We start from the raw sequence: 72,089 nt of genomic DNA, 5'->3' as shown, positions 1-72,089 counted from the left end.
TTCATTTGGCTGATTCGCACACGTTGAAACCGAGTGGCAGCTCAGGAGGGTGAACAAAAACTTTCTTACGGCAAGATACCACTCAGGAGGTGCAATATTTATGGATAGATTTAATTCGCAGGAACACACACAAGTTATTTACTTTTGAAATCTTGAATAAAAAGAACCAGGCGTCTGTCACCTTTTGCCGCAGTCGCTGTTACCTAATCCTCAACGACCAATATAGGAATAGAAATATAAATGATAGGGCAGCCGAATTACTACGAGCAGTATCAAGACTGATCCACGCTAGTAGTACGTCACTCGCCTTTGGCACGATAGATGTCCGTGAAGGTGTACTACAGCTGCCCAGTAGTCACCATTAGCTTCCATTGTATGTCGATAACGACTACAACGACGGTCTGCAGCAGGCATATCTCGGTAAAGCACCTTCGTGGCAGAATTAAACTCTGTATTCGCCGCATGGATATGCTGCATGCTACAAAGGAACAGACGACTTTATATGTGGCTCCCCATCACATAGCAGCCTCCAAAGAGGGAAACCTGCAGCTTTTCCAAGTCGAAACTCGTCACTGGCGTGAACGAACTTGACATGCTCGCTGCTCATTGCGCTCCTCACGTTTTGTCTCAATACCAGCGCATGCGGAACTCGCGTCCTGTCGCGGATTGCCAAAGAGACTCCAGACACCCAAAGCCAAGGTACCGCCGCTAGCGTACCAAATTATGCAAACGAAAGTATCAAATTTTAATTTCCTCCTGAAATTTTACAACAGCGAAAATCATTACAAACAAAAGTGAAAGCTTGCTCGTGGCACTTTTCCAGCTTGTAATCTAACCGATGACTTTATTTTTTTTATTTTTTATTTTTTTAAAATAACATTTCGGTGACGCCTATTAACGTTTTCTGACTTGGAGACCGTGGTCTATACATAAAACTGTCCACTAAAGTTTAGTTTACGTTTTATGGAAGAATAATCCGAGATAACAGATTCATATCTGTTCATATCTGAAGTCATATCCTGAAGACGGCTACTGAACATTAGTTCACAGTTATGCACCGACGCGACCTCTCAGACCGGAAGTTTTAATAGAAGTAAACGCCGGTCCTGAGAGACTTCATTGTGTTATAGCGAAGACCAACCTCGTCTTTTATTCCAGGTATTGTTATCCCTTCTTTGAAGTATGCTCTCTTCCGCGGCACCAACTGGACCGCGCTGTTTTGTTGCTGTGATGCCGCTGTTTCCATTCTCTGCATCCGCTACGCACTTTGATGCGCCATTATCGCCAAATCCGGCTGTGACGGATGTTAAAGGCGGCGCACTCCCAAGCCGTGCTACGTATTCAAAACTCCGTCTTTGCTCATACGCTTTTCAGATTCAATAATTACGTTGTCCAAGCTGACTGAAACTTGCATCAAGGTGCTAGGTGCAAAGGGACGTCGACCATTTATCTTCGTTTTGAGGCAGATAAATAGCTACGTGTATCATGGAAATAACTCCGTATAACACTCGAACTTCGAGTGTTACGCGCTGCAAGTACCTCTTTCGTCATATTGAGACAGAAGCTATTCTGCTGGAAGGGTAGTTAGAGTTTCTGGAGGCCGTGGCACGTGTTAGCAGCTACTGCGACTGGCAGAGGGGACACTGAATACCTGCCTTTTCCTCGGGAGGTGCTCCTCAACATCTCTGAGGCGTTCCATTTACTGTAAAAGTGTCTTATCTGTTCAAATTTCTAATGCAGGGATTTCACTGCCTCATGTACGCCACTTCCAGCCGTACCTTGACATAGTTGCGTGCACTCCAGTATACCATAGGGATAGGTCCTTAAAATCAAGTTCTACACATGGAATGAATCATGTTGCCTAAGGTAGTCCAACTACGGGGAGGATCTATTTTTGTTCTTTTAAGATGCCTGTGTTTCGACTAACTTACTTTTTCCCATCTTGTAAACTTTTAGTCCATATGTTAACTATTTACACTCAAAATATATGTTAACTGTTTACACTCAAACCTATACAGGTTAGTCAGAAACCTTGCGAGGGTGTTGCATGGGAAGCGGTACTGAGAAACAATTTTTAAAACTAAAAAAAAAAAAAAAAATTCTATACGTTGCGCCGTGTCCAAGTTACTTGGTGTTAAAGTTAACCAGGTAGTTACGCCCACAAATTCAATCACTTGCACGCTCTGAACTGCGGTAATGCACAGACTTTGGTGGCTCAGTGACTTACCACTTGCCCAAATGCTCCTTACCAAGTAAAATGTGCCTTTTACGGAAGGGATAAATTTATGGTAGGTGAGCAAAAGCTATGTTTGTCTAGTTCGAGAAAACCAAGCGAAGAATACGTCTGACATCACCACCTCTTGCAGGCTGCTTAAATTTGATGGAGCGACGGACTGACTCCCCAACTTCAATGCTAAATTATTCCGAAACGGCGCAAGAATCATTTCTCATCACAACATCCACTGCAACACCCTTACAAGCTTTTTAGGCTATTTCTGACTAATCTGTACATTAAATACAGATGACAATCGAATTTTTTAACGTTCTTCAATTTCATTTCAAATTGTTCAAGTTTGTTTTTCTGCGGATTTCCGATGGTCTGCCGCAGATGTACACTTTCAACAACTTTTTCTCACTTTCACATTAATATCTCATTTCAACGGAGCTCTTTTATTGAAGAAATAATTCTTCATCTATGACTTCTGATAACTTCTCCGCTTTAGTCACCATGGCTTACTAAATAGTAGAATTCTTTCATTTGTTATCAGGCGTTTCCAGTGTTGATGTTAAGCAAGTAATTGTGGTCTTTTTCACTGCTGTCCTTGCTTTTTGCTTTGTTTATCCTTAACTCGTGTTCTGTATTAGCTATGTTGCCTATTCTTCTCGAGAAGGAGAAAATTTCGAGTTGACTGCTATTATGTGGCTATGACTTAGTCAACAGCTTATGGTCTACTGTTTACCGTCACAGCCTCTAGATCGTGGAAGCCCAGGATCCGTTCATGGATGGAGCAGAGATTTTTTTTCACTCAGGTTCTGGGTATTTCCGTTGTCCTGTTCACTGAATCTCATATTCGTCACAAAGAAGCGCAAATCGCCGAAGTGTCGTCTAAGAGAAAGACTCTCACCATGTGGCTGAACAACCCACGACGGATTCTGCTGGCCAATGATGCCAAGCGATCATTTAATTTTTTATTGAAACTTACCCTTGCAAAGACTCAACTTTGATCATGAATTTAATGCAGTGCATTTAAGTTAGGCCCTACTCTGATTCTAACTGTCCAAAACAGTGACCTTATTCCTTGAATATGACTATTTATCATGAACTGTAAATTATGCCCTGAAACTGAGACACCTTCCGCGTTAGAGCTGTGACATTACGCGCAACATATCTCTGTGCACGTGTCCCGCACCTGGTGGCTTCGAACGGTGACAGTATTATATTACCTGACACACTGAAGCAGAAAACATTCGTGTATCCGCATTTAGAATGTCATCAGCTAAGTGTGTTGCAGAGGGACGAGACTGTGCCCAAAAAACATACCGACAACATTAAATTACCATCCTGTCAGGTGCAAAAGAACAGCAAAGATAATGGTTTTTCAACTGTAAGCATTAATGTAACTGTACTTGGCCGGTTGCTGAAGGAACGCTATGCGTAACCCAATGTATCATCCTTGCTGACGGTTGCATCCTTCGCAGTGCCCACCAATAGTGGTGCTGGTACCGGAAAGCTTACCTGCAAAACGGTCACTGGATGCTCACTTCCCAACTCAAAGGCTAAGTAAAGCAGGTGAGCTCCCCAAGAGGGCTCATCTCTACCATTCTGGGAGATGGAAAAATACGTTTCATCTCTATTCATTGACATTTTTTAGACAGTGAGGGCGGTTATAAATACATTGTCCCACCTTACTACATACCAGAAGGCTTATACGGTTTACGTACGTCAACAACATTGTTATCTGTTACCCTTGAGTTCATTATGTCTTGCAATTGTTGATACTAGGCTCACACGCCTGTTGAGGTGCCTGCCTTACTATTTTTATAAAATGCAAGTTGGAAATTAATTCGTGTGATGTAAATTTTGGGTAGGGGTTGATTTAATTCAGCGATGAGGCTCCACTCTCGTTAGTACATGCCAATTAAAGCGCCTTATTGTACACATAAAATCCATAAAGATATGTTAACAAAATGATATAGAGACATCGGGTACCAGGCAATGAAACATTGATGATAGCAAATATTTGGTTTGAACACTTGTGCATTATTATAAACACAAGAGAATCTTTACAATGACTGACTGAAAGGAAACAATTATTGACCAGCTGTTCAGGGAGAAAAATCCTCCCACGCCACGGTGTCTGGGTAGTACATACACGTGTTATGTAGGATTACACATTCTCGTCTACAACGGGACAAGGCTTATGAAAGAGAGGAAGATTACTGCCTGCGGTACAAGAGGGCAGCGCGCTGTGCAGAGGCAGGCATCTGCGGGTTCAGGGCGGCTGGCGCAGCTCACCAGCGGAGGCAGGACTACCTCTGTGCCTCAGAACCACAGATACATTCGGAGAATCTCTGATCATTTGAATGCAGGAACCGCGGCGCTGTCGGCAGCGGAGTCCGGTAGAGGCAGCAGTAGCACTCTTTGACAATGATGGTACCGCAATAAATCAGCAGCAGCTGACGCTGTTTGAATGCTAAGGTCCACCAACAAAACAGCAGAACTGTGTGCAAAGTGGTCACCTGCTCCTGTTCTACTTTTCCATCTGACTTACTATCTTTTGGTTCGCCTATTGGACGTTCTACCGCCAGTGAGGTTCGACGATACAAACCGGTGATTTTCACTACGTCTTCTTGATGTACACTTCGTTCGTCCGCCAAACCAATGCCCCGAGAAATATGATGTCATAGCGGGTTTTCAAACTTAACCGCCACATGCTTCTGCGCTCGGGAAACTTCTCTTAAGAACAGATAGGTTCCTTTGATTCCCTATTCTCTAGCAGCACTTTGTTCCATTTGTCCATCCAATAACACTTCTTCTCCTGAGATTGACATTCCGAGTGTCAGTCGGTTATGCCAAGGTATAAAAACAGATAATGGTTTTTTTTCGTGAAGACTGTCACACAACGACGTTATTCCCTTTGATGCAGACTGTCTTTGCGTACATATTGTATACAGCGCTAACGTGAATGTGTGGAATCACACAACAAGCAAATAGAATCGCCTGCACCTCACGGCAACATTTACCGACACATACATTTCCACTGTAAGAGCACCGAATTGATACAAATTTCCTCCGCCTTCTTAATTTTCTTGGGCTTCCTCCATTGGTCCTTCGACGTCCAATTTCAGTAACTGTGATTCTAAGGTAGAACCCCAAACACGCTTCGCAACACGATCCTGCCTTTCCTGGCGTTGCACTCAATTATTTGGACTTTAAATTTGTGAACGTTATCCATCATTCGATTGTCGCTGTAGCTCAACCCCATTCTTCGAAGAATGTGATTATGTAACGTTGTTGAAAATACAGTGATTTTTCATTAATTCAGTAGTAAGCACAAAGTCAGAATTGCTTCTCTGGCTTATCTTCTCGCGTCTTGAAACCAAACTTATCTTTGTTTTATTATATTTTTATTTACACGTCAAGTTCCGTAGGACCAAATTGAGGAGCAAATCTCCAAGGTCATGGAACGTGTCAGTACATGAAACTTACAACATAAAAGTAATAACAGATAAAAATAAATGTTCATGAACCTGAAAAAAAGTCAGTCCATAAGTTTAAGTAAACGCCATCAGCAATACACTAAGAATCAGCTTAATTTTTCAAGGAACTCCTCAACAGAATAGAAGGAGTGACCCATGAGGAAACTCTTCTGTTTCGATTTGAAAGCGTGTGGATTACCGCAAAGATTTTTGAATTCGAGTGGCAGCTTATTGAAAAAGGATGCAGCAATATACTGCACACCTTTTTGCACAAGAGTTAAGGAAGTCCGATCCAAATGGAGGTTTGATTTCTGCCGAGTATTAACAGAGTGATAGCTGCTTATTCTTGGGAATAAACTAATATTGGTAACAAGAAACGACAATAAGGAATATACATATTGAGAGGCCAATGTCAAAACAGCCAGACTCGTGAACAGAGGTCGACAAAAGGTTCGTGAACTCACACCACTTATTGCCCTAACCGCCCGTTTCTGAGCCAAAAATATCCTTCTAGAATTGGAAGAGTTACCCCAAAACATAATACCATACGACATAAGTGAATGAAAATAAGCAAAGTAGACTAATTTACGTGTCGAAGTATCACTCACTTTTGACACCGTTCGAATAGTAAAAATGGCATTATTGAGTCTTTGAACAATATCCTGAACGTGGGCTTTCCACGACAGCTTACTATCTATCTGAACACCTAGAAATTTGAACTGTTCAGTTTCACTAATCATATGCCCGTTCTGTGAGATTAAAACGTCAGGTTTTGTTGAATTGTGTGTTAGAAACTGTAAAACTGAGTCTTACTGTGATTTAACGTTAGTTTTTTTTTCTACAAGCCATGAACTGAGGTCATGTACTGCACTATTTGAAACCGAGTCTATGTTGCACACAACATCCTTTACTACCAAGCTAGTGTCATCAGCAAACAGAAATATTTTAGAGTTACCCATAATACTGGAGGGCATATCATTTATATAAATAAGGAACAGGAGTGGCCCCAACACTGATCACTGGGGCACCCCCCACTTGACAGTACCCCACTCAGAACTCACATCACTGCCGTTATCAACATTGAGAATAATGACTTTTGCTGCCTGTTGCTAAAGTAAGAGGTGAACCAATTGTGAGCTACTCCCCTTATTCCGTTATGGTCCAACTTCTGGAGCAATATAGTGAGATCAACACAGTCAAATGCCTTAGTTAAATCAAAAATTACGCCAAGCGTTCGAAACTTTTTGTTTAGCCCAACCAGTACCTCACAGAGAAAAGAGACTATAGCATTTTCAGTTGTCAAACGACTTCTAAAGCTGAACTGTACATTTGATGGCAAATCGTGTGATATAAAATGATCAATTAACCTTACATACACAGCCTTTTCGATAACTTTTGCAAACACTGATGGCATAGAAATAGGTCTAACATTACCTACATTATCCCTTTCTCCCTTTTTATAAAGCGGCTTTACTACTGAGTACTTAATCGCTCAGGAAACTAACCATTCCTAAAGGAAAAATTACAAATATGGCTAAATACAGGGCTAACATGTGCAGCACAGTACTTTAATATTCTGTTAGACACTCCATCATAACCATGGGAGTCCTTAGTCTTCAGTGATTTAATTATTGACTCAATCTCCCTCTTGGCTGTATCACAGAGGAGTATTTCAAACGTCAATGTCGGAAAGGCATTTGCTAAGAAATTTATATGATTTCCTGTAGAAACTAAATTTTTATTTAATTCACAAGCAATGCTCAGAAAATGATTGTTAAATACTGTACATATATCTGATTTATCAGTAACAGAAACATTATTACTACGAACTGACTTTATATCATCGACCTTGTGCTGCTGACCAGACACTTCCTTCACAACTGACCATATGGCTTTAATTTTATCCTGTGAATTAGCTATTCTATTTGCATACCACATACTCTCTGCCTTGCTAATAACATTTTTAAGCACCTTACAATACTGTTTGTAATGGGCTACTGTAGCTTGATTGTGACTACTTCTAACATTTTGATATAATTCTCGCTTTGTTCTACATGATATCCTTATCCCACTAATCAGCCAACCGGGCTGTCCATTACCGCCAGTACCCCGTTTAGAATGTTCTAATAAAAAGCAACTCTCAAATAGCATGAGAAATGTGTTATGAAAAGCATTGTATTTATCATCTATATTATCGGCACTATAAACATCTTGCCACTCTTGTCCCTTGACAAGTTTTAAAAAACTTTCTATTGCTGTTGGATTAACTTTGCTACATAGTTTTTAATTAAATATGACGTTGGTTTGAGTACAAAAACCTTTTAGTATTAAAATTTGTGCATCATGGTCTGAAAGGCCGTTCACCCTTTTACTAACAGAATGCCCATCTAGTAATGAAGAATGAATAAAAATATTGTCTATGACTGTGCTACTGTTCCCCTGCGCCCTAGTTGGAAAAAACATAGTTTGCATCAGATCATATGAATTTAGGAGATCCACCAACATACTCTTTCTCGAACAATCATATAAAAATTAATATTGAAGTCACCACATATAACTACTTTCTGGTACTTCCTACAAAGTGAATCTAGAACCCTCTCTAGCTTAAGCAAAAATGCTCTGAAGTCGGAGTTAGGGGACCTATAAACAACAGCAATTAGAAGTTTAGCTTCGCTAAATTCAACTAATGCTGCACAACTTTCAAATATCTGTTCAGTGCAGTGTCATGATACGTCTATGGACTCAAATGAAATACTGATTTTTACGTACAGAGCCACTCCCCCACCCCGCAAGGAACTCCTTGAGAAACAGACAGCAAATCTGTAGCCTGGTAAAGGAAGCCTCTGAATTATCAAATTATTTTAGTGGTGCTCTGATATACCAATAATTTGCAGTTCACTAACTTTATATCTAATACCTCTATTATTTTGATGAAATATGCTAATTCCTTCTCTACTTTGAAACATTACATCCTCTGAATGTGAGCCCTTAGTTAGAGGGACTTCCTTTAAGCAGGTATACCTATCAGCTGACTCCAATCTAAAAAAGGTGCAGCTCTAACACCAACTACTACGGGAATTTTTCCATGAGTGACACCACTACCACCACCACCACCCACTACACTGTCACCTATAAGCTTAGCCAGCCTCCCCTCCCCATACCTATTGAGGTGCAGGCCATGCCTCGTGAAACCCCATCTACTGATAGACCCAACTGGCACCACTGAAATGTGATCCATGCCCTCCGCCATCAGTGCCCTCCCCAGCCCAACATTAACGCGCCTATCGGCCGCATTAAGGTGAGGCCGATCATGACGCTGAAACAGTTGCACGAAATGCACATTAGTGCCACCAGTTTGAGTAGCTATCTTAACCAAGTCACCACTGACATCATATTCCCCGTCCCTATCGAGACTGTTCCCTGCTCCAACCACTATCACTACCTGATCTCCTTCGTAAAATTCTTACATAACTCCCCTATGCTTTCAGTCACCTGAGTCAACCCTGCACTAGGCTTCACAATGCTGGTGACCTGGTACTCACTCCCCAACACTTCCTGCAACTGTTGGTCCACACCTCTACCGTGGGAACTGCCTAGCAGCAGAACCTTCTTTCTGCTAGACTTTGCAACTAACGTAGCCCTCCTAATTGCTGAGGACAGCTGCAAGTTCCCTACATCTACAGCTACACGAGACTCCTCTCCTCTCAACTCTGACAGATGGTCGTATCTATTGCATGTATGCAAAGTAAAACTGTCTGAATACCTCCTCTTCCTAGCTACCTTCTTGCCAACTGCCAGTTCCCATTCCCCACCACCCTTCACCCTCCTCAACCTATCTAGTTCATCCTTTGCGCATTGTAACTGCACCTGAAGGGCACAGATCTTACGCTCCTGCTCCTCTATTAACTTGTTTCTACTACAGATTCTACATTCCCAGGAGAGGATCTCCCTAAAATGACCACTGGCTTCCCCACTGCATTCCCCCCAATGAAAATACTTTGAACAAATCCCACACCGTAATCCACTACTCACATTCCTACGACAGAGCCCACACTTTTCACTAATGGTAAAATTTTACAGTCACTGAAAAACTAACTATACGTGTACGTTACCAAAGTTCAGTTAAACCAGTAGAACTAACAATAATGGTCTCGAAATTCTCTGCCTACTAAGAAAGCAGCTACTTGTATTAATACTACTACAACACATCCGATACCAATACCAGCAAAACTTCACAAAATTATTAGCTAAAACCAAAAAATTAAAACGACCACTGTAAAACTAAGCGAAGTTAAAACACTGGATGAAAATTTTACTGAAATGGAAATACGGAAGCGTCCGATCCCGCCCGTCTGCTTTGACCCATGACGTCACAAATATGGCGGAAACAAAAACAAACACACACACTTTCCACAAGAAGCCTAATGACACTAACGGGACAAGCGCGGGAAATGGGGTGTTTTGGGTGGGGGGCAAACTAAATATAAACAAATTTAGACGCCTTGCGTAGCTACAACGTGTAAGTGAAGACAGCCATGCATGAATACCCACCCACCTCCCCAGGGGTCGTAACCCCTGCAGCCCATAGAAGATAAAGATGCTTCAGGAGCTGATTAGTGTTTTTTGTCTTTTAAAAAAAAATCTCACGGGATGGAACGAACAGATCAGAAAAGTAAATAAAATAAGATAAAACAGAACTGGAGACAGCCACACTCAAACCAAAGTCCGCGCCGTCATGACGTCACACACGACAACACCCTTACGTCACGGGTCAAAGCCGACGCGTGGGATCGGACGCTTCTGTCGACCCACTGAAATATTTCACTAGAAAGAATAATAAACGTCAGTTGAAAACTAAAGCACGAAATTTACTAAACGACTTCAACACGCTGAAAACTCTAAAAAACAGAGAAGTTTATTTAGTCGTTATTTCGCCACAAACTGCACCCAACACCTCTGAAATCTACTAAATTTAAGAACTGTATTACAGAGAACAAAAAAAACTTTGTTTGTACTTAGATTATAACCGATCCAGCTGCAGTGCACGCCGCAAAATGTAAACACACTACTGCGGCGCGAGGCTTAGACGAACGACGAAAGCACACTCACAAATAATATGGCTCTGAGCACTATGGGACTCAACTGCTGTGGTCATAAGTCCCCTAGAACTTAGAACTACTTAAACCTAACTAACCTAAGGACAGCACACAACACCCAGCCATCACGAGGCAGAGAAAATCCCTGACCCCGCCGGGAATCGAACCCGGGAACCCGGGCGTGGGAAGCGAGAACGCTACCGCACGACCACGAGATGCGGGCACACAAATAATAGACCACTCGAGTCAATAACACAGGAAGAAAGACTGAGATTAATGAAAATCCACTAATAAGTTACTTTTACAGCAAATATTAACACAAATAAACTTTAAAAAAGTAAATGAAGTCTAAAATTTATAAAATATTAACGAGCTATTTCAACAGCAGTGCAGCACACGTGACGTCACACCAAAGACTTCAGTCTTCGGACTTGTCTTGTACACTTTCTATTCTTTTTATTTTCTGTGCACTGATCTCGCCAATGATTTACAATCTTGACTTTTGACACTAGTTGGAATAATTTTTTTTTTGCAATTTTCGCCATGTACCTTCTTGGTTCTTGTAGAAAACTGATGGTAAGACACTCGTTTCCTATACTTTTGACATCAACTCTACTTCTAGTTCCTACACCTCCCACAGATTTCATTAATCCGAAAGCATAACAGAGACCCGGCCGATTTGTTCGGACTCATCTCATTCAGTACTGTGACAAAAGGGATATCTATTTCTTTCACATCAACTGCGTCCTTTTTTATATTTTAGGTGTTTTTCTACACATCAGACTGGTCACTGATGCACTTGCAATCGTCCTTTTTTATGCGTTTAACACATATATTCCATCTGCACCTATAAGATTAACACCTTTAAATGTTAATTATGCGGAGAACATTTCATATAATTTCCAATTCGTCACATTATGTCGTAATTTTTCAGTATTTCGTTGCATCTGAAACTTCTTGCTTCCTGTCGTCTGGAAATTCAACTTCTGGTTCTTCCCTGCTAGGGGAGTATCAGAAGGTCTGTACCTGGGTACGCTTTGTAGTCCAGAATCCCATTTCTAAATTTGTGTCTAGCCTCTATGTGTTTCTTGATATCTGCTCACCAAGATATCGGAGCGGCGGAACAATTTTAACTACGAATGTTTTGCGGAAGACGTAGTCATCACGAACTTATTTTAGAATACTGAACGTGCTGTTGCTACACTCTACTTATCTTAAATGGGGTGCTTTCCACCACCGTCTACATGAAAGTGCCGTTGATCGTCGATAATTCTCCCACCATTAGGTACAGTCCTCCACCTGAGACAAAATTGGGTACCCTGAATCTCTGTCCCTCTGCTCCTTTTTGACAAGTCCGTTGGCAGGGCGGGAGTGACTCCTTGCAACGTATATCTTCGACCCCCGTAGCTGATGACTTACAGTTTCTAAGCTCGGACTAGAGATCGCAGCATCTTTGGATTAGTAGTAAAGACACTAACGCTTAGGAGATGAACATTGAAGTAAGAGCGCAGATCATGATCGAAGCAGCTCCAGCCTCGCTTCCAAAATCAGAGGCGCTCATGTGAGAGGCCGATAGATTCTTGTGCACTGCTGACAGTGTGGGTAGGTTCATTGCTTGAGTAATAAGGTGCAGTGTCTTGGGATGACGTCTATCAGCTGACGGGGTGGGAGCATATGTGAGAGGCGAGAAGTGAGAGGTGTGACGGAAGGTGGCTGGACTTCCCAGTCTCATCTCCAAGCCGCGGGTCACCCAGTGCTAGAGTGCGCCACCGTTGTGCTACACAACACATCACCAGTCTCCTTATCGTGCAGAGCTGTACGCTTGACCTGGTGGCTTGCATACCACCAAGTTTTCTGTAATTAAGTCTCGAGCAGCTGACAGGTGGAATATGGTTCTCAGACTTCTTGACGTGTCACATTTGCGTATCAGCTCAATGTTTCAGCGACTTGCTGTGTCGTCATCGTCAGAATTTATCAGGCCTATTAATAGGTCGTGTGGTACTTTTCTATTTAGCTGACCGAATTGTCATGAAGAAATCATGAAGTTATGGAACTACCATTGCATGGGGGCATAATTAAAATGGATGAAATGAAAATAATTTTAATTTTTGATTTAGCAGCTGTCTGTTCGATTACGAAGTCTCGTAAACGGTTGGCCCTGACTAGTATTATTACGCTATCTGACTGCATAGAACAACAACAAAGAATTAAATGGAAATTTTCGTTAATACAATTAATTAATTAAGTCCCCAGCAACTATAAAACCTACGAAACCAAAGCACAAGTATAACTGTTCTGTGTGTGGAAGTATGACTCAACGTACGCATCTGGCACGGTTCTTCTTCAACAACACAAGAAATTTTAAATATCATTTATACTGAATTAATTAAAGGAAATAGAAATACCATAATTACTCAAGAAAACCAGAATTACACTCTAATCCCAGAACACAAGCCAGTTGCTTTGTTGACTGAACCTGTAATGAAGCATTATTTACGACATTAAATAATGAAACATAAATCAAGTTTCGTTACCTTCATATATTGACCAAAATCACTCTAATCATTACAATATATCTCCACACCGACTCGCTATTACCACATCTCAACAAGAACTTTTTAGTATCACATCTCAGCAAGCACTCCCTACTAGCACATCTCAAAAAACACTCTCTGCTACGAGTTCTTAACAAGCACTGACTACTACGACATCTCAATAATCACTGCCAGTAGAGGCGGCGGAACAATGCTTTCTAGCGATCTCTGGCGCTGTGGCTCAGTGTAGCCACCTTTCACCATATGCTACCAAAGATTATGTCGATGCCTATTATTGAGGAAAGTTTGTACCGATGCTGATTGCGTTGGTTGGTAGGTAACAGTTTTCTAACGTAGTCTTCCAGCATGCACGTGGAAGGGTACACTCGCTGCCTATGTTACAGTAATTATTGCATATTGTGGTCTCAGCCGCTTCTTTGATAACAGTAACCAAGTAGATACCTGCATTGTATAAAATTGTCGTTTCATCAAAGACAATCGCATGCATGTTTATGAGACAATTTGTCGAAATCGAGATATTTAATGTGTTGTCTGTGTTCTGTAGAGCGTCCTGAAACCGCTTAGGCTCACTGATATAACTGCTACCGCACTCAGAAGAATGGACGAACACTCTCTTACCCAAGATTCTGCCTGGAGGGTCCACATGCACTCTGGTCTGATTTGCTGTGTACGAAATAACTCCAAGAAGCAAGAACGAAAACCAACTGAAAGAGGGAAATATAAAAGGGCTGATCGATTTCGAGGAATAAGACAAGAAAATGTAAGGGAATTAAAAAATAAAACAGAGAAATTTGACAAACTCTACCCAAGGTCATGGAGAAAATAGAGTAATCTTGTTTCAATGTTTGAACTCCTCCCAATACTTTTGATTTTTGTTGAAATCCAGTCAGAGACCATGCGCAAATGCCATGTTTTGGATCTTCCTTCTGAATATTAGGCGACAAATCGTCAACTCGGCTTAAAAAAACAAAAACAAACCATTAATCTGTCATGCACGGGAAATCTGAGAAGGCGTCGTTTAACCTAACGAAAATGTCAGTATTTTCCTGAATAATTTAACCAGGTAATCTTCCAACTGTGTTTAACACAGTAGGAGCGCCGCCTTGGTCAGGCAAGAGCAACGGTCGCGGGTGGGAACGGCAGCTGCGGGCGCCGACAGCTAGCGGCCGCCTAAGCGCCCTGCGGTAACGGGAGCCCGGCTTAGCGTCACCCTCGCCGGCGACACGTGTACGTGACACGTGGACCGGTGGTCGCTGCGCTCGCCCTACCACCGTATGGTCTGGCGCTATGCCTAGTTTTTCTGTCCGCTCTTTTCACGAACTGCCAGCCACAAACGGAATGGAGCATTTAATTTACTTACAATGATCTATCATTCAGAAAGATGTCATTCTTAGCGTGCAGACGAAAAACAAAGACACTCAAGGTCTTATCCACATGAAACTCTTGCTCACAGTTTGTAATATTACTAATTTTCGCCTCACAAACATTAATATAAACTCAAAAAAGTACACGCCTCATGGCCTAAAGTTATCGAACAATTGTAAAGTAAAAGAAATGAACCATCGCATAGCAGCGACAGAATCTATTATTCTTTATCTTTGCCGATCTTGCGCGGTGCCTGTAAATCTCTACGTACATGAATCGATTAATGATATAAAAAAGAATTCTGTTGTTTCAAGACAAATGAAGCATTGGGCGCCTCACCTTTTACTGTTTGTATTCCATGAAAGGCGGACGCGGGGTTGCTGCGTCCCGCAACGGTATTTTATATTTTATGTGAAAATATTGAGTGAATATGCTAATTGTTATTTTTCCAATCAGAAAACATGTAGTTTCCTGTAATTGATTACGAACAGACAGCATCAAGAGGACAAAATGGCTCAAATGGCTCTGAGCACTATGGGACTCAACTGCTGCGGTCATAAGTCCCCTAGAACTTAGAACTACTTAAACCTAACTAACCTAAGGACAGCACACAACACCCAGCCATCACGAGGCAGAGAAAATCCCTGACCCCGCCGGGAATCGAACCCGGGAACCCGGGCGTGGGAAGCGAGAACGCTACCGCACGACCACGAGATGCGGGCTCAAGAGGACATTTTGACTGTTATGTATAAAGTATTTAACCACAATGGTCATCTGCTGTAATTTAATATGAAAAGGTAAGTAGCATTAAAAAAAGTGTGTTAAAGATAAGTGTGCTTATTTTAGTAAATTAACCTTGATGATTTCCATCTCCTTATTTACTTGAATGATAATTATTTTCTGTTAGTTCATCACCAGAAATAGCGATCACGCTGACGGGCCGAACGCAGCATGAGGCAGAAGAAACATTATCGTTTCCCAATTACTTCTGAATTAATTGTGTAGTGTTGCATTTCTTTTAAAGTCTGTAAATCTTCTGGTCCCTTAGTGTTGTTCCGGCTATGACTACATCGCGACTATAAAAATGTATAGAAATGATAATGTTTCTTCCGAAGGATCTCAAATATATTAATATGCTGCTCTTATTCAGGTATTTAATGCTCAACGTATGTTATTATAATAGTGTAATCAATCCCTGATTCTGTTGCCAAGTGACCCACCAAAATATTCAATTTTTCGACATTTTTCAAAATATACATATATATATATATATAACAATTATTTTGCTTTTCGCCCCACAAGAGCAAAGCTACAAGTTCTGTAATAAATAATATTTATATGAATTAACAAAAGTCAAATGTAACCTTGGTATTGTCTGCAATTACTAGCTTAATACAGACAATGACTATGTGAGAAGAACGAGATCTTCGCGGCTTTGGAGAAACCTATGATTAAAATAATAATAAAACTTCTTAATGTTATTTTATTGTACTGGACGACATTAGGTTAATATTATCGTATCTATTGTAAGGAGTCTCCTAAAACAGAGGCATATGCATGTTTAACGTCAAGCGTATAAATGCCAACATACAGTCGTACGAAAGCCCAACAGAAGTGGCCCGGTCTGATATATGAGCAGCCTGATGTATGAGCACCGTTTATGAATTTTATTAAATGGAAAGGAAGAAAGATTGGGTTTTAAGGTCCATGGACAACACGTGAAACGTCCCCTTAGAAAAATTATACATGACTGTCCTTAAACTGACACACAATATTTTTAGCGAAACGCAATCTGACTTTCAATAATCCCTACAAAAGAATGGCCCTGACTAACATTAACCTATACCTTTCACAAATCACTTACCCCACAAAAATCTTCGTTACTCGAACTACTGCAATACAGCGAGCGCCACTACTGCCAGCTAAATAAAAGATTCAAACTACAGAAGGCACTAACTACTGATAGGCATAGATAGCAAATGAAAGATTTTAATAGAGAACAAACAATGTATTTACCTTAATAGTGTTGAAAAATCATAATATTCATAGCAGTTCATGACATCCAGTCTTACAAATTTCAAAAGTCCGCCATTTCTCTCCCCACATCCACCACTGCTGGCGGCTCACCTCCAACTGCGCAACGCTACGCGCTGTTCGCATCCAGCTGCCCAACACTTCAATGGCCAACAACAATGCAAACTAGCCACAGACTGCACACAGCACAGTCAGTGATTTTCATACAGAGCGCTACGTAACGTTACCAATAAAAAAACCTAAACAGCCTACTTACACACGGTCATTAGAGACGGAAGTGAGGCTTAGAGTGATTAAGCGTGGGGAAGGAAATCGGCCATACCCTGTCAGTGGAACATCCCGACGTTTGCCTTAAGCCAGTCGTTCGCAACCTGGTAGGTAATGGGTGATTCCATGAAAAGTAGTAACCAATTGTGTATATATGCCAATGAAATATATCAACAGCAGAACCCCACATGATACCTGGGAAATTTGCATTTTATCAGTTGATAGCATTAGATTAAAAATGGCTACCCATCAGCTGATTTGTGTATGGTGAAGTGGTATATCTCAAGTGGTACAGCTGCATACCTGGGCCGTGATACACTGAAAGTAGTTTTGGTTTCTGAGAATAGTAAGTATTAGTACACTTAGTATGCATATTTTATTAATATATCAGTAGCTTATGACCATATGAATTAAATTGTGCAACATCAGTTTTTCTGCGAGTGACAGAAATAAGGTTATCATTGAAATGAAAGCCAGAGAAAGAAACTTTTTTCCAAAGATAGGAGGGGAAGTACTGACACATAACAGTAATAGTTCAACTACATGTTCACTACAGTCATACAAATTTTAATTTTACTTTTTTTCCCCACACGTGACACCATATGCACATGGAATACATAAAGGTTGCTAATTTTACTTAAGTAATGCTGTGAGACTATGAATTTACTCCTCTCTATCCATATTTAGCTTCAGGCAGAGACAAATGATTTAATTTTAAGACGTTCGTAGGTCTAATCTGGATTATGTTTTGGCAAAAATGGCTAATCAACCAAAACAGAGGTCCACAAGTGAAGATAGGCTGAGGAAACGGAGAAATAGCCACAAACAATAAAATCCACGCTTTCAGAAAGAGGAAAATAAAAGAATAAACGGTATTAAAATCATAAAAAAGAACGTATGACAGAACTGCAACTCTAGGAGCTTCGAAAAAAGGAGCGTAATCGAAAGCGCTTTCAAACGGCAAAAAAGAAGGTCGCTATTCTTCTGACCGTCCCAACGTCAACTATATCACTTTACCGAAGTCCTCAGACATTCAGCAAAGCTTTATCAAAATCTGTTCGGGCACTTCCCGCATCCCCTCAGAAAAAGGTAGCTGTAGTTGAACCACTGGCCAAGAAAGTTGGCCTCGCCCTTGCAAATGAAATGTTAAATAAAATGCCTTCTAATCGAGATAAAGATTATTCCCAAGTTGCCGAGTTCATCTTCCGCCCTGATATTGTTTACACATGTCCAGGGATCAGAGATGTATATGTGTTTGGCTGAATGGAAGGAAAGAAATTTTGCAGAAGTATTGTCTGAAAATATTTTTACGAGAGGCATTCCAGATCTTTAAGGAATAATGTAGTAGAGATTTACATATATTGTTTTCAAAGTTTTGCTCCTTGAGACCACAGAATGTTCTACTTTTGAAGTTACTCATCCTGACCAAAGCAAGTGTAAAATTCATGATAATTTCTTTCTGAAGTTGAAGAGTCTGCATTACCACTACAGTGATGACGTTTGGAAATCCGCTTTGTGTGCTTCTTTAAATTCAAACTTTTCGCAAAATAAATGTTCCATATATAGTTCCTGAATAAATTTGTGGCACTAAGTGTGCCTAAAAAAGAAATAGCCTGCAAAGAATAGAGAACAGATGACACTGGAAAATTTCAGTTCCTCTATGAGGAAGGAAGTTTGGGAGAATTGTTTGAATTGCTCATAGAAAAATTTCCTAAAACGCTGTGTCACTCGTACATCATGCATGAAAGGGATTAAAGAATACAAAGTGGAAAGATAGTCCTTTGCTATATCGTACTCCTGTGAGTATGTAAATGAGATTCACAGTGCATTGTGGTCTAGAAGAGGTGTTCTTTCTCATTGCAGCTACATTCTACAAGGGAAAACGTGAAACTTATTTGAAATGTTCAAATAATGCACAGCAGGACAAAGACAATATTTATCTCTTCATGAATACACTGTATGATACAATTTGCCGAAATCAATCTGAATGTGATTTTGAAGAGGTGGTAATTTGGAGTGATGACCCATCTTTTGAATTTAAAAATCAATTCATGGCTGCACGTCTTTTGTTCACAAACCATTCCAAGAAGTTTACCTGGAAGTGTTTTGCAAATTCACATGGAAAAGGTGTTGTGGATGGTTTTGGTGGAAATGCAGAGCATGGTGTACGTCAGAAGAGCATGTCCCAAAGAGGGGAAGCAACAATTGCTTCTGCCAAGGACGTCTACAAAGTGGCATCTGAAGTTTACAAAAATAATATCGTACTCTATGTGGATCAGGAGACAATTAAGTAAAACACTGAACAAGAGAAACCTAAAAAAATGTTCCTGAAATTCTCGGAATATAACAGTGCCATGTGATTGAAATAAATGTAGAAGGAATAATCTGTAAAAGAGTGCCTTACATTGCGAAGTAATTTACTCCTGCAAGCACAATCAACATGACAGTGGGTCCGTTGGAGATGGGTAACTGTATCGTACAATGGACAAAAATATTGTGGAAAGATTTTTAAAATTTATTCTGAAGGGATAAAGACATGAGTTGGGCATGGAGCTGGTCCAGGTACCTTCAAATGGCCAGAAACCTCTGATTGCATTTATTACAACGATAATGAAATTGTGACGAAGATTCCAATGCAAGGATTTCTAAACAACCATAGACACCTCCGTTTCATGAACTATATTTAATTGACGCAGTTTATATTATCTACTTTCACTTCACATTAAACTGAACCTAACAACTTCAAAAACTGTTTATTTTAAATATTGCATTTTGTTTATGTTGTAATTTTTATGAAATAAATCTGTCAAACAGATGACATTGTTTTCGAAACTGTATTCTGCAACTTCGCCACTAAATCACATGTTGCATAAGTTATACCTGTGTAGTCTTGTGATATAGGTACCTGATCCCTTCACATACTTGTGTCTTACCTGATAAGTGTAGTGTCCTGCATGTGACATCTGTCCCATACGTGACAGAAATAAATTATTTTTTTGTAATTTCCTGGACTCACAAATTTTACCGGTATTTTGCTTATATGGTGTGACACACTCTACGTTCTCAAGAAGGAGGTTGATATCCTGTGATATTTTGTCGGAATATTCTGTAAAAATTCAGTGTGTTTTTTTCTGGCGAAGTCCTGCTCTATCTCCTTCAGCCTGCTGTTTTCGTAATCTCTTTTTTCTCTGCGGATTATTTTTCAAGTGTTTTTCTGTATCATGTTGCATTCTTCCCATTTTTCTTGTTTTCTATGGTTAAATTTTTTCCAGGTTTGTATTCTTTCTTCTATGGCTCTGTCGCATCTCATGTTCCACCATCGATGTTTTCTTTTTCTCGGTGGTTGCCCCAATTTAATCAGTTCTCTCATTTTTTCTGGCAGTTTTGTCCAGTTGTTGCTGTTGATTTTCGTAATTTCTTCTATTATTTCTTTCTTGCTTAGTTGCAAGTACTCTGGATCTGTTCTGAAAGGTCTGTTGGTTCTCTTGATTTACCAGTTAGGTATAAATTTTGCTTTGATTTGGAGAAGGTGATGATCAGACTCAAAAACTCCTTTCCTAGTTCGTACGTTCATTATTTCTCTAGCATTTTTCATGGGTATTGCTACGTGGTCTACCAGAAATTCTCCTAGAGCACTGTTGGGGGATTTCCAAGTTACTAGTTTTCTGTGTGGTTTCTGGAATTGCGTTGACATGATTTTCAGCTCAAAATTCCTGCCGAAATTTATCATGTTCTCTCCATTTTTGTTTGTTCTCTTGTGGGGCGTGTGTTTCCCTGTCGTGTCTCGGAATTTTCTTTCCTTGCCTAACTGGGCACTGAAATCCCCTAGTAACTATTTTATGTTATTCTTGGGGATTTTGCTCGTAGTTTCCTCCAGATCTTCCCAGAACTCCTCTATCATGGCTGAGGTCTTCTTGTTATATTTATCTGTGGGGGCATGTACAGGATTTGTTTCCAGATCTATCGTGAGTGTTGAAATTTATTTTGATTGTGAGGTGAAATCCATTACGGAGTCCAGTATCGATTTATGTACTACAAATCCTGTTCCGAAGAGTTTTAGATTACTTCCTTGAATGGTTATGGCTGGTTTCCCCTTACATATTCTGTAATTTTCCGAATCGAAGTGATTCTCATCTGTGAATCGTGTTTCCTGTATTGACATAATTTTGATGTTGAATTTATCCATGGTGTTTGTTAATTTTACAATTTACCTGTGTATTGCGTTTGTGTTGAGTGTTCCCAGGTAAAATGTTCTCTTTGTCTTGAGGGCTTTTGAGAAGCTCCAATTCTTCTCTTCATGACATGCCTGACCCCTGGAATCCGATGATCAGGTCTATTACCCAGTCTTACTGACTGGGGCCCAGGGTAGTGGATTCTTTCCTATTGTTATGTCATGATTATATGTGTTGAGGTTTTGGTGGTGAAATCACGAAGGATCCAACATAATTTCTACTGGAGTTTTGAGTTGCAGAAGTTTCAATCACAGCCGAGCTCACAGAGAAAACAGACGTTGACCAGAGTACCGGTGGCTACCACGCAGACGTGTCTGGATTTTGTGGCTTCACCTGTAATCCTAGGCAGGGGCCCTCACATAGTGCTACCATCCGGAGCCAGATGGACCCAGGTTTTTTTTTTACGAGGTGTTGCTTCTCCCCCTCCTCCTTCCTCATCACTTACGAGATGAGGCCCCGTGCTTGTGACCGGCAGTGGCAGAGTTGTAAGAACTAAATATTATTTATCTACCAAATTTAAAAAAAATAAAAGGATTGAAATACAGTTCTTTAACATTCTAAAGTTTTGTATGACTCTAATGTCGAAGAAGATAGGGGGAGAGGCTACTAGCTAATATCTGACTGCACGGAGCTAATGAAAACAAAGTTTGGGAACCACTGCCTTAAGCGATTTAGGGAAATCCCCTGGATCTAGAGGATCATTGAATATAAGTCATTCATTTCTTTATGTATGTCTTTTAAGGTGAAGGGGAGAGAAAGGAAGGGAAAGGCAAGGTATTATTGATATCAGCTGCATCAGGACTTCGTACGGCATCAGCGGCGACGAATGAAAGTGTGTGCTAGAGGGGATCCAAACCCTGGATCTCACGCTTACTGGTCAACGCAACTGCCTTATAGTTTCGTCAGGGCTACATTCTGCAGCTGTAGTTTGAAATTCAAATACTCTGTCTCCGATGCTCAGTTTTGTTTTCCGTATTTCCCCATCTTCCTGTCATCTCCACCTTCACCCTCTGTCTTCGCAGTTTCCATGAAACAAATCATGTACTTATTAAATTCCCAAACCCAACTTATATGCTCATATCTTTCACAAAACCTTTGACCACATACATCACCACCACCACACAGCACGTCGGTCGACCTCCTAAGGTTCAAAGAAGTTGACTCTAAGGTCACAGCAGAGAGAGTGAAATTAAAATTAAATTCTCACCCCAGCATATAAGTCAATACAAAAGCTCGAATCAGTAATGACACGGCCTATCATTCTTTATCCAAACAATCACGGAATCTACCTCCAGCGTAGACCACCTAACACAGAATGAGCGCTGACCTACCACTTCCTCAGTTGGTAGAACAATTGCCCGTGAACGGCAAAGGTTCCGACTTCGAGTCTCGGTCCGGCACACAGTTTTGATCTGCAAGAAAGTTCCATCCCAGCGCCCACTCCGCTGCAGAGTGAAAATCTCATTCTGGAAACATCCCCCAGGCTGTGGCTAAGCCATGTCTCCGCAACATCCTTTCTTTCAGGAGTGTCAGTTCTGCTATGTTCGCAGGAGAGCTTCTGTGAAGTTTGGAAGGTAGGATACGAGGTACTGGCATAAGTAAAGCTTTGAGGACGGGGCTTGAGTCGTGCTTGGGTAGCTCAGGTGATAGAGTACTTGTCAGCGAAAGACAAAGGCCCCGAGTTCGAGTCTCGGTCCGGCACACAGTTTTGATCTGCCAGGAAGTTTCAAATATGTTATTGCCTGCTAGCGCTTCTCTACGTTTGAATATAAGCAATCCTATATGTATGGTGCAAGGATAAACAGGTATAGCTGCCTTAGGACCAAATGACCTCTTGTTGCAACTAGTCGACAAATTCTGCTACCTCAGTTCACTAGTGCTAGAAGATCTTCCTACGGACGACAAGGTAAACGCGAGAACTAGCAATGCTGACAATACTATCGGAAAGCTCTCCACAAGAGTATGACACTACTAACATCATACGATGACCACAAAAATACTTTTTTTATCAAGCCTGTATGCTGAGCACCGTACCGTATGGAGCTTATGGTTGGAAATCATACGACAAGCTTTCCATGTTGATTCATCTTTTCCCGTCATTCGTGGTGCGCCATTTGACTCATCATTACGTTGCAGGTATGTAGTACTTTGGTCTAGCCGTAGGTGGAATGATAATCACTAGAAAAGCAATTTGTGCATGATACAGCCAACTGCTGTCATCAGCCGTGTGGACACATGGAGTGTGACCATAAAGGACTGCTAGGGACAACATGGTTTCTGTGGAAGGCTGGTGTAAACAGTGTGGATATTCAGAGGCGGTCTGTGGCAGTCTGTGGACAGTGTTCACCGTCAGGAAAATGTGCTTTTTGAATAATACAACGCTCGTTCTCGTACGAGTCTGAAAAATCAGGTTGCCATCGCTGAAACCGGGTTCCAGGTACTCTCACGCGCAACCTATTCCCCTTTGGTCACGTTATCTTAGGTCCACCCCGAACCACTTTTATGAAGTGTCGTGCCCACTGCAGGACAGCTGCTAGCAGCTCCTATAAATCTATGGAATGATGTCCGCTCCGGCCGCGGTGGTCTAGCGGTTCTAGGCGCTCAGTCCGGAACCGCGCGACTGCTACGGGCGCAGGTTCGAATCCTGCCTCGGGCATGGATGTGTGTGATGTCCTTAGGTTAGTTAGGTTTAAGTAGTTCTAAGTTCTAGGGGACTGATGACCAGAGATGTTAAGTCCCATAGTGCTCAGAGCCATTTGAACCATTTGATGTCCGCGCAGACGTTTCTTTATAACCCAAAACAGGTGGTAATCGGTGCGTGTGGCAGTACTGGATTCCAGTTTCAGTGGAGGCAGCCGTGGCTTTACTATTCTTATGGGGACGAGCTTTGTCGTTTTGCAAGAGGATTTTTCAGTGATGGTACACAGTCTATACAAGCTACAACGAATCGCCTTTGGATATCCGCCTTCCACAGAAACTACGTCGTCCAATCCCGTCCTTGATTACATCCCCGTTTGTCCGCTCACGTAATGACAGCAGTTATGGAAATGGGTTGTACTTGCAGGGTTTACACAAGTAGAGATTGTGCTACCACCTACGGTTACACCAAAATACTACGTATATGGAGGGATCACGTGACAAACGAGAAGGTCCTGAATATTGCAAAGCTAGCGAGTGTCACCACCACTCTCAACGAACGTTGGCTGTGATGGCTAGGACTCACACCTCGCGTGAAACATTTTTGTCTACCCTGATGTACGCTACACAGAGAGCAAGAATTTTTCACAATCTGTATTGCGCTACGTTTTATATGAATGCTTTTGACATTGACGACGACAATTGCTCAATTTAGTGAAAACTACAGCAGATGGAACGAAACTCGTCAAGGATGGCAGCAACATCCACTACGAAGCCTTGGTGTACAACTCAGCCGCGAAACGTGTGAGTGGACACGCACTTACGATGCACTACTCTTTCTGGGTGCTACACAATTATCTAGCCAAAAGTGGGCTTCTCTCAGTCACCACCGAAACTGCCTACGTGATGCTGCTTGAATCTTCCGTTAGGAAGTATAGATCATCGAAACGCTTCAGCTCGGTGTTAGATGAGGTGTGATGTTTTAGATGGTTTGGTTTCTCAGAACATGGGCTATCTCTACGTCAGTGATATCGTTTGCATGTACAACACCGATCAGAAGAGGGAAACCACCAAGGCAGTAGTACATAGGACAATCTCCTGGCATTACTATGTTTACTGTCAGCATATTTTGCCACTACTGTCATAATTGACTATTGGACTCTTTCACTAGTGTTTTTTAGTTGACAGTCTTATTTACTTTTTCGAAAAATAGTGTTTAAGTGTATGCTGATTATGATTAGACTACGTGAAATGGTTAGTTGTAAAAGTGTGTACTTTTTATAGGCCTCGCCTCCCGTTTTCGTGCTTCTGCAGGGTGTTTGAGTGGAGCTCCCTAACAATCAATAGTTCACTGTGTAATGTTTACTTATTCCGCATCTTTCTTTGTGGGTGTTCTGGGCGGGAAATTATAATTTCCTAGTGGTTGTGATGTGTGCGTGTGTACGTATAGGCCTATGTTGTGTGTCTTGTTCTTCTGGTAGTTCCTTTGGCGCTGAGAACAAGGTTCCATTGCATATACACTCCTGGAAATGGAAAAAAGAACACATTGACACCGGTGTGTCAGACTGTAACGCCGGGAATGCATATCCTCCTATTTCCATCTATTGTACTGTAAGTTTTTTCCTTAATTTGTTACCAGAATATATGACATTTCTGTGCCTTTATATATTGTAATTGGTTTACTATATATATATATATATATATATATATATATATATATATATATATATATATATATATATATGTATGTATGTATGTATGCATTTATGTCGATGTATAATTGGTTTGTTTCGTAAATATTATTTGTATTTTTACGCTGGGTCTTGCCTAGGGAAAACTGCTATCGAACGATTACATCGATAGGTCGTGTGAAGAATCAAAGTGTGTAGGATCTTTGGTAGGGTTAACTCTGCCGCGTGGAGCGCGGGCAGAGCAGTGGGAGTCTGGCTGGAGTAGCGAGTGGAGCAGGTGTGTTGTGTGACGCTCCCGCGAGTTGCCGCGCTTTCGGGGTTTAGCAGCATGTAATTGCGCTCGACTCGCGATGATAGTTTCTGACATGGTGTCGCGGACGGGAAGCATTAGCTGGCGCACATCAAGAGCCCGTTTCGCCTGGTGACCGTGTCGAGAAGAAGGCCCGCCAACATCCAGCTTCTGCAACAGCGACGGCCGACAATGAGTGACTGTCTCCACCTCCTCGATCGACGGCTTCAAACCTTCAATCAACTAACAAGGAAGACCAAAAGCACGTAAAGTTTCAGAACTGTATGGCGGACCTCAGCTTTTCACATTGTTCCATTTGCCTCGCAAAATTACAGCAACTTAGCATGAACCTTTGTTGCTCATTGTCCCAATTGCATTACCAAGCAGGGTCCCTTCCTTTTCCGAAATGAAACCGAGTGTCGTTCAAATTCAGACGCCAGCATTAAAGTACTATCATTGCATTTAATTACTTTAGTTTCAAAGTGCAGTTAAAGCATAGCTGGCTACAATAGTTAGATTACACAAGCACAAATTAAGAGTGCGAGTTTTGTTAGCATATTTTAGCTTACCTGTGACTGCAGCTCAGCTTGGTACGTACTAAATTTTACCATTGTTAATTATTCAGAATCATTTAATTCAAGTTCAAAGTTAAATCTCTTGTTTCTAAATTGCGTAGAGTCAAGTTGCTTTTGAAATGATTGTTGAGGTAGTCCAAGGCTAACCGTATTCTGCTGGATTTCGATGTGCTTCAGAAAGAAAGCTCACTATTAAATTCAGTCACTAAATTAACTTTCGATTTTCCGGATTTATTAATTCTTTTGCTAAATTAAGTCAGAGTGTAGCGAAATTTATTACTTCTGACAAACTTTCAGTTTTCACACTACACGTGTCAACCTTCAGTTGCCACGCTTCTAGTGCTAATTATATGTGTAATAACCTTTCTTTTTCAGTTACTACAGTAATTGTCCTTAGGACAGGCGACCGTGATTTCCCCCAAATCTCAAATATCTAATTACCGCTAGTTAATTGTTGACGTAACGGCCGCACATTTACTTTCTTTATTAACTTTACGCCTTTTCAAAATTAATTTCCACCAGTTTCATTTGCATTTTTCCTTTCATTTAGAAGTAACCCTTTCCTCCCTCTTTACCGACAGATTAACTTCGGTGACGATTGCTTTCCCAAATTTCCCATTAGGTACACGCGGATTAATTTTTCACTGTCATTAAGGTCGATAAGTGAGGAGGAGGTTACACGTGGCGACCTGGTGACAGGACAATCTTCAAATTTGAGGTTGTTCTGGACACGAATTTTGCATTGTGCAAATCTCGTAACAAAGTACTGGTTACGAAATGGTCGATACGTCAGCGAGAATATTAGTCTGAGGAATCCTAATTAGATTTGAGATTTGTTATTTATATTGAAAATTATTAAAATGAGTGAAGGCAACAATTACCAAAATTTGGTAGACTTGGGTACGGAACAATCGGTCGAACAGTGGGAAACACGCACCGCGGTACCCATTGTTCAGGGGCAGGCGGCTAGCATGAAAGACGCAACCGCCAAGACGCAACAAAGAGCAGAAATGGAATTCCAAACATTAGAAAATGTTTCGGAATCGGAAGTGAAAATCAAATCGGAATCCCTTGATGACGAATACGGGGGGACAATTAAAGAGGAAGCCGCTACGGAAGTAAAACCGGTAGTTTCCGGGAATTTAACTGATTTATTGAATGTTTTGATTAACGAAATCAAGGCTCAGTCTAGCAAGATAGAAACTCAATCGGCAGAAATTAAAGTTCAGTCTGAAAAAATTGACAGGAAGCTAGACAATCAGAACAAAGCTATTAATGTTGTTAACAACAATGTTGGAATTGTTAACACAAAAGTTGATAAAATCAAAGAAGATATTGTTGTGATTAATACCGAAATCGGTAATCTTAAACAGGAAATGATAGGCGTTCAGGCGGAAATTGCGAGCATAAATACGCGTTTTAATTCCGAAATTAGCAGAATCGAGAAAAGTGTAGGAGACGCAGTTGCTCCGATCATCGAGAATAAGGTGACGGAACAAATTCAATTAGTGAGAAAAGACGATCAACAGAAGGTGGAAACTTTAAAGGTTTTAGTATCCGAAGTAGATACCAAAGTGAGGAAGCAGGCTAATACCTGCGAAGAGAAAAAGAGGGAAGTGGAAACGCTTGCGACAACCACTTGCCAAGTGATTACGAGAGTGTCGGAATTAGAAAAGAAACTTGAAGAAAAACAGAGCTATGTGCCAATCTGTGCACATAGTTCGGAATTGTTGACGAAAGAGGAGCGGTTCGACCCCTTGAAAAAAGGCGGTATACACGCGACGGATTTCATTAAAAACTGTGAAAGAGTTTTACCCAGATCATGGACTAATGAGAGAAAAATTAATGCGGTTATTGATGTGTTGGCTGGTGATGCCAAGCGTTGGGGCTTAAACCTCAACATTACGAACCTGACCTTCGACGAGTTTAAAAATTAGTTTCTGGCTGAATACTGGTCAGAGCAAAAACAGCAAAGTGTCTGGCGCGAATTTGCCGTATCGAGGCCTTTCGATGCGAATTCGCGCGGCTCGATGAAGGAGTTTTGTGAGGGCTGGATCCGCAAGTTGGAATATTTGCGTGATCGCCGCACGGAATCCGAAATAGTCTGGGAACTCTACAAGAAGCTTCCAGATGATACAAAACGCTACGTAGGAAGCAATTACAGGACAATCAATGATTTCCTGGAAAGAGTGGAGGACGAGGACAATTGGCGCAATAATCGCGACAGTGGTAGAGGCCGTGGTAACAACAACGGATACCACAGCAACCACAACAACGATAACCATGGGAATAATGCATACCGCAATCTTGGCAGCAGTAACAATAGTGGTTCGGGCCGTAATGACAATCGATACACTGCAAATAATAACAGGAATGACGGAAACCAGTATCATACTAGCGTGATACGGGCTTCGCAGAATAGTAATAACGCCAGAGTGTGTGATCAGCCGCCTCAGCAGCATCCGGGGAGCGTATCTGCTGGGACGAGACAGGGAAACCATTAGCCGCGCCGGTGAGGGGCCGACCGGGCGTGGAGAAATTTTGGCGGCCCAATAACAGTAGAAAACCCAGGTGTCGTCGTTATGAAAATTCCGTGTGGAATAATCAACGGCGGGAGAGTGTGCCAGTGTTAGGAGAAAGGAGTGCGCCCACAGGTAGTAAATCAGCTGTATACACGGCAGTAGGAAGTACATTCACTGTCAGTGAGAACAATTTAAGTAGTGTTCCGGAAATCGATTACAAAGTGGTAGCTGTAATACCCACAGCGGAACTGGAGATTAAGTTTAAGAATGATTCGCAAGTGTTGAGAGAAGATCAGATGTCGGATAAAACGTCCGTCATCGAGCGAGGGGATGCAGAGAGGGATGAGGTCTGGTTAAGGCAGTTCGGTCGCTTATACGACGAACTAAGAGATTATAGGGGTCTGTATGGGAGAAGCGTTTATGGGGAGCTCGGGCAGGATTTGCCGCGTCTCGTCCCGCAGGTAGATAGTGTTTGTGAAGTGATAGAAAGTTCTGGCCCTAACCGGTAGACTTTACTAGAAATAGTTGATGTTAATGGGGAGCACGAGCAAGATTCGTCGTGTTTCGTCCCGCAGGAGTTGGCTGTTGAAGTAGTAACGGAAAGTTCTGGCCCTAACCGGCAGACTTTACCGAAAGTTACAGTGGTAGAAGTGGCCGACCCATCCGACGCAAAGCTCCAGTTTAAACATTGCGAAAGTATTGAGGAGAAAGATTACGAAAATTTTAGTGATAGCCGGACACGATTGGTAGAAAAGCATGTGGATTACAGCGTGTATGAGGTTAGAGCTGACATTATACGGTCAGACGATAGCAGTGTGTGTTGCGCAGATCTAGCGGAAGTAATTGCAGAGACTACTGGGCACATTCCTCCAGGTAGATTGGCGGATGATATCAATCTGGCCAAAGTGGAATCAACGAAGGTGACAATTAGTGAAATGATAGCAGGGCAACACTCACTAGTTGACGGGTTAGAGGAAAAGGTTTCGGTATTGGAGGCGAAGCTACAGACTAAGCCTCAGGACAAACGTGTTGAAATTAAGACTGTATGTGAACAGCGGCTGAAAAAGCCGCCAGATAAACCGGATTTAGGATCAAAGCCGGATGGTTTTTTCTGGAATGACCTGGATATAGACGAGGATTTACTGTGGGAAAATAAAGAAACAGTCGAGGACAAGTGTAGACAGATAGTAGTGTCTGTTAATATGCACGACCTACAACTAAACGTTTTGATTGACACCGGTGCAGAACTGAGTGCTGTATCTGGGAAAATATTTGAGTTACTGAAAGACAGACCCGGCATCGTAGTTATGCCAGTAACAGGAGTGAAAATTATCGGTGCTACTGGGAAGGCCAGTAAACCGGTCACAAAACAGATTTTTGTCAACTTCGAGATATGTGGGGCACGATTTGAACAAGAGTTTGTCGTCGTGCCAGACTTAACTACGGAAGTAATTATCGGGTTAGATTGGCTATTAAAGTACCGTGCAGTGATTAATTGCGAAAGCAAAACTTTGACATGTACGTCCCAAGATTAAACAATAGTAGTTAGTTTTGACGAGGCAGGAGACGGTGTGCATAGGCAATGCCAGCCTATACACATTGTTAACTGGCCGGATGACATTGACGCAGGAATGAATTTGAACTGCTGTAACGTGAGGAATCTCAGCATTGACAAAAGCGTAGAAAGTGAATTGGAAGAGATAATCAACTTCCCTCCACGGATTGACATTAGTATTGGTGTGAAAAAAGATCGTTTGCGAGAAGTAATGAAGCTAAAAGCCGATGCTCGCATACGTCGTCATGACGCTAAAGCGCGTTTTGCTAAGTTTGCAATCGGAGACTTAGTTCTTGTAAAAGCTCACGAGAAATCGAGCGAGATAGACAATGAAATCTCTAAATTTAAGTTTGTGTATAATGGACCATATAAAGTCATTGGTATACCTCACACAAATGCTTATTGCTTAGAGTATCCAAGCTCTGGAAAACGATTAGGTATACGGAATATTGTAGACTTGAAATTGTACCAACCTAGGATTGATTAATACCACAGAATGGGTAATTTGTACAGTATGTAATATAGAGTGTAAGATTTAAGGATGTGCCATGTTGCGATGCTTTTGCCTGACCTAGAGGTCATTAAAGAACTTGTAATTAACAAGTAATTAATTTTTGATTAGACGTTTTAACCAATTGAAAAATCCAAGCTGCTAGTTTAAGTTTTCAGCTGAGTCACAGTAGATTAAGGAATGTAAATATGCTTTTGTAACTAGCTGTCAGATTTCATGAATGTGTGTTTTACTAGTCATTGCCGATGTACTTAGACGCTGTTTTAAGTTTCAGGCTAGTACATGCGTGTGATGATGGACAGTGTTGGGTTATCCACTGTGATAGTATTAAGGGACTCCTTGAGATTACTCGGGAGTGAGTTTTCCTAAAGAATTCAGTGAAACGGACGTTCTGGAAATGCCGCTACACAGGCGAGTGAGATCAAGCGTGCCGCACAGGCGGGCGCAACAATACTGGCAAGGTGGAGCCGCTGTCGGCTCTCGGGTCGCTGTCGGCATTCTTTGTACTTGCGAGTACGGAAGGCGGAGTTGTTTTTCTTCCCGGACAGCTGATATGAAAGAATTCTGTTGTCAACATTTATGTTTTTGTCGATCTGCTGTATATTATTTTCTTGTTTAGCGTCAAGTGCACACTCATGACGAGAATATTAATTATGAATAGTTTATATAAAATACGTATTCTATGTAATTAATTATTAATTTGCGTATTTTGATATACCTGTTTTCTATGACCATGTAATCTGATTAATTTTGTAAATAGTATTCCATTTCTTGATACTGCTAGGAATTTAGATTTTTAGAATAGCTAAACCATTTTCTATGCTTTCTATGAATTTTAATATGTCGTCAACCTGTTTTATTTTATGCAAGATGACAGAGTGGAATAAGATTAGGACTGTCTCCACTCAAATTTTATGGTCTAAAAATTGATTTATGCTTAATTAGACGAATGCTAAATTTTGATGATGTTTTGAGCATATGCATTTCCGCTATTTATTTTTTGGGACATTTTCTGAGTCTGTTTAGGTTACACGAACATCCTCAGACAATGTGGGGCACGTGTAACGCCGGAAATGCATATCCTCCTATTTCCATCTGTTGTACTGTAAGTTTTTTCCTTAATTTGTTACCTGAATATATGACATTTCTGTGCCTTTATATATTGTAATTGTTTTACTATTTGTATATATATATATATATATATATATATATATATATATATATATATATATATATATGCATTTATGTCGATGTATAATTGGTTTGTTTCGTAAATATTATTTGTATTTTTACGCTGGGTCTTGCCTAGGGAAAACTGCTATCGAACGATTACATCGATAGGTCGTGTGAAGAATCAAAGTGTGTAGGATCTTTGGTAGGGTTAACTCTGCCGCGTGGAGCGCGGGCAGAGCAGTGGGAGTCTGGCTGGAATAGCGAGTGGAGCAGGTGTGTTGTGTGACGCTCCCGCGAGTTGCCGCGCTTTCGGGGTTTAGCAGCATGTAATTGCGCTCGACTCGCGATGATAGTTTCTGACATGGTGTCGCGGACGGGAAGCATTAGCTGGCGCACATCAAGAGCCCGTTTCGCCTGGTGACCGTGTCGAGAAGAAGGCCCGCCAACATCCAGCTTCTGCAACAGCGACGGCCGACAATGAGTGACTGTCTCCACCTCCTCGATCGACGGCTTCAAACCTTCAATCAACTAACAAGGAAGACCAAAAGCACGTAAAGTTTCAGAACTGTATGGCGGACCTCAGCTTTTCACATTGTTCCATTTGCCTTTGTTGCTCATTGTCCCAATTGCATTACCAAGCAGGGTCCCTTCCTTTTCCGAAATGAAACCGAGTGTCGTTCAAATTCAGACGCCAGCATTAAAGTACTATCATTGCATTTAATTACTTTAGTTTCAAAGTGCAGTTAAAGCATAGCTGGCTACAATAGTTAGATTACACAAGCACAAATTAAGAGTGCGAGTTTTGTTAGCATATTTTAGCTTACCTGTGACTGCAGCTCAGCTTGGTACGTACTAAATTTTACCATTGTTAATTATTCAGAATCATTTAATTCAAGTTCAAAGTTAAATCTCTTGTTTCTAAATTGCGTAGAGTCAAGTTGCTTTTGAAATGATTGTTGAGGTAGTCCAAGGCTAACCGTATTCTGCTGGATATCGATGTGCTTCAGAAAGAAAGCTCACTATTAACTTCAGTCACTAAATTAACTTTCGATTTTCCGGTTTTATTAATTCTTTTGCTAAATTAAGTCAGAGTGTAGCGAAATTTATTACTTCTGACAAACTTTCAGTTTTCACACTACAGGTGTCAACCTTCAGTTGCCACGCTTCTAGTGCTAATTATATGTGTAATAACCTTTCTTTTTCAGTTACTATAGTAATTGTCCTTAGGACTGGCGACCGTGATTTCCCCCAAATCTCAAATATCTAATTACCGCTAGTTAATTGTTGACGTAACGGCCGCACATTTACTTTCTTTATTAACTTTACCCCTTTTCAAAATTAATTTCCACCAGTTTCATTTGCATTTTTCCTTTCATTAAGATGTAACCCTTTCCTCCCTCTTTACTGACAGATTAACTTCGGTGACGATTGCTTTCCCAAATTTCCCATTAGGTACACGCGGTTTAATTTTTCACTGTCATTAAGGTCAATAAGTGAGGGGGAGGTTACAAGACCCACCATACTTGCTCCGGACACTGCGAGAGGGCTGTACAAGCAATGATCACACGCACGGTACAGCGGACACACCAGGACCCGCGGTGTTGGCCGTCGAATGGCGCTAGCTGCGCAGCATTTGTGCACCGCCGCCGTCAGTGTCAGCCAGTTTGCCGTGGCATACGGAGCTCCATCGCAGTCTTTAACACTGGTAGCATGCCGCGACAGCGTGGACGTGAACCGTATGTGCAGTTGACGGACTTTGAGCGAGGGCGTATAGTGGGCATGCGGGAGGCCGGGTGGACGTACCGCCGAATTGTTCAACACGTGGGGCGTGAGGTCTCCACAGTACATCGATGTTGTCGCCAGTGGTCGGCGGAAGGTGCACGTGCCCGTCGACCTGGGACCGGACCGCAGCGACGCACGGATGCACGCCAAGACCGTAGGATCCTACGCAGTGCCGTAGGGGACCGCACCGCCACTTCCCAGCAAATTAGGGACACTGTTGCTCCTGGGGTATCGGCGAGGACCATTCGCAACCGTCTCCATGAAGCTGGGCTACGGTCCCGCACACCGTTAGGCCGTCTTCCGCTCACGCCCCAACATCGTGCAGCCCGCCTCCAGTGGTGTCGCGACAGGCGTGAATGGAGGGACGAATAGAGACGTGTCGTCTTCAGCGATGAGAGTCGCTTCTGCCTTGGTGCCAATGATGGTCGTATGCGTGTTTGGCGCCGTGCAGGTGAGCGCCACAATCAGGACTGCATACGACCGAGGCACACAGGGCCAACACCCGGCATCATGGTGTGGGGAGCGATCTCCTACACTGGCCGTACACCACTGGTGATCGTCGACGGGACACTGAATAGTGCACGGTACATCCAAACCGTCATCGAACCCATCGTTCTACCATTCCTAGACCGGCAAGGTAACTTGCTGTTCCAACAGGACAATGCACGTCCGCATGTATCCCGTGCCACCCAACGTGCTCTAGAAGGTGTACCCTGGCCAGCAAGATCTCCGGATCTGTCCCCCATTGAGCATGTTTGGGACTGGATGAAGCGTCGTCTCACGCGGTTTGCACGTCCAGCACGAACGCTGGTCCAACTGAGGCGCCAGGTGGAAATGGCATGGCAAGCCGTTCCACAGGACTACATCCAGCATCTCTACGATCGTCTCCATGGGAGTATAGCAGCCTGCATTGCTGCGAAAGGTGGATATACACTGTACTAGTGCCGACATTGTGCATGCTCTGTTGCCTGTGTCTATGTGCCTGTGGTTCTGTCAGTGTGATCATGTGATGTATCTGACCCCAGGAATGTGTCAATAAAGTTTCCCCTTCCTGGGACAATGAATTCACGGTGTTCTTATTTCAATTTCCAGGAGTGTAGCTGTGTATTCGCTCAACGCCTCTTTTCCTTCCACTACAGCTTTATGTAATAGTAATTTTCTTGTGTTATCAGATTCCATGAAGGGCTGTCATTGTATTTAAGAATTTTGAAGACTGTCGATGTTACTCTGTGTTTCTTGTCCATAAGATGATTTACGAATGTGGAATGACTTCTGTTAGTCTTACATACCCTTATGTGTTCAGTGTATTCGACGTTGGCATTTTTACTTGCTTGTCCTGTATAAACTGAACTGTGATACGTGAGCTGTGTGTTAGTGTCAGTTGGTGTTTCTTTTGTATCGAGTTTTGTAGGCAATTGTGAATATTTGTTTTTGAATATACTGCTATTCTGTGAGCTGCGTTGCTGTTTTACGTTTGTGTACCATTTGTTTGTTATTGAGAATGCTACTTTTTCAGATGTGTGTGTGTTCTGTGTGTACTTGTTTTGTGTACCTGTCACTGTGTATTGTCTTCCTAGGAGTAGGAAAATGAAACCTAAATTTAAAGAAGAGAACAACATAATAAAGCTAACCACTGACCCAACACGAAGATACCAGAAAGATACACACACACTTCACGATAGCCGCTCGGGATTAGCCGAGAGGTCTAAGGCGCTGCAGTCATGGACTGTGCGGCTGGTCCCGGCGGAGGTTCGAGTCCTCCCTCGGGCATGGGTGTGTGTGTGTTTGTGCTTAGGATAATTTAGGATGAGTAATGTGTAAGCTTAGGGACTGATGACCTTAGCAGTTAAGTCCCATAAGATTTCACACACATTTGGACATTTTTGAACACTTCACGAAAACGTGACGCATAATTTCTCTAAACAGAGAACAACACACACACACACACACACACACACACACACACACACACACACACACACAAGCACACACAAGCACACATACACAAAAATGGTTCAAATGGCTCTGAGCCGTATGGGACTTAACTTCTGAGGTCATTAGTCCCCTAGAACTTAGAACTACTTAAACATAACTAACCTAAGGCCATCACACACATCCATGACACATACACAAACAAACTAACACACCAACTACACTGCGAAATTGTCGCACCTAGAAGAATATGGCGGAACAAATGATGGTTCACAAATAGTGAAACAGTGAGTGTTACGAAGCTTCACTCAAACATCCCGTAGAAGCACGAAACTCGAGCTCCGCAAGAAGTACACACATTTACATAAATAACGCTCCGCCACTCCCCATTTTACAAAACCTAATCACAGCCTGCATACACTTCTATGCATTTTTCGACAAAACCATACCGTAACTTTTAAAAGAAAACATAAATAAATAAATAAACCCTATAAAAGTATAGCAGATAATTTTTGTTTTCAACACAACGTAGTATAATTGCAGTAATATAAGCAAACCATATTACCACACACGAAGTGATCGAAAGTATCAGGACACGTGCCTGAAAATGACTTACAAGTTCGTGGCGCCCTCCATCGGTAGTGATGGAATTCAGTATGGTGTTGGCCCACCAATTGCCTTGACGACAGCTGCCACTCTCACAGGCATACGTTCAATCAGGTGCTGGAAGGTTTCTTGGGGAATTGCAGCCCATTCGTCACGGAGTGCTGCACTGAAGAGAGGTATCTATATCGGTCAGTGAGGCCTGGTACGAAGTCGGCGTTGCAAAACGTCCCAAAGGTGTTCTAAACGGTTCAGGTCAGGACTCTGTGCGTGCCAGCCCACTACAGGGAAGTTACTGTCTTGTAACCACTGCGCCACAGGCCGTGCATTATGAACAGGTGCTCGATAGTGTTGAAAGGTGCAGTCACCATCGCCGAATTGCTGTTCAACAGTGGAAAGCAAAAAGGTGCTTAAAACATCAATGCAGGCCTGTGCCGTGATAGTGCCAAGCAAAACAATAACGGGTGCAAGCCCCCTCCATGAAAACAACGACCACACCATAACACCACCGCCTACGAATTTTACTGTTGGCACTACACACGTTAGCAGATGACCTTCACCGGGCATTCGCCATACCCACACCCTGCCCTGCCTATTACACATTACGATCGCTTCAACTGTTGGCGGTCTCTGTCAGTCAACAGACTAATCGGCCTGTACGCTTTGTGCTTTACGTGTCCCTTCAAGTGTCCACTTCACTATCATATCAGAAACAGTGAACCTAGGGATGTTTATGAGTGTGGAAATACGTCTGTATGCGAGATTTCTAGACTCCTAAACATCCCTAGGTCCACCGTTTCTGATATGACAGTGAAGTGGAAACGATAAGGGGCACCTAAAGCACAAAAACGTACAGACCGACCTCGCCTGTTGACTGACAACAGTTGAAGAGGATGTAATGTGTAATAGGCAGACATCTATCCAGACCATCACATAGAAATTCCAAACTGCATCAGGATCCACTGCAAGTACTATGACAGGCGGGAGGTGACAAAACTTGGATTTTATGGTCGAGCGGCTGAACTTAAGTCACACATCATGCCGGTAAGTGCCAAACGACGCCTCGCTTGGTGTAAGTAGCGTAAACATTGGATTCAACAGTGGAAAAACGTTGTATGGAGTGACGGATCACGGTACACAATGTGGCGATCCGACGGCAGGGTGTGGGTATGGCGAATGCAGGGTGAACATCATCTGGCAGCGTGTGTAATGCCTACAGTAAAATTCGGAGGCGGTGGTGTCATGGTGTAGTCGTGCTTTTCGTGGTGGAGGCTTGCACCCGTTGTTGTTTTGCATGGCACTATCACAGCACAGGCTTACACCGATGTTTTAAGCACCTTCTTGCTTCCCACTGTTGAACAGCAATTCATGGATGGCGACTGCATTTTTCAACACGATCGAGCACCTGTTCATAATGCACGGCCTGTGGCAGAGTGGTTACAAGACAGTAACATCCCTGCAGTGGACTGGCCTGCACAGAGTGCTGACCTGAACCCTACATAACACCACTGGGATGTCACTGAACGGCGACTTCATACCAGGCCTTACCGACCCACATCGATACCTTTCCTCAGTGCAGCGTTCTGTGAAGAATGGTCTGCCATTCCCCAAGAAACATTTCAACACCTGACTGCGAGAGTGGAAGCTGTCATGAAGGCTAAAGGTGAGCCAACACCATATTGAATTCCAGCATTACCGATGGAGGGAGCCACGAACTTGTAAGTCATTTTTAGCCAGGTGTCCGCATACTTTTGATCACATAGTGTACGTTTCTCCACAGCAGGTCAGCAACAGTCTGGAAAACGTCTGTACATTCCATACAGGTACATCTTTGTGCAAGATTGGATGCATTATGACAGTGTGCCGACAACGAACTCTTGTCGATAAATTGTGCCAAATTATGGCTATAGCGTCACCAAGCACGCACAGAAAAGCATCTTCAAAAGTATGGAAGAAGAAACAGGGAACTTGTGGGGTGGTGGCCTATTTCAGGTTTCTCTCCTCATAATTCATCCTATCCTCATACTGAATTTGCAAACTAAACTCTCGCGCTTCGTTTACTTTCCGATACATTTTTTACAGGACTTTTCACCTGTATTGCTTGCCGATTACGCCTGTGCTTAGGGGACAGCTTGTAGCAACTGTAAGTTACTCAGTTCTTTTTATCTAACCTTTTATTATTGTAGTAGTTTTTTCTCCTTAAACGCATCTGGTCTTGACGTGGGGAACTCCCTTTCGCTGGGGCGAAAACAGAAGGGCATTCTGTACTCTTTGGAAGCGCTGCCGGTCACTAGAAGACAGGTCCTATGCTAGCGGACTGCATGGACAGTGAGGAGAGCCTGTAACACTTCCGTCTGCTACTGCTATACCATAACCTTAAAGTTGGAAGCAGGTCGTGAAATAAAACTATCTTGTTAAAGCAATTATGGTATAAAGCAACAGAGCAATGTTACCCTCTGAGAGGAATTTTGTTATGTTGGCCGTGTTGTACCCGACGGAGGTGGCTTATCGGAAATCAAAGTCAGAATTACGTAAATATTCGAACAGGAATAACCAATATTTTTGCCTAGCTATACTGTTTAAAGACTAAGGAAAACGGTCGCCAGCCTAATTAGGCAAGAGAAAGATTAACGTTCTCGTTTAAGAAAGTAGGTATGAGTAATTTTGACGGACAAACACAACCTAGACTTAGCCACACGCGAGTGCAATGAACTCTGACACCTGCATATGTTAACGTTAAGGTTGGAACAAACAGCTAGAGCAGCACAAACTATTTGCAAAAATATAAAAGATAACGAAACACACTATTACTTTCAGGGCTTATTCAAACTGGATGGTCTTTATAACGTTACTATTAATATTCACTGCAGAATCATTAATTGGACATAGGTTCAGTATTATTGTTCAAACATTTTCCTAACTGCCATAAAATTATAAATGTAGTTCACTGCAAAATTATGAACTGATCACAGGGTAAGTCTCTCTCAACTAAATACTTTTCTATTAAGAATGAAGGTTATATGGAATTCATCAACAGGTTACTTCTCACTGTCTTTTGAATAAAGACATTAATGTTTTCACAAATAGTGGTCTTCCCATTACTTGTTACCTAGCATTAACACAATAGACAGACTGTGGATCCTGTAATACTATTAATATGCACTTCCAATACACAGGACAAACACTTAGCAAACGAGTATATAACCTTCCATAAATGCAATTCACGACTTTTACTACAACTTTTACTACAGTGAGACACAATGTTGACAAATTTGAAAGATACTGACTCACCTTCTGCGATTTAAAACAGGCAGCAATGTGGTCATTTACTAAGCAAAACTTTATAAGCCTCAGTCTTAAGAACTTTTTATTTTCAAGTTGGCAACAACACTTTAATAAGCAGTTTTAATAGGAAAATTATTTTCAGTAAGCATCATTTACTTTAACTCACTCTCTTGCCACATTAACTTTAACTTTCTTTTTGCTATGTTCAAGAGGCATTAATTAGCAAGACACTGGTCTTTAATGTTCTTTCAGTAGGGACACTCGGTAATCACTTTAGTTCAAACGGAGAGGAACCTGAGAGGTGTTATGATAAGGAAAAAATTAAGGTAGGTACATAAAATCCGTTATAAGTTACATTATATTTGTGCACACTAAATTGCCCAATAAGCTGATCCTTCACTGGACATTATTATAGTACTCCTTTACAGTTATTGCGCAATGTGGTGGCAACTGCATGTTGGTAGGCAGAAAAAGCCTCTCTCGGAACCAGCACAAAATGCAACATTTACATGGCACTGCACAGTTTTGTAGCTCGTCCCGACTGACTCTTGGTTCCACCTTTTCTACCTAGGCCAACCACAATTTGCGCGCGCTACACACTTCCGTTCCCGAGGGGAACCACTACACCTCTTACACATGACATAATTAAGAACCCTAAGTGAGGGTCAGCAGTGTCTATAACAGCAACCAAACACATTTAATGAAACAAAATATTTGCACATATTGACATTTCTACAAAAAATTATTCACACAGAAATTACAATTATATATAGTACGTTTTGTTCCCTCCAAATGGGACAAAGAATTTAAATGACAGATACATTACTTTGCATAGAACCAAACCATGACATCAAAGTTTTTACAAAGAATGGAGTATACCATTTCGTGGGTTGGGGGTTGGGTTGTTTTGGGGGAAGAGACCAGACAGCGAGGTCATCGGTCTCATCGGATGAGGGAAGGAAGTCGGCCGTGCCCTTTGAAAGGAACCATCCCAGGATTTGCCTGGAGCGATTTAGGGAAATCACGGAAAACCTAAATCAGGATGGCCGGACGCGGGATTGAACCGTCGTCCTTCCGAATGCGAGTCCAGTGTGTTACCACTGCGCCACCTCGCTCGGTTACCATTTCGTGTTATCGATTCAATCAAACAACATATGTAGAAGCTCAACGATGTAACATTAAATAAAACAAAAGCAAAATAAATCAATAGAGTAATAGAGATATGGTGTTACAAGCCTTTCAGAAATTACAGCACCAGCTCAGCTTCCACTGAACGGGTGACCGGTTTTTTCTATGGCAGAACAAGAAAGCACTGATGGAAGAGGTGAGAGATCAGTTGATTTTTCTTGTTGTCCATTGGTTTCATTTGGATAATCTATCATTATGTATGGTCTGGGGCGATAGATTCAGCATGAGTCTAATCTGCATACGGAGCACCTTGTGAGCAAGAGGTCATATTCACAGTACACCCAGCATCCGGCAAATTGATCCCAGACATCCTTTATTTAGAAAAGAGCCTCAAAAGTCCGTACTCAGGTCAAGAAGGAGCTTCATGTAGACAACCACAGCAATCTCTTCATCTTCCGGAACTCAACGAGCAGAACTTCGGACACGTAAAGCAAAGAAATAAATTCTCCCAGTCTCGCTGCATTCCTTGGATCGCCGAGGCCCAGCACCGTCCGCAGCTCCAGCTGGAGCAGTGCCCCATGTTGACAGCAAACGTCTGTCTAGCTTGGCCTCCCACCCAGCAGGCTGTCTCGCTACTCCACCCCACTTTCCCTGCTTTGTCCTCGCCCACTAAGTTTCAAGAAGTGTTCCTTTCGCTGACCGACTCCCAACTGTCTCCTTTCAAACAGGGCTGTCTGTCACGACCTCTTGTGTGTTCTGTCGACAAATAAATTTAAACATTAAACCACCAGTGGCGGGAAAGACGAATCTGCCATAGTCACGACACAGAGTCTGTACTTCTCAACATATACAATGTTAATGCAACATAATATGTGAAGAAAAATATGATTCGTAGTGTGTACAACTTCGTACACAATGGTAAGGAAGTAGAAATGTATTGTGAAGAAATTTACACAGTAAACGTAATGTTCATTTAACTTTTATTTCTACAAGCGTACAAAGACTCAATATAATTAACTTAGCAAGAAATAAGGGACAGCTCACACAGCAACAACAAGGATGAGCCACTCTGAACTAAAGCATGAATGGTGGTGTCGGAGCTGGAACTAGGAGGTGTATGCATAGCATCACGTAGCGAAGTGGCTCCACGAGCGGTCTTATATCGTGGCGGCAGAAGCTGCTCGTGGTACAGAGCCTTGGTACGCATGGCTCAGTGTGCACGCACCACTGGGTTCTCCAGATTCCTCGCAATCGCTATCGGCATCTGACGGAAACTTGCAATTCCACTTGTAATGGTACTTGAATTACGTAACCATTACGGCACCTCAACTCAGCCTCTCCATACCAGCAATATTCTACTGTGTTTCTGTAAAGTAGTTGACATATTTCTGAGACAACATTCAGATTTGATTTCATTAACGTAGAGATACTTTGATACATCGATATGTTTATGTTGCAATGATATTATTCTTATGTGTATTCTTTCTTGTGTCACTATGATCTTTGTCGTACTTTTAACACTGATTTTTGGGCGCGTAAGCGATTATTAGTTAGTTAGTTGTTAGAGAGTCGGACCTTGAAAAAGTCAAGTCTTCGACGTCATGTTGGAGAGACGCATACTGTAGCCAGTTTATAAAAATTTGAACTTTAAAAGTGAGAAAGATCTTTTCAAGTATGTTTTGTGTTTTGTATTGCAACAAAATCATTAAAAAGGAAGTTTAACTTAAATTCGGAGCGCTGATTATTTTTTTCATCACCATTGTGCGAACTTTGAAAGGTTTAATCTTCAAGAATGGTTTGTGAAGCGCATCTACAAAACTTTTGAATATAGCAGAATAAAACCTAGGCCTCTTTGCATCCGAGCTTGGAATCATCATCACCACCTAGATTTTCGACGATTGAGCCATGATTTTACAACGAGACCAGCGTGGGAAACACGGAAAGGTGAGTGCCTAGTTTATTCATTATTACATGAAATGACTTTATTAACTGTGCTCTAATGACACCTGCCACATAATAACTTTGTTGTTGTCCGCAGCTCGTGGTCGTGCGGTAGCGTTTTCGCTTCCCACGCCCGGGTTCCCGGGTTCGATTCCCGGCGGGGTCAGGGATTTTCTCTGCCTCGTGATGACTGGGTGTTGTGTGATGTTCTTAGGTTAGTTAGGTTTAAGCAGCTCTAAGTTCTAGGGGACTGATGACCATAGATGTTAAGTCCCATAGTGCTCAGAGCCATAACTATGTTGTTGCCAGAAAATGCAGTATTTAGCAGCGTGAGCAACACCACAATCATTGTTAAATTTTGAACTTGTTGTGGTAGGGTTCTTAGACACTGCAACTTAATAATTCCTGTGGCGTGGTACCAATGCATGATACCACAATTCATTTGGACCATTGGGTAATGTACCATTCGGCGTTGGATTATTCCACGCCTTTCTTTCTTCGACAGTCTTCACTCAGCGTACTTCAAGAGCCGACGCTACTAAACGTTACAACGGCCGTGAACGTTATCCAACAAACTCCCGACCTACTTCAGCGACGTTTCGCAGCAACCTCCTTTTCTTTCGAGAACGCTTCCGGTCATTAAGGCAAGCGGCCCCCGAGCTAAGCTCGGCGGCGTTATTTAAGCTGACGCGTGCACGGCACGACGCGTGGTGCCGCCCGCCCCTGCTGCCGGTGATGCTAAGCACGCGCCGGCCACTTTTGTCCGCTAACGGCCCTCCCACGCACGTGAGGATAGCAGAGGAGGGTAGGGGAGAGGAGCCGGCTGCTGCAGGCTAAGGCGGGCGCCGGCTCGTAATTACGGCGCAGGTGTTGTTTGCCGCTGCCTGCCCTGCCCTGTGTAATTAGATAGCCGGCCCGGCCCGGCGCCGCGCAAACAGCCAACTCGATTTTCCATCCGGCGCTGCGCTCTAACTCTCCTGCCGCTGGCAGCGGCCACGGCTACTTGCCCGCCTGCGTCTCCATGGTTACCGTGCGAGCGCCAGGCACGGCTGAAACATCAGGAGCCGGCGTCGTACAGGGCCCACCACAGACCAAGACACGGAGTGCACCTGTTCTGTTCTGTTCTCTCTCCTGTGAGTGAGGTTGTACTGTTGTATACCGTTCGTCCTGCATCTGCTGCAGGATGTTATGAAGACACAAATTTAGACGAAAGTACTCGATGACGCAAAGGTGTGTAGCGCAGGGTCTCTATGTGCCATTGTAGCTTCTACAGCTACATCCGCATCTTTACTCTACATCTACATCTACATCCATACTCCGCAAGCCACCTGACTGTGTGTGGCGGAGGGTACCTTGAGTACCTCTATCGGTTCTCCCTTCTATTCCAGTCTGGTATTGCTCGTGGACAGAAGGATTGTCGGTATGCCTCTGTGTGGGCTCTAATCTCTCTGATTTTATCCTCATGGTCTCTTCGCGAGATATACGTAGGAGGGAGCTGCTTGACTCCTCGGTGAAGGTATGTTCTCAAAACTTCAACAAAAGCCCGTACCGAGCTACTGAGCGTCTCTCCTGCAGAGTCTTCCACTTGAGTTTATCTATCATCTCCGTAACGCTTTCGCGATTACTAAATGATCCTGTAACGAAGCGCGCTGTTATCCGTTGGATCTTCTCTATCTCTTCTATCTACCCTATCTGGTACAGATCCCCACTGCTGAGCAGTATTCAAGCAGTGGGCGAACAAGCGTACTGTAACCTACTTCCTTTGTTTTCGGACTGCATTTCCTTAAGATCCTTCCGATGAATCTCAGTCTGGCATCTGCCTTACCGACGATTAATTTTGTATGGTCATTCCATTTTAGATCACTCCTAATGCCTACTCCCAGATAATTTATGGAATTGACTGCTTCCAGTTGCTGACCTGCTATTTTGTAGCTAAATAATAAGGGATCTATCTTTCTATATATTCGCAGCACATTACACTTGTATACATTGAGATTCAATTGCCATTCCCTGCACCATGCGTCAATTCGTTGCAGATCCTCCTGCATTTCAGTACAATTTTCCATTGTTACATCCTCTCGATATACCACAGCATCATCCGCAAAGAGCCTCAGTGAACTTCCGATGTCATCCACAAGGTCATTTATGTATATTGTGAATAGCAACGGTCCTACGACACTCCCCTGCGGCACACCTTGAATCACTCTTACTTCGGAAGATTTCTTTCCACTGAGAATGACATGCTGCGTTCTGTTATCTAGAAATTCTTCAATCCAATCACACGATTGGTCTGATAGTCCATATGCTCTTACTTTGTTCATTAAACTGTGGGGAAGTGTATCGAACGCCTTGCGGAAGTCAAGAAACACGGCATCTACCTGGGAACCCGTGTCTATGGCCCTCTTGAGTATCGTGGACGAATAGTGCGAGCTCGGTTTCACACGATCGTCTTTTTCGAAACGCATGCTGATTCCTACAGAGTAGATTTCTAGTATCCAGAAAAGTCATTATACTCGAACATAATACGTATTCCAAAATTCTACAACTGATAGACCTTATAGATATAAGTCTATAGTTCTGCACATCTATTCGACGTCCCTTCTTGAAAACGGGGATGACCTGTGCCCTTTTCCAATCTTTTGGAATGCTACGCTCTTCTAGAGACCTACGGTACATCTCTGCAAGAAGGGGGGCAAGTTCCTTCGCGTACTCTGTGTAAAACCACCTTGCTGTGTGTGGTAGAGGGTACTTTGTGTCACTTTGTGTATTTCCTGTTGCAGTCGCCAACGGTTCGTGGAAAGAATGATTGCTGGTAATCCTCCGCGTGAGTTGGGATGTCTCTCATTTTCGTCTTCATGGTCTTTTAGCGTAATACACGTTGGGGGAAGTGATAAACTGACTGATTGTTCTAGGAACGTACGCTCTCGGAATTCTAACAGTAAGACACACCGTGATGCACAATGCGTTTCTTACAGCGACTGCCCTGGAACTGGCTGAGCATCTACCAGAGAATCGCGCCTCCTAAATGAATCTGCAACGAAATACGCTATTCTTCTCTGGATCTTCTCTGTATGTCCTCTAAAAATCCCATCCGGTACGGATTCCAGACTGACGGGCAATATTAAAGCATTGGTGCTAGGTGAGCTTTGTTAGCTATCTCCTTTGTGGATGAGGTACAGTTTCTGCGGATTCTTGCAGTCTCCGTCATCTACTTCACCGCTGATTAGTTATATGTGGCCTTTCTGTTTTAAATCATTCCATACGCAAACTACTACATATGCCATGCGTGTGGCTGCTTCCAGCAACCGTTCTACGATCGTGTAAATGTACAGTAATACTTCTTTCTACCGACTTACGCGCGATACGTTAGCTTGCTTTTTCTTAACGGTCAGCTGTCAATCCCTTCGCCATGCGTCGATCCCCTTCAGGCCTTCCTGCAATGCGACGCAATTTTCTGGTGTTGCGACTTCTCCATATATAAGAGCATTATCCGCGAAAAGCCTCATGAAATTTCCAACGCTATGCACGAGGTCCTCTATACCAGGAAAAAGTTAAAAAAAAATAAATAAAACGACGCACCACGAAAGAGTCATCCGAATGGGACGAAATCGATAGACGTGATGCACATGTACAAACTAACAAATGATTACAATTTCAGAATGACTGGATGATTTATTCGAGAGAAAGAGTTTCATAAAATTGATTAAGTCAGTAACATGTTGGTCAACCTCTGGCAGAGCAGCTATTCAACTTGGCACTGTGTCATAAAATTATGGGATGTCCTCTGAGGGGTAGCGTATCAAATTCTGCCCAAATGGTTAGAGGGACCCGCCGATAATGTTTTAAAGGTTTTCAGTTGCAGAGAGATCCGGCGACCTTGCTGTCCTTTGGGTGGGAAACGACCCCTAAAAAAGGAAGAATATGCAATGACCAATGGCTTGAGGATGCAGAAGGCAATGGAAACCACTGCATTAAGGACACGTACCATACGTATACATGTGGCCCGTAATTGAAAAAGTGTCATGATGATCTCTTGGCAAAAGATTCTGGACAAGTTCCCCATTCGGATCTCAGGGAGGGGACTGTCAAGGCAGAGGTGAACATGAGAAAAAAAGATTGAATGACCAACGGAAGGATAACGTTTTACGAGACGAGGCGTTGAATGTCAAAAGCTTGAACGCGGTTGGGAAGCTAGAAAATCTGAGAGAGGAAATGCAAAGATCAGTCTAGATATAGTAGGGGTCAGTGAAGTGAAATGAAAGACAACAAGGATTTCTGATCAGATGAGTATAGGGTAATACCAACAGTATCAGAAAATGGGATAACGGGTAGGATTCGTTATGAATAGGAAGGTACAGCGGAGAGTGTGTTACTGCGAACTGTGATAGGATTTCCCGAAAGATATTTTCACTCTGCACCTGAGTGTGCGCTTCTATGAAACTTCCTGGCAGTTTAAAACTGTGTACCGGACCGAGACTCGAACTTGGGACCTTTGCTTTTCACTGGTAAGTGCTCTACCAACTGAGCTACCCAAGCACGACTCCCGACTATCTTTCAAACTTCACATAAGCTCTCCTCCATAGGGTTGTTCTTATCAGAGCCGACAACAATAATTCAGGCACACATGTCGACGTCGAAAGCAGAAGATGAAAAAGAGAGAGAAAGTATAGGGGATATTGAAAGATTAATACAGTGCATAAGTAGTGGAACAAAGTAAATGTGGCTCATACTTCGTTGTTGCCAAATTTATTCAAGACGGCGGATCCAAGATGGCGGCGATAGATATGGCAACATCGCTATGACATCATGGTTGAAAGTTCAAATGTTGGCAGGAAAATAGGTCAATTAGGCTACCTCCACTAACATAACCCCCTCTCCTCCCCCCTCCCCTCCACACCCCCCAGAAAATGGCGAAAAGTTCAAATTCCATTAAGACAATGAAACACACCACAGCTACCTCCACTAACCTAAGAAAATGGCGGAAACAGGTCACTTGACGTACCTCCTCTAAACTAAGTCATCCGACTGACACCTCTTCCTAGGAATTGGTGGGGAAATAACTCACCCTGTGCTGGATGGGATTGACATAAGTCTTTATTTTACAGGCTGTCTTCATTTAAACAATTTGAGGCATTAGCTCAATCCAGTATGGTCACCATGAGTTCCGGAGTCCAACTGACCTAGTACAGCACTGCCACCAGAGGGCGCCACTGTCCCTACAACATAATCCATGATGGCGGTCTGCGGGAGGGGGGGGATGGTGGGAATGAGTCAGCCTGTTCTGGACTGCTGGATAGGAACGACTGTACTTTATTTATTTTGGAACAATTTATTTAGGGATGGATTTGATATAGTATATTTATTATACTGATACAAAACACTTGCTGTGACATGCTTGGGATCACACTACACAACATACAGACCTGGAAACTACTCGTAAATTTTCGAAATAATGTAGTACACTGACGTACAGACACGAAATCTACTCGTAAATTACCGGAAAATGTAGTACACAGCATACAGACCTGCAAACGACTCGTAAATCACAGAAATAATACAGTACAATGAAGTGCAGACCTGAAAACAACTCGTACACTGTCATAATAACGCATGTAAAACGCTCTGCAGACTATCACTACTCACAAAACTGTACAAATAATGCACAGGACAGCCTACAGACCAGCTCGCAAAATAACGGAACAGACACCCAAACAACTCGTAAATTGTCAACAAATAATGCATGTGTAATGACACTATGAAACATGCTCACAACGCTTAAACAGAAAAAAATAATGCAGTGCACGAACCTTACTGCACGTAAAAAAACACCACTTATCAGAGACTCCAACATGTGGATGTGTCGATACCACAGAAAGCCACCACTGGATAGATGACGTATTGCTCTTGCGCCACTGCCGACGACAGCCAGCAGGTGTATAGTATGCAATAAATAGTGAACCGTCGCTTCTGTAGGAGCTTTCGTGATGTCTCAGCTTCTCTGCATGGAAATTCTTGTCCTAACACAACCTGTTTACGAAAATAGCCCAGAATAACACCGAAAGCATTCCTCCTGATGGTCCTAACGTGCCATACCATCCATCACGTGTTACCCTTCCTGGAAATCATTAAGTCCTGCTCTCAGCAAACATCTCCAAAACCCAAAACGTTGTCACCGCTATGTAAAGACTCCCATGCCCCAGCACAAAGGAAGTCTTCCGAATGAATGGAGCGTTATTATTGGCTCTTACTGAATTTACCCGCCAGATTACTGATGCTGCCGGTGTGTAAGCACTGTCCGCCTTTCTTTTCGTTCTGCAGACAAGACTTTCAGCGGCTAAAAGCTATTTTGTACAGGTCGCCATATTGCACTGATAATTAAACCCAGCAAAGTGGCATACAGATCGTCAAATACGGAAAGACTCTTACCCAATTACATTGATATGTCAGTGAGGACTGAAAGTCGAATATTAGATTGTGAAACCGATCTCCAACTCGACAATATATCACTGCTTACCATGTAGATGTAGTAAACATACAATTCGTATCCTGCGCCACACATTATCGACCCTTTTGCATCGTGCCTAGGGCTAACGAAAGCGAGACACTATTACATATACTGCAAAGACAGACGGGATAAGGACATACACAGTAGGTATTCTCCTCGCAGCACTGGATATTTCCCGCGAGGTCAGGTGGTCATCCACTTCCAACACGTGAACAGAGCACGCTCAGAGACCGAAGTCACTCTCAAAACTGTTGTACAAAGCCGGGGTCGGCTCCTCCCGCCCTTCTTGCTTGCTTGCTTTTCTACACCCATCTCCACTCTGGGATTACAAGAACACATGTATTTTCACATGGTTAGCCAGAATATATACCATTTACGCGATACTTCTCGATATCAAGCACATAGCAATATCGCTTGCATAGCAGCATCGCTCTAACAACATTTTTCCGAAAATCTAGACTGAATACTATTTCTCTAGAAACCCGAAACTTTAGCGAGATGGGGCGTGCTGTAAAGAACTAGGTAACTAGAAACACATCCTGTCCGCGAAGACGTTTACGTGAAAACTCGGAAAAAATGGAGGAAACTAATATTTCCACTCACAAACACTGATGTTGGTGATGTAACAGATTCCAAAGTATCCCTATAATTTATAAAGTCAACTAAGGTGTTTCTCATGTCTAGGGAACCAGAAAAATTGTCTTCCACCTGTCTATCACCTGCAAGATGGACACACCAGCGCAAACACACGTCCATACTGAACCTTCTCAAACTTTCACGTGATAGCGAAAGCTGTCCAACACATACTGAGCATTAGTTCACTATTCGGCCGTCTAGAGAACGACATGATTAAGTCCACAACATTCCTGCTCCCAACAGGCCTCTCCAATTGGACAGCTCCTACCATTAGCGAGGAACGTGAATCACTCCCGCCATACGGCACCGCTGGCGTGCCACGCGCCCCTAGACACAATTATCCTAGGAAGCCAAACATATTTGATCGCTATACCTACAATTAAATGGACAATGAGTGAAGTATCGGAAATACACCCCGCTGACGACTGTGGCTCTGGAAATGCAGTCCGCAGCTCGTGGTCGTGCGGTAGTGTTCTCGCTTTCCGCGCCCAGGTTCCCGGGTTCGATTCCCGGCGGGGTCAGGGATTTTCTCAGCCTCGTGATGACTGGGTGTTGTGTGATGTCCATAGGTTAGTTAGATTTCAGTAGTTCTAAGTTCTAGGGGACTGATGACCATAGCTGTTAAGTCCCATAGTGCTCAGAGCCATTTGAACCATTTTTTCTGGAAATACGAATATATGTACCACTCTTATTACTTGACATACTTTCCCCTTTGCTATCCGGGTATTCCACGTCAAACCTATACCTTCCTTATGACTGGACATAAGAGACATTCTAGAGAGAGAGAGAGAGAGAGAGAGAGAGAGAGAGAGAGAGAGGAGAAATTTCTGCAGGTCATTTGGCCATTTTTTCATGATGTTCAGTCAGGATGCATCAGTTGTGTGACATAGCCTGCATTCGATACATATACAACTGCATGTTCTGTGTGGGTATTAGAGCAGTGTCCACATGTGATCTCGGTCATCAGAGGACTTACATCTCATGTGTGATGAAACATGACACAATCCTCTAAAAGAACGAAAATTTATGCGATGTACTCCATTCCCCTGTCGCTTCTTGGGTGTGAAATCGATACTTCTCTTTCATAACTAAGTTAGCAATAGGTGTTTGTGAGACCTGCAACCCCTGTGTATACATATTCCAGGCAGATGTGCTGTTTACAGAGATAGTAGCAGCATGACTTGTATTTTAACATGTCGGACGCTGCTGCTGTACTTTTATCTGTTTCCTTGTAAGAGGTATTCTCCGTTACTAATGATCATTTTATAGAGGACTGTTGTGGGCACAGTATAATTTCAGAACCGTGAACACGTGTGAGCAGTGGACGCTATACATCTCGGGAAAGCTATATTGTGCATGTATCACACAGAGCTGGTGTTTTATGGAAGTTGTTTTTTCGTTTTACAGTTTGCTATCATAGTTTATCGTAGAGAAACCTGCTATAAGGATGAATGTCATGCGCTGGAAATATATTTCTTACATTGGAATATTAACAGCGCTTCATTCCATATGACTGATAGGTCAGAAACTCAAGCGATCTAACATTATGGCATGTTTCAAGTGCAGAACCATGTAGCCTCAGAAGCACATGTGTTATGATATTACCAATACCCTCCGGTTTCTGATCTTACCAATACCCTCCGGGTACTGACAACAGAACAATATTTCAAAATTGATGACGTAGTTGATTCACGTAAAATGCTTCGAACTCCATCAGTCTGGAGCTCCATAATATGTAAAAATCACCCGTTTCTTGTTCTTCTCAAACATCTGTTATTACATCACAACACTTTGACATCTGTTACTATACATCGATAAGGAATGCTAACCTCCTCGAAATGGTCGCATGGAGAAATCTTGTGCAATTGGATGTGCGAAGACTCGGTAGCTCCACTAATTTATGAGACGTGTAATGTAGTGGTCTACTACTGGTGGGCTGCAGATTAAATCGGTAACGGTGCTGCAGAGCGAGTTGGTTAAAGAGTGTGAGGGGATCTCTCTGATTTTATTCCAAGACTGCGAGAATGCTCTGTGACTCCCATCTGCATAGAGATAGTTTGTAAATGAAGCATTATACTTTGATGATGTATATGTCCGAGAGTTAACAATGAACGGACGTATCGTACTGCATAGTCATCTATCTATATTCGCAATGATACTCAGAAAGTAGGGAAAGGGCAGTTTAACTATTATACTAAAATTGGGAAGCCTGCTGTTGCATCATTAGTCGGTGTTGAAATTACTGTAAAATTGCTAAAATTGTTCACACTATCAACTGTTATGCTTATTATTACAGTAAATCGACGGTGTGTTTTCCATCCCATCTGTCCAGTGGTATGATGTTGATTACCACATAATGTTTGACTGGCATCGCTTGTTTTAGTTGGAGAAAGAGTTTTGGTGGAGGGGCAACACCTTCTGGAGATTACCAGCACTGAAACAAAGATAGCGTACATGACTGCAATATGATGAAGCAGTTGAAATGAAACGCAGAGCGTTCAGCTGTTCCATCACTGTGACAGATGAGTTTAAGTGTAGAGGTCGTCAATCACCTTCGGACAACAGTTTGGAAACTCTCCACAACGCTATCAAACCTTTCCTATTTCCTTATGTTGTAACTGTCTTTTAGTTGAAAACATCCAGTGTGTGTGATGTGTTATGGTAGCAGCAGTAACAACATAACTTATACCATGCGACATCTAGTTCTCTTAGAGAAGCAATGAATCAGAACGTGTCAATGTCAGTTTAGAACCTGACACAGACCTCAAAGTTGTGGCAGAAACAACAAAATGTATGGCAGTGTACAATGCGTATTACAGCAGAAGAAACAATGTTTTGAACATTGACACAGGGTCACAGGGAAGGTCTCTTCGACTTATACTATAGTATGTAGGAAGTGGTCATCCTCCTACAGCACAATCGATGCAATTTTACACTGGTCCATGGAATAATTCAATACCTATTTATTTAATAGGATCGTCATATATACTTGATGCTGGCACGCAGATGGTACATGTTTTCGATATATGGGGGGAGAGAGATGCTGTAAAATTCTTACTGAGTTCTCTATGGGATGAAATTAGTGGAACTTTTATAGTTCGTAATTTTTCTCTGTTGGATGGTACAGAATAACGAAGAGAGCATGTTGGGCTGATAGACATGAATGGGCCCCGAGGGACGCGGATCTACTTCGGACATCAGTACTGGTATGTATTTTGGCGGTGCACCACAATACAGTAGCAAAATCGTCATCCATCCCCCAGCTCCCGTACTGTCTTTTATACTACCTCGTGTTGCAGGAGCAGGCTTCGTTTGGCACTGACCTTACATATCTTACACTGTTGGCGGAGTTACGACAACATTTTCCCATTTACACTGAATGAACTCAGGTCATTCTGTTTCTACACGGGCTGCAGAAGGTGGTGGATATAGATCTCTCCGACTTCTGCTCAGTTCCGACTTGAACTGGAACGACCACATGCGCAAAGCTGCAGAAATGGCAGCAGTTGTAGGAGGCATAGGAACTAACTAAAATTTTACTGAAGCTGATATGTTCTTAAAAGGTGACTCGTTTCGAGACATGAGAGTGCCAGAAATATGACTCACTAGTGACAGTAATCATTAAAGGACTTCTCCATAGGATCCAATGCAGGTATTTGGTTGAATGGATAGACTTGATTCCTAATCCCAGACAGCATTTCAACACTAGACATCTGAAAGGCTTGTGTACATTTCTTATGACCTCACTCAGCACACCCTGTACGGCTTGTGATCGTTCTCAATCAACATTCGCCTATAACCCACTGGATATATCGCAGAACCTCTGACATGGCAAGGAGACAGAATATGTTACAAATATTGGAGAAATATCTAGCGGCGGCATAAATGAGTTGCAAATACCGGTATCATACCACGTTCCTTAGCAGAATCACTTCCAAAATTCCGAGATGTTATCACGAGGCTGCATCATGGGCTACGTGTAACTGCGCTGTTTGTCTGATAATATACACTCCAGCGATCACTGTCTATATTCACTGTCGTGGTATTTGTATGGAAAAACCAATTCAATCGGAGGTAATGCCATAAGTCGGTCTATAAAGCGGGTATAGCTTTTAACATGAATACTTGGGTGCACCTGTAGAACCAAGACCGACTGTGATAGTGATATTATGGTGTTTTTTTTTTAAATATAGCACTTTGTAAGACAATTACGCATCTCTTTCTAGGACACAGTGGCCGCACCCGCAGAAAACCTTATGAGACAAGTCCACCCATCGCTGATTTTCTCTCAGTATTATTTCGTGTCGCCAGCAATCAGTTATTGGCAGAGTATTATACTTAGTAGCGTGAAGTGCGTGATAGGTTAGCCTTGAGCATCAGGCTTATAAAGTATGTGTGCGTGTTTTGACATATGCAAAGGAAATGACTATGTCCAGTCGTAAGGAAGGTATGGATTTGATTTGAAATACTGTGATATCAAATGTTGAAGTATGTCAAGTAATAATGTCTGACGGATGACATCGAAAAAGTACAAAAAAGGGCAGCTCTTTTTGTATTGTCGCGAAATAAGGGAGATAGTGTCACAGACATGATAACGTGAATTGGAGTGGCAATCGTTATAACAAAGGCGATTTTCGTTGCGACGGGATCTTCTCATGAAATTTCAATTACCAATTTTCTCCTCCGATTCCGAATACATTTTGTTGGCACCCATGATCATCACGATAAAATAAGAGAAATCAGGGCTCGCACATTTAATTGTAAGTATAGCGATCAAATTCACTCCTGGAAATGGAAAAAAAAAACACATTGACACCGGTGTGTCAGACCCACCATACTTGCTCCGGACACTGCGAGAGGGCTGTACAAGCAATGATCACACGCACGGCACAGCGGACACACCAGGAACCGCGGTGTTGGCCGTCGAATGGCGCTAGCTGCGCAGCATTTGTGCACCGCCGCCGTCAGTGTCAGCCAGTTTGCCGTGGCATACGGAGCTCCATCGCAGTCTTTAACACTGGTAGCATGCCGCGACAGCGTGGACGTGAACCGTATGTGCAGTTGACGGACTTTGAGCGAGGGCGTATAGTGGGCATGCGGGAGGCCGGGTGGACGTACCGCCGAATTGCTCAACACGTGGGGCGTGAGGTCTCCACAGTACATCGATGTTGTCGCCAGTGGTTGGCGGAAGGTGCACGTGCCCGTCGACCTGGGACCGGACCGCAGCGACGCACGGATGCACGCCAAGACCGTAGGATCCTACGCAGTGCCGTAGGGGACCGCACCGCCACTTCCCAGCACATTAGGGACACTGTTGCTCCTGGGGTATCGGCGAGGACCATTCGCAACCGTCTCCATGAAGCTGGGCTACGGTCCCGCACACCGTTAGGCCGTCTTCCGCTCACGCCCCAACATCGTGCAGCCCGCCTCCAGTGGTGTCGCGACAGGCGTGAATGGAGGGACGAATGGAGACGTGTCGTCTTCAGCGATGAGAGTCGCTTCTGCATTGGTGCCAATGATGGTCGTATGCGTGTTTGGCGCCGTGCAGGTGAGCGCCACAATCAGGACTGCATACGACCGAGGCACACAGTGCCAACACCCGGCATCATGGTGTGGGGAGCGATCTCCTACACTGGCCGTACACCACTGGTGATCGTCGAGGGGACACTGAATAGTGCACGGTACATCCAAACCGTCATCGAACCCATCGTTCTACCATTCCTAGACCGGCAAGGGAACTTGCTGTTCCAACAGGACAATGCACGTCCGCATGTATCCCGTGCCACCCAACGTGCTCTAGAAGGTGTAAGTCAACTACCCTGGCCAGCAAGATCTCCGGATCTGTCCCCCATTGAGCATGTTTGGGACTGGATGAAGCGTCGTCTCACGCGGTCTGCACGTCCAGCACGAACGCTGGTCCAACTGAGGCGCCAGGTGGAAATGGCATGGCAAGCCGTTCCACAGGACTACATCCAGCATCTCTACGATCGTCTCCATGGGAGAATAGCAGCCTGCATTGCTGCGGAAGGTGGATATACACTGTACTAGTGCAGACATTGTGCATGCTCTGTTGCCTGTGTCTATGTGCCTGTGGTTCTGTCAGTGCGATCATGTGATGTATCTGACCCCAGGAATGTGTCAATAAAGTTTCCCCTTCCTGGGACAATGAATTCACGGTGTTCTTATTTGAATGTACAGGAGTGTATGTTTGTGACTGGTTTCCTTGGACAATTCTGTCTAGAGGGTCGTGACGCGCAAGCGGTGGCCTGTGGTGGGAATGATTCACTTTTCCAGCTAACGGTAGGAGCAGTCTGAATGGAGAGGCCTGTTGTTATGCAGGAAAGTAGCTGACTAAATCATGTCGTTCTCTAGACGACCAAATAGCGAACTAATACTTAGTATGTGTTGAATAGCTTTCGTGATCGTGTGGAAGTTTTAAAAGATTCAGTATGGACGTGTGTTTGTGTTGGACTGTTATTCGCTCCCATGTAAATTGTCTGGTTGACTACCTCTGCACATTTCGCGTCTTTAATTAGCTGAAAGAACATCGTTTGTTCTGTGGGCATCTAGCAGGTGATAGGCAGGTGGAAGACAAGTTTGCTGGTTCTGTAGACATTAGAAGCACCTTAGTTGACTTTGTAAATTATAGGGATGATTTGGAATTTGTTACATCACCGACATCAGTATTCGTGAAAGGAAATAGTTTCTTCTATTTTTTTCGAGTTTTCACGTAAATGTCTTCAGAAACATAAGTTTCTGGTTACTCAGTGGTTTACAGAAAGCTCCATCTCGCTAAGGTTTCGGGTTTCTAGAGAAATAATTTCACATCTATATCTTCGGAATTATGATGTGTGAGCTATGCTGCTATGCAAGTGATATTGCTATGTGCTTGATATCTAAAAGTATCGCGTAAATGGTATATATTCTGGCAATCAGCGCACACTCAGCTGCTGAGTGAAAATCTCATTGCCAGCCGGTGTGGCCGAGCGGTTCCAGGCGCTTCAGTCTGGAACCGCGCGACCGCTACGGTCGCAGGTTTGAATGCTGCCTCGGGCATGGATGTGTGATGTCCTTAGGTTAGTTAGGTTTAAGTAGTTCTAAGTTTTAGGGGACTGATGACTTCAGATGTTAAGTCCCATAGTGCTCAGAGCCATTTGAACCTTTTTTTTTTCTTTTTGGAAATCTCACTACGTACTTTAAGGTTTAATCTTGTCTAATATCATATGTATATTGTATAAAATCATTTGCCTTATATCAACTGTATATTGTATAAAATCACCATACGATTAAGTAAAAATAGAACATAATCAAGAAAACAATGTGAAACGTCCCTTATTGTTATAATACTCTGTCATAAGAACAATTATTCAATTGGAGACTGCATCGTTAGTGTTAGATAAACCGCTTCTGAGTTGCGCGAATTGAGGATGCAGTAACCGCTACATGGAAAAGAACTCTAGATACACGTATGATGAAAGGAAGGTATACATGAAATCAGTACTTAGCTGTTGTCAGCTGGCAATCTGTGTAACGGGAGGCGGTCTCTAAGTCTGCAGTACGCACTTCGTATCCGACTCGCGCGGCCGCTCTTCCGGCCGGGGCGAGTAATAAGAGGCCCAGCAGTGAGAGCGGATGGCGGCGGACTCTGTGTATCTCAGTGACTCTGCGGTCCGCGTTTTCATCTTCCGCCTTGGCGGCGGTCTGAGGAAAGGCAATTAAACGGCGGCTGGGCGCAGCGCGAGATTAGCGCGACATCAAAGGCGCCGCCGCCTGTGTGTCCCCCGGCGGCCAATGGGAGCGCGGGACGACGACGCCGCCGCCGCCGCCGCCGCCGCCGCCGCCTGCCGGCCCGGCGCTATTACGAGCACCCATCGGCGACTCTCCCGGCCGCCGGCTTTTAACGACGATCTGGGGGGATTAATAATTCAGCGCTCCGGCAGCGGAAAAAGGTTTGCCTCTTCGGCAAAAAAGTAAAATACTCGGGTGGCGCGCAGAATTTGCCAGAGCGAGTCCAGAGATAATATCTCAGATCGCAGATAATGAACTGAAATGCGACTCTTCTCTGCCGAGGACGTCGGGTTTAGAGGACTCACTACTGTATCCAGTGATTACCTGCCAAGGGTTTTTTGCGGCGGTGTTCGTTGATAAATCGTGAAATTCTGGCGACCTGTGTACCGAGAACACTTTACAGAAGCTTATCTCTTTTAATGGGGGGAAGCTCAAGCGCGTGTGACGAAAAGGACTGCACACCAGAAAGCGGTGATACCGACCCGTATTCCATTCGCCCAGAAATATGATGTATCACATTCAAAAAGGAGAGTGGGATGCGTCTTTTGATGTGGAACTTCTGGCTGCACAGCGTCATTCAGTAACAAATATATCCCGTAACGTAGATTTTAACCAGATAAAGCACAAATAACATTAGGTTTTATAGTGACATACCGCTCCACAAATATTTACTTCTGTGTATCAGTAACTTAAAAACAGATATATTATTTCTAACGTCAAAATTAATGTACGAGGCCAATCCTCTCCTTTGTCAAATAGCAAAGCTAGCGTCTCCTATCTTGCTCCTTTCTCTTCTTCCTCTTCATCTGTCTCTATTAGCCACGCAATCTTCTTTTTCTTTATATTTCTTTAATTATGTTTCATCATGTCTCTATTCTTCTCCTCCTTCACCGTCAGTCTCCCTCATACTCCCTGCTGCTAGCATTCCTTTCTAAAATCTGTCTCTTTCATAATGTCTAATTATAACAGTACTTATGACCTACGAATATAAACTCTATGTGTATGTATTTTTCCAAGTGTCCCTTTGTAATTGTTTATTTCATTTTTTGTACTAGATGTAGTTTAACATGCCTACTAAAACATATGAATGTAAAATAAGTAGAATGCCTGGTTAGATGTAAGATAGGGCCTGGTGGCTCTAATCTTGCCAGGTTAAATAAATAAAATGTACCAATCGTTCAGGGATGAATGAGGAATCGTTAGAAATGTTTTGAACCGGCTTCTGACATTGCATACCGATTTTGCTGTTAAACTTACTGTTTGTGGAAAACTAACATAAAGGAAAACTTTTAAGTATCTTACGCAAAAGGGCATCATGTGTGCCGAGCTTCATACCTATATTTTACGAATCTAACGTCTGAGTCGTGAATAACGGACTGCCTTTTCATGTTATCTTACTACGAGTAGCATTTTTAAAGTACATATGAACTGTGATAGACAAATGCAAGCTTCTTGTCAAGTTTGAAAAGCCGGTTATCTATAAAAGTAAATCCAAATACCTGATTTCATAAAAATGCCGTGTCATTTACGAAGTTTCGACCCGTAAATCAAATTTCATTACGTGGTCTGACTGAGAAGTATTAGTGGAGAATTACCTTGACAGTGAACACTTACTTTTTTAGTGTAGCAATTTACAATAGGCGTAGAAAACGAAAACTGAATTTCAATGAAGAAGAGCATTCATAGCACATGCCTCACCAAGCATACAACTGTTTAAGCAAAATGGCCAACAGCCAGTTGCTGCAAAAGTGGGGATCTGGGCTAGAATAACACACAATTACAACGCATCAAGTGAACGCATCTTCCGCATAACGAAGCACTGGGTTTCTACCACCTGCGTTAGCAGCAAAATTTAACTTTTGGCTGAAAAGCCTGCAAAGTATGCGATGTACGATATTAGTACTAATTTCTGCTAGAATCGATGTTAACCGGAGCGAGAAATCAATAAAAGTTTGCCAATTGTAGGAAGTAAATAATACATTTTGTGTCCTACAGAGTACAAGTTAGCCTAATTCATGAGGAAACCAGCACCACTGGAAACTGAATTCATATAGCTGACTTCAGAGAAGTAAGATAATCATGATAACAGGTGTAATCTTAGTATCCAAGAAATACGTGGCACACGAAGTTCCATTAACTAAGAAAATCAAGCAAACCAGTTTCAGTACAAGTTGCAAAGCGTTTACAAAGGTTCATTGTTAGGGAGTGTGACTAAATTGACTGTATCACTGTTCAAACAAATTAAGAGGTAGCTGATTCTCTACAGGGCCTCGAACCAAACTGGTCTCTTCTTCGTGCTGATGAACAAGTACGTCCGACCTCCTGCGGGAATCTTAGAGTAGCGAGCATGGAGGAAATGTACAGGGACTACAGACAGGTGGGGCTCGGTGGGAGTGTGGGTCGGCCGTGAGGCATGCTGGAATAGTCCGCGCAACTGCTCTGTGTTCCCGATGCCGCAGTGGTTAACTCACCTGCCTAGTAAGCAGGAGATCCCGCGTTCGAATCCCGGTCCGACACACACGTTCACTCGTCGCCGCTGATTCCGCGTAATCACTTCCCTTCCCTTTCCTTTTCTCTCCTTTCTCCCCACACCCGCCTTCACCTTACATTTACTTGTAATGGTTTCACAAAGACATTATCAGCCTCTACCTCCTATACATGGCTGACATGCCGCAGCCCCCACACCTGTCCATTTCTTGCAATATGCCGATGACACCGCCTTCCTTACTCTTGCCTCCTCCTTCCAACGTTCCCAGCGCCTCCTCCGGTCCCACGTTGACCTGTTCACCACATGATGCAACCAATGGCTCCTTAAGATCAATCACTCCAAGACCCAGGCAATCATTGTAGACCGCACCACCCTCTCCTTCCACCTCCTAGATTTCTATCTTACTATCTATGGCCGCCCCATTGCCCTCACTGCCACCCTCAAGTACCTTGGCATCACCCTCGACCACCACCTTCCCTGGACCCCCCATCTCCTCACAGTCCAAGCCAAGGCATGTAAAAGTCTCTGTGTCCTTAAATTCCTTTCTGGTCGAACATGGGGATTAGACCCTTCCACTATCCTACATACATGTAAGTCCCTCATCTGCCCCATCCTATTTTATCACCATCCCACTTGGATCTCCGCCCCCCCCGCCCCCCCATCTACTACAAATCCCTCCAAATCCCCGAGTGCCATGCACTCCACCTCGCTTATCACATTCACCTCCTGTCCCCCAAGCGGATCCTTTATGATCTGATTCCCTTCCCCCTTCTTCTGCTGTTCCTTGAACGAATATAGATCCTATACATCTCCCGCAAACTAGATCCCCCCCCCCCATCCTGTCCCACCCTAGCCTGCTGCTGCACCATGGTGTCCCACCTGGTCTCCATCTCCATATGCTCCATATCCTCGCCCAAGATGGCTTCCACCAACTCCCCCTCCTGGATGATGTCCTCGTGCCTTCCATCTACCCCTCCTACCAGATCTAATCCCTCCTTCTTCCCCCCCCCCGGTCCTCAGGGCTCCCTCTCTCCCTCCCACTCCCCCTTCCCTTCTTCCTCCTTTTCCCCTGCCGAACAACTATGTTCTTCCTTTCCCTCCCTCTGGGCTTCTGGCTACTTTCCTTCTCCTCTCCACTGACCCCTCCTACCCCCCCCCTTCTGGTTTTCCCCTACTGTCTCTCCCTCCTCCTCCCTTCACCTGGTGATAGGTCCCCTTTGGGACAAAGATTTTTTAACGTTTTCTTTGTGGTGTCCGTGTTTCTCCAGTGCCATATGCAGTGTTGCCAGCATCGTTCATTTATGTTCCCACTGTAGTGTTTCTTTGTTTTCGTGTTAACTCACAGTGTTCATTCTCTGCATGTGTGTGTGGTTCTCGTCTATGTTGTTTTTAAATCTACCATTTATACTCATCTGTTTTTCTTCTTGTTTATTCATCACTTTATTAATAAAGAGAAAAAAAAAACATGATCAGCAAGTGGGACACGTGTGCTACATATGAAACCTGCACCGACTTTGTGATACTAATCAACAAAACAGTTACACATAAGCCACATGTTCGTCGTGAGTGGTTAACAAAATTATCTAGCAGTTGTGCATTTCCTGCACACAACATAACTTCATCTCACAACCTAACCGTCCAGTGTCCAGCATCTCGAGGTATTCAACAACCTTATTCCACGCTACAGAACACATGCCCAGCGTTCCCAGTTCATCGGTAACTCAAAGAATACATTTTGTAAATTGAAGGACCCACGCAACAGTTGCTGAATCAACAAACTGATATGCTTACATTACCGATTTCTGAATCCTAAGATACCATCACCTGGAGTATAATAAAAAAAACTTAACCGACTGAGATCATCTTTCACCCCATTCTTGTCACGGAATAAAAGTTCCCTGTGGGAAGCATAAAAGAGGGAACATAGTTGCCGTGAACGGTCTGCATGCCGCTCAACCGGCCCCACATTCAGGAAAATTGTATTCCTCACAGATTAATCCAAAGATAACTAAGCTGTTTACAATCGATACAAGGAACAGAGCTAAAACTTAAGTCTCCCACGACTAGTGCATGAAACAACTGAAATGTACAAATATAGCAAATTAAATACAGAAAATGGCAAATTATCGTATTTAAAATCTCGTCTATGAATTTAAAGTGTCGGGTTCAAGCACCACACGTTGAGTGTTCTGTTCAACAGGTAATTCTTTTATCCATACAGGATATACACTGGTGTGCAAAACTAAAGAACAAAAGTATCTTTTGCATCATGTTTCACTGACAAGTAACATAACGCGAGGAATTTGAGCTATACAAGGTGTCCCATTTATCCTGACCACCCTAAATAACTCCTTGTTCAGATGCAAATTACAAAATGTTTCAAGCAAATGTTCTTTAGCCGTCAGGGTGTAGCCTCCCCCTCACTTATCGACCTTAATGACAGTGAAAAATTAAACCGCGTGTACCTAATGGAAATTTGGGAAAGCAATCGTCACCGAAGTTAATCTGTCGGTAAAGAGGGAGGAAAGGGTTACATCTAAATGAAAGGAAAAATGCAAATGAAACTGGTGGAAATTAATTTTGAAAAGGGGTAAAGTTAATAAAGAAAGTAAATGTGCGGCCGTTACGTTAACAATTAACCAGCGGTAATTAGATATTTGACATTTGGGGGAAATTACGGTCGCCAGTCCTAAGGACAATTACTATAGTAACTGAAAAAGAAAGGTAATTACACATATAATTAGCACTAGAAGCGTGGCAACTGAAGGTTGACACGTGTAGTGTGAAAACTGAAAGTTTGTCAGAAGTAATAAATTTCGCTGCACTCTGACTTAATTTAGCAAAAGAATTAATAAAACCGGAAAATTGAAAGTTAATTTAGTGACTGAAATTAATAAGAAGCTTTCTTTCTTAAGCACATCGAAATTCAGTAAAATACGGTTAGTCTTGGACTACCTCAACAATCATTTCAAAAGCTACTTGAATCTACGCAATTTAGAAATAAGAGATTTAACTTTGAACTTGAATTAAATGATTCTGAACAATTAACAATAGTAAAATTTAGTACGTACCAAGCTGAGCTGCAGTCACAGGTAACTAAAATACGGTAACAAAACTCGCATTCTTAATTTGCGCTTGTGCAATCTAAATATTGTAGCCAGCTATGAATACCTTAACTGAACTATGAAATTAAAGCAGTGAAATCGAATGATGCTGGCGTTTGAATTTCAACGACACTCGGGCTCATTTCGGAAAAGGAAGGGACCCTGCTTGGCAATGCAATTGGGACAATGAGCAACAAAGGTTCATGCTAAGTTGCTGTAATTTTCTGATCTAACAATTTTAAAAGCTGAGGTCTGCCATACAGTTCTAAAACTTTACGTGCTTCCAGTCTTCCTTGTTGGCTGATTGAAGGTTTCAAGCCGTCGATCGAGGAGGTGGCGACAGTCACTCATTGTCGGCCGTCGCTGTTGCAGAAGCTGGATGTTGGCGCGCCTTCTTCTCGACACGGTCACCAGACGAAACGGGCTCTTGATGTGCGCCAGCCAAAGCTTCCCGTCCGCGACACCATGTCAGAAACTATCATCGCAAGTCGAGCGCAATTACATGCTGCCAAACCCCGAAAGCGCGGCAACTCGCGGGAGCGTCACACAACACACCTGCTCCACTGCACTACCCCGGCCAGACTCTCCCTCGCTGCCCGCGCTCCACGCGGCAGAGTTAACACTACCAAAGATCCTACACACTTTGATTCTTCACACGACCTATCGATGTAATCGTTCGACAGCAGTTTTCCCTAGGCAAGACCCAGCGTAAAAATACAAATAATATTTACGAAACAAACCAATTATACATCGACATAAATGCATAAATATATATATACAAATAGTAAAACAAGTACAATATGTAAAGACACAGAAATGTCATATATTCAGTTAACAAAAATCAGCAAAACAAATTTATAGTACAATAGATGGAAATAGGAGGATATGCATTTCCGGCGTTACATGTGCCCCACATTGTCTGAGGATGTTCGTGTAACCTAAATGGACTCAGAAAATGTTCCAAAAAAGAAACAGCGGAAATGCATATGGTCAAAACATCATCAGAATTTAGCATTCGTCTAATTAAGCATAAATCAATTTTTAGACCATAATAATTGAGTGGAGACACTCCTAATCTTATTCCACTCTGTCATCTTGCACAAAATAAAACAGGTTGACAACATATTAAAATTCATAGAAAACATAGAAAATGGTTTAGCTATTCTAAAAATCAACATTCCTAGCAGTATCAAGAAATGGAATGCTATTGACAAAATTAATCATAGTACATGTTCATAAAAAACAGGTATATCAAAATACGCAAATTAATAATTAATTACATAGAATACACATTTTATATAATCTTAATACTCTCGCCATAAAAGTCCACTTAACGCTAAACAAGAAAATAATATTCAGCAGGTCGACAAAAACATAAATATTGAGAGCAGAATTCTTTCACATCAGCTGTCCGGGAAGAAAAGCTATTCCGCCTTTCGCAATCGCAAGTACAAAGAACGCCGACAGCGGCACAAGAGCCGACAGCGGCACAAGAGCCGACAGCGGCACAAGAGCCGACAGCGGCACAAGAGCCGACAGCGGCTCCGCCTCGCCAGTATTGTTGCGCCCGCCTGTGCGGCACGCTTGATCTCACTCGCCCTGTGTAACGGCATCTCCAGAACGTCCGTTTCACTGAATTCTTTCGGAAAAACTCACTCCCGAGTAATCTCAAGGAGTCCATTAACACTATCACAGTGGATAACTCAACACTGTCCATCATCACACACATGTACTAGCCTGAAACTTAAAACAGCGTCTAAGTACATCGGCAATGACTAGTAAAACACACAATTCATGACAGCTAGTTACAAAATCATATTTACATTCCTTAATCTATTGTGACTCAGCTGAAAACTTAAACTAGCAGCTTGGATTTTTCAAATGATTATTAATCAATTCCTCTTAAATCATTCAGTCAAAATTAATTACTTATTAATTACAACTTCTTTAATGTCCTCTTGGTCAGGCAAAAGCATGGCAATCTGGCAAATCGTTAAATATTACACTCTATATTTACATACTGTAAAAATTACCCATTGTGTGGTATTAATCGATCCTAGGTTGGTACAATTTCAAGTCTACAGTGTTCCGTGTACCTAATAGTTTTCCAGAGCTTGGATACTCTAAGCAATAAGCATTTGTGTGAGGTATACCAATGACTTTATATGGTCCATTTTAAACAAACTTAAATTTAGAGATTTCATGGTCTATCTCGCTCGATTTCTCATGAGCTTTTACAAGTACTAAGTCTCCGATAGCAAACTTAGCAAAACGCGCTTTAGCGTCATGACGACGTATGCGAGCATCGGCTTTTAGCTTCATTACTTCTCGCAAACGATCTTCTTTGACACCAATACTAATGTCAATCCGTGGAGGGATTTGATTATCTCTTCCAATTCACTTTCTACACTTTTGTCAATGCCGAGATTCCTCACGTTACGGCAGTTCAAATTCATACCTACGTCAATACCATCTGGCCAGTTAACAATGTGTATAGGCAGGTATTGCCTGTGCACACCGTCTCCTGCCTCGTCAACACTAACTACTACTGTTTTATCTTGTGACGTACATGTCAAAGTTTTGCTTTCGCAATTAATCACTGTACGGTACTTCAATAGCCAATCCAACCCGATAATTACTTCCGTAGTTAAGTCTGGCACGACGACAAACTCTTGTTCAAATCGTGCCCCACATATCTCGAAGTTGAGAAAAATCTGTTTTGTGACCGGTTTACTGGCCTTCCCAGTAGCACCGATAATTTTCACTCCTGTTACTGGCATAACTACGATGCCAGGTCTGTCTTTCAGTAACTCAAATATTTTCCCAGATACAGCACTCAATTCTGCACCGGTGTCAATCAACACGTTTAGTTGTAGGTCGTGCATATTAACAGACACTACTATCTGCCTACACTTGTCCTGGACTGTTTCTTTATTTTCCCACAATAAATCCTCGTCTATATCCAGGTCATTCCAGAAAAAACCATCCGGCTTTGATCCTAAATCCGGCTTATCTGGCGGCTTTTTCAGCCTCTGTTCACATACAGTTTTAATTTCAACACGTTTGTCCTGAGGCTTAGTCTGTAGTTTCGCCTCAAATACCGAAAGCTTTTCCAGTAACTCGTCAACTAGTGAGTGTTGCTTTGCTATCAGTTCACTAATTGTCACCTTCGTTGATTCCTCTTTGGTCAGATTGATCTCATCTGCCAATCTACCTGGAGGAATGTGCCCAGTAGTATCTGCAATTACTTCCTCTGGATTTGTGCAACCCACACTGCTATCGTCTGACCGTATAATGTCAGCTCTAACCTCATACACGCTGTAATCTACGTGCTTTTCTACCAATCGTGTCCGGCTATCACTAAAATTTTCGTTTTCTTTCTCCTTAATACTCTCGCAATGTTTAAACTGGAGCTTTGCGTCGGATGGGTCGGCCACTTCTAACACTACAACTTTCGGTAAGGTCTGCCGGTTAGGGCCAGAACTTTTCCGTTACTGATTCAACATCTAACTCCTGCGGGACGAAACACGACGAATCTTGCTCGTGCTCCCCATTAACATCGACTATTTCTAGTACAGTCTGCCGGTTAAGGCCAGAACTTCCTATCATTTCACAAATACTATCTTCCTGTAGGACGAGACGCGGCAAATCCTGCCCGATTTCCCCATAAACACTTCTCCCGTACAGGCCCCTATAATGTCTTAGTTCGTCGTATAAGCGACCGAACTGCCTTAACCAGACCTCATCCCTCTCTGCATCCCCTCGCTCAATGACGGACGTGTTATCCGACATCTGATCTTTTCTCAACACTTGCGCATCATTCTTAAACTCAATCTCCAGTTCCGCTGTGGGTATTACAGCTACCACTTTATAATCGATTTCCGGAACACTACTTAAATTGTTCTCACTGACAGTGAATGTACTTCCTACTGCCGTGTATACAGCTGATTTACTACCTGTGGGCGCACTCCTTTCTCCTAACACTGGCACACTCTCCCGCAGTTGATTATTCCATACGGAATTTTCATAACGACGACACCTGGGTTTTCTCTTGTTATTGGGCCTCCAAAATTTCTCCACGCTCGGTCGGCCCCTCACCGGCGCGGCTAATGGTTTCCCTGTGTCGTCCCAGCGGATACGCTTCGCGGATGCTGCTGAGGCGGCTGATCACACCCTCTGGCGTTATCACTATTCTGTGAAGCCCGTATCACGTTAGTATGATACTGGTTTCCGTCATTCCTGTTATTATTTGCAGTGTATCGATTGTCATTACGGCCCGAACCACTATTGTTACTGCTGCCAAGATTGCGGTATGCATTATTCCCATGGTTATCGTTGTTGTGGTTGCTGTGGTATCCGTTGTTGTTTCCACGGCCTCCACCACTGTCGCGATTATTGCGCCAATAGTCCTCGTCCTCAACTCTTTCCAGGAAATCATTGATTGTCCTGTGATTGCTTCCTACATAGCGTTTTGTATCATCTGGAAGCTTCTTCTAGAGTTCCCAGACTATTTCGGATTCCGTGCGGCGATCACGCAAATATTCCAACTTGCGGATCCAGCCCTAAAACTCCTTCATCGAGCCGCGCGAATTCGCATCGAAAGGCCTCGATACGACAAATTCGCGCCAGACACTTTGCTGTATTCAGCCAGAAACAAATTTTTAAACTCGTCAAAAATCAGGTTCGTAATGTTGAGGTTTAAGCCCCAACGCTAGGCATCACCAGCCAACACATCAATAACCGCATTAATTTTTCTCTCATTAGTCCATGATCTGGGTAAAACTCTTTCACAATTTTTAATGAAATCCGTCGCGTGTATACCGCCTTTTTTGCAAGGGGTCGAACCGCTCCTCTTTCGTCAACAATTCCGAACTATGTGCACAGATTGGCACATAGCTCTGTTTTTCGTCAAGTTTCTTTTCTAATTCCGACACTTTCGTAATTACTTGGCAAGTGGTTGTCGCAAGCGTTTCTACTTCCTTTTTCTTCTCTTCGCAGGTATTAGCCTGCTTCGTCACTTTGGTATCTACTTCGGATACTAAAGCCTTTAAAGTTTCCACCTTCTTTTGATCCTCTTTTTTCACTAATTGAATTTGTTCCGTCACCTTATTCTCGATGATCGGAGCAACTGCTTCTCCTACACTTTTTTCGATTCTGCTAATTTCGGAATTAAAACGCGTATTTATGCTCGCAATTTCCGCCTGAACACCTATCATTTCCTGTTTAAGATAACCGATTTCGGTATTAATCACAACAATATCTTCCTTGATTTTATCAACTTTTGCGTTAGCAACTCCAACATTGTTGTTAACAACATTAATAGCTTTGTTCTAATTGTCTAGCTTCCTGTCAATTTTTTCAATTACATGCTGCCAAACCCCGAAAGCGCGGCAACTCGCGGGAGCGTCATACAACACACCTGCTCCACTGCACTACCCCGGCCAGACTCTCCCTCGCTGCCCGCGCTCCACGCGGCAGAGTTAACACTACCAAAGATCCTACACACTTTGATTCTTCACACGACCTATCGATGTAATCGTTCGACAGCAGTTTTCCCTAGGCAAGACCCAGCGTAAAAATACAAATAATATTTACGAAACAAACCAATTATACATCGACATAAATGCATAAATATATATATATATATATACAAATAGTAAAACAAGTACAATATGTAAAGACACAGAAATGTCATATATTCAGTTAACAAAAATAAGCAAAACAAATTTATAGTACAATAGACGGAAATAGGAGGATATGCATTTCCGGCGTTACAAGGGGGACATCAATCAGCATGATTGCCTTCGTTGTAGCTATGTTTTTTACAAAGATGTGAACAGCGGCATGACTTTTTTAAATGGCATCCTGTTTTTTTATTCGGTAATTAATTTCCTCTCCTAAAGATTTATTCAAAATGTATCATAATGTACCATTCATTGAAACACAACGTTGTCAATTACATAACACAACACTGACGTTGACGCTCCCAGTGCTTAGTGCAGATACTCGGGGTAATGGAACACATCCTCGTGCTGCCGATGACAGAGGTTAAATGTAAACATCAGTAGAATGCACACCCGTCATTCCATCAACCATCGTCAGTTGAAGAGTTGTGTGAGGAGAATGTACACGACGAGACGGTAGAAATGCTGCTCACCTATGGGGAATGTAAGTTAGCACAACAGTAATTGCAATACTGTTTTGATAACGTTGTGTTTCAGTGAATTGTACACTGTGATACATTTTTGAATAGGTCTTTAGGAGAGGAAAAGAATTACCGAATAAAAAATACAGGGTGCCATTTAAAAAAGTCATACCGGTGTTCATATCTTTGTAAAAAAAAAAAGCTACAAAGAGGGCAACCATGCTGATTGATGTCCCCCTGACGGCTAAAGAACATTTGCTTGAAACATTTTGTAATTTGCATCTGGACAAACAGTTCTTTAGGGTGGGCAAGATAAATGGGACACCCTGTATATAGAAAGAACTGCTACGCTCCAGAAACTTGTTGTATTCTTCGTCACCACTGTAGAGTGTTGTACCATAGGAATCAAGGGAGAGTAAATTGTTTGGTGGCCGGTATCATCTTCCAACAACACAACTGCACACATTTATTAACAGGGTTCTCTATTTACTTAAACAGATAGCTTCGACTTAACATTAACAGCGCCTATGTGTTCTGGTACGAGCTCTTCACTATTAGTAAACTTTAGCCTTACTGCTGGTGAATTACAGTCCCACTATACGATGAATGACAGATGCCTAAAAGGAGTGCGAGTTGGTTGACCCGCGATTGAGGTAGTGACTTACTGACTGCACTAGTGACTCAGACTGAGAGACTGAGCTAGTGACTCAGACTGGGACTCAGCTTGAGCCACCGGCCAGCGGTGGTGAACTGGCCATTAAAATTGCTACATCAAGAAGAAATGCAGATGATAAAGGGGTATTCATTGGACAAATATATTATACTAGAACTGGCATGTGATTACATTTTCACGCAATTTGGGTGCATAGATCCTGAGAAATCAGTACCCAGAACAACCACCTCTGGCCGTAATAACGGCCTTGATACCCCTGGGCATTGAGTCAAACAGAGTTTGGATGGCGTGCACATGTACAGCTGCCCATGCAGCTTCAACACGATACCACAGTTCATCAACAGTAGTGACTGGCGTATTGTGATGAGCCAGTTGCTGGGCCACCATTGACCAGATGTTTTCAATAGGTGAAAGATCTGGGGAATGTGCTGGCCAGGGCAGCAGTCGAACATTTTCTGTATCCAGAAAGGCCCGTACAGGACCTGTAAAATGCGGTCGTGCATCATCCTGCTGAAATGTAGTGTTTCGCAGCGATCGAATGAAGGGTCGTAACACATCTGAAATGTAACATCCACTGTTCAAAGTGCCGTTAATGCGAACAAGGGTGACCAAGGCGTGTAACCAGTGGCACCCCACACCATCACGCCAGGTGATAAGCCAGTATGGCGATTACGAATACCCGCTTCTAACGTGCGTTCACCGCGATGTCACCAAACACGGATGCGACCATCATGATGCTGTAAACAGAACCTGGATTCATCCGAAAAACTGACGTTTTGCCATTCGTGCACCCAGGTTCGTCGTTGAGTACACCGTCGCAGGTGCTCCTGTATGTGATGCAGCGTCAAGGGTAACCGCAGCCATGGTCTCCGAACTGATAGTCCATGCTTCTGCGAACTTCGTCGAACTGTTCGTGCAGATAGTTGTTGTCATGCAAACCTCCCCATCTGTTGACGCAGGGATCGAGAAGTGGCCGCACGATCTGTTACAGCCATTCGGATAAAATGCCTGTCATCTCGAGTTCTAGTGATACGAGGCCGTTGGGATCCAGCACGGCGTTCCGTATTGCCCTCCTGAATCCACCGATTCCATATTCTGCTAACAGTCATTGGATCTCGACCAATGCGAGCAGCAATGTCGCGATACGATAAACCGCACTCGCTATAGGCTACAATCCGACCTTTATCAAAGTCGGAAACGTGATGGTACACATTTCTCCTCTTTACACGAGGCATCACAACAACGTTTCTCCAGGCAACTGCTGTTTGTGTGTGAGAAATCAGTTGGAAACTTTCCTCATGTCAGCACGTTGTAGGTGTCGCCACCGGCACCAGCCTTGTGTGAATGCTATGAAAAGCTAATTATTTGCATATCACAGCATCTTCTTCCTGTCGGTTAAATTTTCGCTTCTGTATTACGTCATCTTCGTGGTTTAGCAATTTTAATGGCCAGTAGTGTACTTGCGGTCAAGTGGGCGTTGGCGGCCAGTTGATGGCGAGTCTGTGTTTGGCCTCGTTCCTGATAGGCGTACTTGATCTGGCTCCTACTGCCGATCTTCTTGCAACATCTTTGCTGACCGGTGTGCTGGCAACAGCTTACGCCAGTAACAAAGAACAAACACCAAGCATTCATATAAGTGATTCGCCTAGATGAGGAATGGAGTCACGTTCTTCAGTGTAAAATGCCCCCATGCTGGTCACAGGGCAGGTAAAGTGTTCTTGTGGTAGGACATTCCAGTTCTCCAGCAGCGTAATTCGCAACTGCTGGTGGTCTTGAAGCATGTGGACGTGCGGAAAGATGAAATGTAAGTCGGGTGAAAGAGCATGGAGCTTCCATTCACCCACGGTCCTCTAGTTCCAAGAGCTCCTCCACCAGCG

This window comes from Schistocerca nitens, chromosome 1 (assembly GCF_023898315.1).
Source record: "Schistocerca nitens isolate TAMUIC-IGC-003100 chromosome 1, iqSchNite1.1, whole genome shotgun sequence".
Taxonomy (NCBI): Eukaryota; Metazoa; Arthropoda; class Insecta; order Orthoptera; family Acrididae; genus Schistocerca; species Schistocerca nitens.
This window is presented reverse-complemented; position numbering follows the sequence as displayed.